This window comes from Bombina bombina, chromosome 6 (assembly GCF_027579735.1).
Source record: "Bombina bombina isolate aBomBom1 chromosome 6, aBomBom1.pri, whole genome shotgun sequence".
Taxonomy (NCBI): domain Eukaryota; kingdom Metazoa; phylum Chordata; class Amphibia; order Anura; family Bombinatoridae; genus Bombina; species Bombina bombina.
The window spans coordinates 910,581,971-910,654,059 of NC_069504.1; the positions used below are offsets into that span (position 1 = coordinate 910,581,971).

The window sequence follows — 72,089 nt, forward strand, 5'->3', positions numbered from 1 at the left end:
TCAAAGGCAGAAAAAGGGTAAGATGCATGTAAAACATAATATTTTACACTTTACTCAAAACCCTCAACTGACTCTTAATCTTTCTTTACAGTGGGATCGGAAAAACGTACGATCTAAAGCATTGATCGATTCTGGGGCAGCCGGAAATTATATAGATATTTCTTTTGTTAAGTTGAATAAAATCCCTATTGTTTGCAAGGCACAACCAGTCTCTGTTAAACTTATTGATGGCACACACATACAACATGGTCCCATTACACATCAAACGATACCACTTTTAGTGACTACTGACAAGGGACATACCGAATATCTCTCCTTTGACTTAATTACCATTCACATGCATACTCTTATTTTTGTTTTTTCTTGGTTACAAAGACATAACCCCAGCATAGACTGGTCATCTTCACAGGTAACGTTAGAATCACAATTCTGTTTAAATACCTGTTTTCCATTCCAGTTAATCTCTGCCGTAGAAAATGAACTACCAGAAATTTATCAGGATCTGGCAGAGGTGTTTGACCTAAAAGAAGCAGAAAATCTCCCACCTCATAGGGAGTTTGACTGTCCAATCGATATAATACCAGGGTCTCAAATACCACACTGTAAAATTTACCCATTATCACAAGAAGAGTTAACTTACTTACGTTCTTATCTCGACGACAACCTCCGAAAAGGTTTTATTTCTCATTCAACATCTCCAGCAGCAGCTGGAATGTTCCTAGTACGTAATAAAGACGGTACCATAAGACCTATTATTGATTATAGAGCATTAAATTAAATAACTATTAAAAACAGATACCCTTTACCACTGATACCAGAACTACTAGAACGATTAAATGAAGCAACTATCTATTCAAAACTCGATCTTAAGGGGGCTTATAACCTCATTCGTATGAAAGAAGGTCACGAATGGAAATCCGCCTTTAGAACCCGTTACGGGCTTTTTCAATACAACGTGATGCCATTTGGTCTGAGCAATGCTCCTGCAACATTTCAGCATTTTATTAATGAAATATTCCACGATCTCATGGACATCTGTGTTATCATATACTTAGATGACATCTTGATATATTCCAAATCTCCCTCTGAAAACGAAAAGCACGTAAGGTGGGTACTCACTCGTCTTAAGGAGCACAAATTATACGCAAAATTAGAAAAATGCGTGTTCCATGTTTCTAAGATAAAATTCTTAGGTTATATAATTACTCCTAACAAAGTACAAATGGATCCTACTCCCACCTCAGTAAAATCACTACAACGCTTCATTGGTTTCGCCAATTTTTACCGGAAGTTTATTAAAAAAATTTCTTCAATAGTTAGACCACTAACCCAACTAACCAGTGTTAATCAAAGATTCAAGTGGTCTGAGAAAGCACAAGAAACATTTGATACTCTAAAAGAGCTATTCACTACTGCTCCAATTCTTTCGCTCCCCAATTTTGAAACTCAATTTCAACTTGAAGTAGATGCCTCTAATACAGGCATAGGAGCAGTACTTTCCCAGCATCAAGGTGATGATGGTGAAATTCACCCTATTGCTTTTTACTCCAGAACATTAACTAGTGCTGAATGTAACTATAGCGTGGGAGATAAGGAACTTCTAGCTATAAAGAATGCTTTAGAACAATGGAGACATCTCCTAGAAGGATCAAAACTCCCTTTCATTATATTTACTGACCATAAGAATCTAGAATACTTGAAGAAGAACAAAACCTTGACAGCCAGACAAGCAAGATGGTCATTATTTCTAGACCGTTTTAACTTTACAATCACCTACAAACCAGGTAGTCAAAATACGAAAGCTGATGCTTTATCTAGAATATCGGAGACTTTAACCCATGATCCACCTAATTATACTATCTCACCTGAAAAGTTCATTGGTGTCTTAACACCTATAGAACAAGAAGTACATAAGGCCTTAAAACAAGATACAATACCCCACCAGTATTGCTCTAAAGACCCTCAATCCGGCCTATACTATCATAACAACCAATTATATGTACCCGAAAGCATCAGATCATCAGTTCTCTCACACACCCATGATGATATCATTTCTGGGCATCCAGGAATTAAAAAAACTATTGACCTTACCAGACGTAATTTCTGGTGGCCTGGCATGAATAAACAAATCTATGAATATGTAACTGGGTGCGAGAATTGTGCTCGAAACAAATTAGTTCACAAAAGACCAATTGGTTTACTCACACCTCTGCCTATCCCAGATAAACCATGGAGTACCATAGCAATGGATTTCATTGTTGAATTACCCCTTTCACAACAATATAACATGATCATGGTAATAGTTGATCATTTAACCAGACCTGCTCATTTCATCCCTCTTAAGGGATTACCTACAGCCATAACAACCGCTAGAGTTTTTCTTGACCAAGTAGTTAGATTACATGGATTACCCTCTAATATAATTACCGATAGGGGAACCCAGTTTACATCCTCTTTCTGGAGATCCCTATGTAAACTGTTAAAGATTGACCATCGTAATACAACTGCTTTCCATCCCCAGACAAATGGACTAACAGAGATACTCAATCAGACCATAGAGCAATTCTTACGATGTTATATATCACATCTTCAAGATGACTGGTCAGTTTATCTCCCCATGGCTGAATTCACATATAACAATTCATTAAGTGCCTCTATAAAAACTTCCCCCTTTTATGCAACATATGGTTTTCACCCTAACACTATATCTCTTTCTAGTAAAGCAGTAAATTCTCCTGTAGCAACAGAATTTACATCCAATCTCCAAGAAAGATTAAATGTCTTGAAGATACATCTGAAAGAAGCCAAACAATATCAAAAAACATATTATGACTTAAAACATAGACAAGGCCCTGACTACAAGAACAGGGACTTAGTACTCTTATCAACTAGAAATCTCAAACTTCATGTTCCAAGCAAAAAACTTGCCAATCAGTTCTTGGGTCCTTTCCCAATCGAACAAGTGATCAGTCCCAATGTGGTAAAGCTTAAATTGCCTACAGATTATAAAATTCATCCATCTTTTCATATCTCTTTGTTGAAACCTTATCCTGTCAAAAATCGCACTCCTGACTTTCCCCCACCTCCTATTATGGTGGATAATCAAGAAGAATTTGAGGTGGAATCCATAATTGACTCTAGGATAAACAGACATAAATTGGAGTTCCTCATTAAATGGAAAGGTTATGGTCCTGAAGATAACTCCTGGCTCATCCATTCTGAAGTTCATTCGCCCCAGTTGGTCAGGGCATTCCATAGAAAATATCCTCTCAAACCACATCTAGAATCCCCAGGGGTGATTCCCTGAGGAGGAGGACATGTGATATACCTTTAAATCTAACATGTCACAAGCACTTCCTTCCTATTTAAGGAAGCACTCTAGCCTCATTCTGGGCCTGAAAATTGAAGTTGATTTTCACAGTACACTTTGTTTCCTGTGAATCTACTTTACTGTTTGACGTATCTAAGTCTCTCAGGTCTCTGTGCTCTATTTTCAACTTTAACCGCTGGGTTACAAACTAATCCTCCTTATCCCTACCGGATCTTGTCCTCCGGATTACTACGCCAACCGGATCTTCATCCTTCAGACGCCGAAGTCGAGCTCACACTGAGCGGTTACCGGAGCTCGAGTTGCCTGCTTGTCAGCTCTCCCCAAAGCTCTCCCGCTCTCACGCTGCTGCATTCATCCAAGTTGCAGGCTAAGTACCGCTCTCCACGCACAATTACTTTTCTTTCTTATCCTTGCAACAATCCACCATACGTTTGTATTATTACCTACTAAACTGACATTTGGAAATGTATTTTCTACAACGTATTGGGGATAAATGAGAGTGTGCCTGGACTGTATATATTTTAGTGAATGTTTGTGTGAGTGCGTGAAAACTTTGCTTAATATAAATCCAACTATTGAATTTTGGATATATTTGAACTTCCATAAGAGTGATTTAACCCATTAATTACTCTCATTATATTCTGTGGATTTTCTTGATATATATTATCTTAGTTCTGAACCACATATTCTTATTTGTTACTGCAAATTATAGTCACATTTATGTTATATCAATTACTAAACTAAAGCCTCACCTTATATAATCAAGTTGAACAAGTCATTTCTTCTTGTTTATTATAAGAAAAGAGCAACAAAACCTTTATTTTGTCAAATATATTTACTAATCATTTTAAAGTGAATGTGAATATCACAGTTCCAGAGTTCCTATTTGACAATGCTTCCCTTAAACAGGCTTTGAGACTCTGGTTTTCTACCTGCAGCTCTCTAAAAGCCTGTGTCAGACTATCCAAACGCTGATTTAGGGTATGGATTTGTGATGTCAGGTCACTGGGCTCCATTATCAAATATAGATTTTAGGGCTGGTTTATTATGTAATGCTCAGCAATTCGATTGCTGTTTCTTTAGTCTGATTATGAGTATTCTCTGGTAAATAGTTTGTGTGTATCATGTGATTAAGTCTGTCTGCTAGTGACTTCCGGTTTTGACTTCATCCGGTTGAGCCGTGCGCCGGAGCTTGCTCGACACGAGGACGCCAAGTTTGTCCCTAAGGGGGAATCCTGCCTGAACACAGCCGCCCATCACAACGTGCAAGTTGCAGGACTCTGCCGGTGGCAACAGGAGGCGGTGGAAGTATCTGCAGCCAGCTGGTAACAGTCTGCCAAGTCGATCAGAGGCTCTGACAGTGCCTGCATCTGCCTGTGTGGCAGTTCCATCAAGAGGAGATGCTCCCCCTGAGTGCTAAGGGACGCTTCAAGTGGTGAGAGCCTGTCTAAATATGGGCGGATAAAGCATCCAGACAGGAACGATACCTCCGAGGTATTTGGTCACAGATTACAGCCGGGGGAGCAGGAATTTTGAACCGACCCAGAGAGTGGCCTATTTCTTCAACCTGCTATCAGAGGCACTCTGAAGGGTTAAAGTTTTGGCGCATGCACCGGATTTACAGCTCGGATTGCTCCATTGTGGGAGGATTGCAACCCAAGTCCCCCATGCCAGGAGCCTACCGGAGACATCCGGAGTATAGCAGAACTTTTTAGGATCCCTTACATTGATCCTTGCTGGAAGTCCAGGCTCAGGAGACAGAAGTGTCTATTTGTCCAGACACATACACAAACACTACAGACTTTATAGTGGGTAAGCTTTGATATAAGAAATTCAGCTGAAACCCTGGAAGCATTTGTAAGTACTTTTTGGCTATTTGCCCACTTTTCTTGCTGTGCCTTGAGTATTGTAAGTGAAGGAAAGAAAAAATTATTTATCAAGTGTTCTGAGAAGCCTACGAATGGTCCTATAGTTTGGTGATAACATTATTTCCTCTATACATACATAAAAGGAACTTTCTGAACTCTTTTCCATTTTTTTTTCTTTGTTTTCAAGTGGATATTGCTATCTGCTGTTTATATAGCAGAGAATCTAATACAAAGGAGACCTTTCTTTTTTTTGTTTTTTTTTGTTGGTTCGGACATATCTAAATTCTCCTGTTTTGGTTTTGTTGCAAAAGTTGTTTACCATTTTGAAAAATGTAATTTGACACTGCAAGTTTAAAAATTTATTTTTCTAGGTTTCTTTTTCTTGGTCTTAAATAATTCTTAAATTGCTCCATTCCTTCTCTAAACCCTATATACAAATTGGATATCTGAATGGATTAAGGCTAGATAGAGGTTTGGTAACAAAGGTGGGCTGAAACAATTTAGTTAATTTTGGGTAGAACCTCTTGTTATAGCCCTCTCTCTTAAAAAAACTAGCTGTCCTGAACTAAGCTTTGAGGGGGTTTATTTAAACTAGAGAATTGGCTGAAAGGGTAAAGGGGGGGAAAAAGGGAAAAAAAAAAAAAACACAAAAAACACATACACATTTTTTTTGTTTTTTGTTTTTTATCACTTTTTTACAAGTTGACTCTGAGCTTTCTTTTTTTTCTTTTTTTTGTTTGTCAACTCACTATTGATTCTGTTTTATCTTTTATATACACATTTAAGTAAGAGGCTGAGGGTCTCTCTTCCAATACTAATTCACTGAATAGACACACGGATAATCACAATTTCACTGATTCTTCAAGAATCATCACCTATTCTCTCTCCATTACACATGGAGAAATTTGTCACTTCAGCCAAGGTAAAATCACCTATAATGCCCCCCAAGAATAAAGAGCGTAAAACTAAGTTGAACATGTCTTCAACTCAGGACAATGCATTAGAAATAGATAATTCAATTAGCAATACAATAAATGTGCAGGATCTAGCATGCAAACTTTCAGAAATGATGACTCCACAATTTGAACAGCTCAGACAGGATTTTTTTACTCTGTCTGCTGAAGTTAAGCAATTTAACAATCGGCTGGAAGAAGTGGAGTCACGTATTTCAGAAGTCGAGGACAGATTATACACACTTGATACAGACAAAAAACAAACAGATCAGAGAGTTAAGAAATTACAGGAAAGGATGGATGATATGGAGGATAGGGCACGCAGGAATAATATTAGAATCATAGGTTTGCCAGAAACCGCAGAATTTAGTGACTTAGTAAGATTTGTAGCAGAGAAACTTCCTGTGTTGCTCGACATGCCCAGTGAGAGGCCTAGAATCTTAGTTGAGAGAGCGCATAGATTGGGCCCAGCTAGAACTAGGCCAGATGCATCCACAATTAAAAGACCGGTTATAGCGAGACTTCTTAACTTCCAGGATAAATTAGAGATTCTGTATCATTATAGAAAGAAAAAAAGGGTTAAGATTGGGGAAGAACAAATATTAATCTTTCAAGATTTCTCACTAGAAACATCAAATCGGAGAAAAGATATGGCCCCTATCTGCTCAAGCCTAATTAAGAAAGGCCTTAACGCTTTCCTAGTATATCCTGCAAAAATTAAGGTGCAGAAAGATGGTGGCTGGCAGTTTCTTAATAATCCAACAGAAGCTAATGAATTTTTAAGTGCAAGTTAAAATACAGGGTTAATCAAGGGGATACCACTATTTCCATTTCTTATGTTCAAGTATGAAAAGTTTGGTAGATGGTGCAAATGCTGTCATCTATACAACTGTTTATGTAGCGTTTTGTGTGGATCTTGTTTATTTTTTTTAATTTTTATTTATTTATTTATTTATTTATTTATTTATTTATTTTTTTCCCTTCTCCCCCTCTCTCTCTTTGCTGTCTTTTTGATGAGGAATGGCACTCTGTAATATAATATCTTGGAATGTAAGGGGCATAACCTCTCCAATAAAAAGGAAGAACATTTTAAATCATCTAAAGAAATTGAAAACAGATATAGCCCTATTACAAGAGACATACCTACAACAGAAAGAATTAGACAAACTTAAATATGGATGGGTAGGGGAGGTAGTGGCTACCCCCTGTATCAAAAGAAAGAAAGGTGTTGCAATCTTGCTTAACAAAAAACTTAGATACAAGATTATTAAAAAAGAACTGGATCATGAGGAGAGGTTTGTTATAATACAGATAGAAATAAATGGGAAAACTTTCATCATATGTAACGTTTATGGCCCAAATAAGGGGGATAGTAGGTTTTGGAATAAACTACAGAGGAAATTATTGGAATATTCAAATCACAACTTGATTATAGCAGGGGATTTCAACTTAATATCTCAGTCTCCCATTGATAGACTTCAGCAAGGGAATAAACAGGCAGCAGCACCTAAACGTGACATATTAATTTTAAAGAATTTTAGAAATACTTTAAACCTGAAGGACATCTGGAGAATTCAAAATCCCGATGTAAAAGGTTTTTACGTGTGAGTCTAAGACTCATAGGACGTTTTCGCGTATTGATTTTTTTTTAGTTAATGAAATATTACTCGGGCAGGGTCTAGAGGCTGAGATTACCCCTATAATTATATCTGATCATGCGCCAGTTAGACTAAGTATACCACTCAATGGCCCCTCACATAAAAGAGCCACATTCTTTTCCCCCAAATATCTCTTCTCTAATATTAACTTTAAAAACTGGTTGAAGGATAAATGGAAAGAATATGAATCCCTTAACAAAGGTACAGTAGGAAGTAATCAGGTTTTTTGGGAGGCATCAAAAGCGGTAATTAGGGGAGAAATCAAAGCTTATCTGTGTAGGCTTAAAAAAAAAAATTCGGCCAGAGAAATTCAGCTATCCAATCAGCTATTCAATGCCTATAATCGATATTTAAAAATTCCCAATAGGGTAAATTGGGATAAATATATTAACGCCAAAAAAGAAAGGGACGTCCTTTTACATCAGAAAACAATGCAAGGGATTCTGAGACAAGAGGCCAAATTATATAGATATGGGGGTAAGACTGGCAAGATGCTAGCAAATACGGTTAAACAGGCGGGAGGACCCAATATAATCGAAGCTATTAAGACCAAAGAGGGAAGATTAACATCTAGCGCACTTATTAAAGACGCATTCCTTAAAGGGACATGAAACCCACATTTTATCTTTCATGATTTAGAAAGAGCATGTCATTTTAAACAACTTTCTAATTTACTTCTATTATCTAATTTGCTGCATTCTCTTGATATTGCTTGCTGAAAAGCATATCTAGATATGCTCAGTAGCTGCTTATTGGTTGTTGCACATAGAGGCCTCGTGTGATTGGCTCACACATGTGCATTGCTATTTCTTCAACAAAGGATATCTAAAGAATTGAGCAAATTAGATAAAATAAGTAAATTGGAAAGTTGTTTAAAATGACATGCCCTATCTGAATCATGAAAGTTTAATTTTGACTAGACTGTCTCTTTAATTATTTTAAAAATGTATATAAATCCAAGGAAATTCATGAAGGTCACAAAGAAAGTTTCTGGAGAAAATGTATTTTACCACAAGTGTCTATTAATGACTTAGCGGTACTTAATGGACCTATATCATTAGATGAAATTCAGAAGTCCATAAAAGCTATAGCATTGAATAAAGCCCCAGGCCCAGACCAGCTGCCTTCGGAATATTATAAGATTTTGATAGATGAGATTACACCACATATGCAAAGAGTTTTTAATGATTTTTATATTAATGGCACAGAAATGCCAAAAAACTTTACTTCTTCTCTTATTACGCTAATTTTAAAAAAGGATAAAGATCCAGAGAATATGAACTCGTATAGACCTATAGCCTTATTGAATGTAGACTATAAGATCCTGGCAGGCATATTAGCAAACAGGTTAAAAACTATCTTACCTGGGTTGATCCACACTGACCAGACAGGTTTTATGAGTGGGAGAACTTCCTTTACAAACATTAGAAAAGTCTTGCTTACGCTAGATTATTATTGGAAGGATGTTAAAAGTTTTAAAAAGGCAGATATAGATAGAGCAATTATAACAGTCGACGCTGAAAAAGCGTTCGACTCAGTACATTGGAATCACCTGTTTGAAGTCCTGGGTAGATTTGGTTTTACTGGTCCCTTTTGCGCATACATTCATGACTTATATAATAACCCAGTAACAGCTCTCATAATTAATAGTGATCTTACTATGAATTTCCCTCTTCATAAGGGAACAAGACAGGGGTGCCCGCTTTCACCTTTATTGTTCAACTTAGTTATAGAGCCACTAGCCACTGTATTACGGAACAATATTCGAGGAATAGATCTGGGTTCTAAAGAACTCCAGATTGCGCTCTATGCAGATGACTTGCTGATTTTTGTTAGTGACCTTAAAAAATATGTTCCCATATTGCTTGATGTATTTCAAATTTTTAGTTCTTTTTCCGGGTACAGGATAAATAAGCAGAAGTCAGAAATTTTATGGATCACTAAGAATAGAGGTCCTATGGTTTCTACTCCTTTCAAAGAAGTTAAAAGCCACATCAGGTATTTAGGGATTAATATTAGCCTATCTCCAGAGAAATGGTACGAAATTAACTACGATTTATTATTTAAAAAAATTAAGGAGGATCTAAGGAATTGGTCTAATCTACCACTTTCCCTGGCAGGGAAAATAAATATTATTAAGATGATAATTTTTCCTAGATTGTTGTACCTTTTACAAAACCTGCCTCTGTTCATAAAAGCTAAGCATATAACTAATTTCCATAAAACATTACGCATGTTTCTCTGGGGTAAAGGTAAAGCAAAAATATCACTTATGAAACTAATGCAGTCAAAAGAGTATGCTGGGCTGAGTTTGCCGAATTTATCAAGGTATAACTGGGTCTGCATGATCAAAGTGGTGGCAGATTGGCTCTTAGAAGTGGGACATTTTCAGCTAAAAGATATTGAGCAAAATCTGCTGAAACCAATAGGACTTAAAGTAATTCCGCATCTAGAAATTAAAAATTTACCACCTGTGATAAAGGGAATGATTACTTTCAAGAATCCAATCGCGGCCTGGCAAAAAATATGTAAATTTTTAGGAATAAACTTTAGATCCTCTAAATATTTACCTATAATAGGTAATCCGGAATTCCCAGAAGCTATCAATTCTAGGGTATTTGCAAAATGGAAAAGTGTAGGCCTAGAATCTGTCTATCAGTTCTGGGACTTCCCTCTTAAATGTATTAAAACATTCAGGATGATACAGCAGGAATTTAATATAGGGAATAAAGATTTTTTTGCATATTTGCAGTTGAGACATTTTGCTAACACGGTTAAAATAACTGCTGGTGATTTTAGTTGGGACTCATTTGATCCGCTTCTTTGCCTATTTAAAGCAGGTATATATTCTATATCTCCTTGGTACCGATTGTTAATGAAAAAGCAAGGAGAGGATTATATAAATAGTTTAGTATTGAAATGGTCTCGGGACTTAAGTGGAGTTAATAATGACATGATTCAAAAAAGTATAGCAAGAGCATGGAAGGCTACTCTCCTCTAATCCTGGCGCGAGTCCCATATTAAATTTATTAACCGTGCTTACATAACACCTAGTAGGATGGCCATGTGGGGCTCGGATACATTTATAAATTGCCCAAGATGTAGTTTCCACTCTGCAGATTTAATACATTGTGTATGGAGATGTCCGAAGGTCATGCAGTTTTGGTACAGGGTTTCCTTCTGGTTATCTAAGACGGTTCAACAAAATATTAAATTACAACTAGGTGAGGTCCTCTTTTTAAAAGAGGGCAATAACAGGTTACATAATAGTAGATTTATTAATTTTGTGATCCTGTGTGCTAGAAATATAATCTTTAGTTCTTGGAAATCCAGTAGTGGCCCGAGTTTTTCTCAGTTTCTAAGCAAATTAGAGGCAAAAATGATAGTTGAGCAATTTGACTACGTAATTAATTCAGAAAATGATGTTATGAATTTCTTTAAAAAATGGGAATGTTTTATTACCTCTTTACCAGCTGGTACGCAAAAACAAATCTATAAGCCCTTTTATAATTCATTATATGTACAGGGTGCCATCCTAAGAGGAGAGATCGGTTGGTCTAATTAAGTTTAACCTTGAGGGGCCCTTTTCCTTTTTTTTTTTTTTTCTTCTTTGTTTCGTTTTACCTCTTTTCCCATAGAAATTGAGTTTGAATTATGATTTTGTATTTTTAAATAAGATCCTGTTTAGATTTAAAATTGATAAGGTATATATGTACATGCAGATATTTTGTTGTATTATCAACAGATAAAATGTAAATTTAATTTTGTTTATAATGATTGTTTTGAGAGCTCATGCTCATATGACATTATTTACACTCTGTTGTAATTTAATTACCTTTGAATAAAAAGATTAATTAAAAAAGTCTGTCTGCTAGTGAGGAGACAGAGTCTTAATCACCTGGATTAATGTAGCCCGGAATATTCACCTCAAAATTATAAGTAGTAAGATCAGGTGAATTATATCTGGGTCCAGAGATAAGTTTGTACTATGTAAACTTTTATTGATAATAAGTAGCAGTGAGGTCCCCTTTAAGGTAATACTGTGCCTTTAAATAATATACCTTGTAGTAAAGATAAGTTCACAGTGTGGAGTATAATGTTTCAGCTTGCTGGCCCTTTAAATAATACACCTTGTGGTAAAGATAAGTTCACAGTGTTAAGTTTACTGTTTCAGCTTGCTGGGTCTTTAAATAATACACCTTGCAGTAAAGATTGGTAAACAGTGTTAAGAATACTGTATCAGCTTGCTGCGCTGTTAAACATTACACCATACGGTAAAGATAAGTTCATAGTCTTAGAAAGGCTGGAGAGTGAGTGGGTATCAACCTTCAATAAACCAGCAAAGGTGTATGGGAAATGGAAAGCTTTTAAAGGAAAAGAGAGCCAGATAATTGATTCTTAAGGTGGTATGTGAGATGTAGTAACATAAGTTAAGGTGGAACTGAGGAGTTCATGACAAGCAGGTCCATCTTCAAGATATCCGACGCGGAGCATCCTCTTCTTTCTTGATCCGACGACTAAATGACAGTGCCTTTAAATGACGTCATCCAAGATGGTGTCCCTTCAATTCCGATTGGCTGATAGAATTCTATCAGCCAATAGGAATTAAGGTAGAAAAAATCCTATTGGCTGATGCAATCAGCCAATAGGATTGAGCTTGCATTCTATTGGCTGTTCCAATCAGCCAATAGAATGCATCATCCAATATGATTTTTTCTACCTTAATTCCGATTGGCTGATAGAATTCTATCAACCAATCGGAATTGAAGGGACGCCATCTTGGATGACGTCACTTAAAAGTACCATCATTTAGTCGTCAGATCAAGAAAGAAGATGCTCCGCGTCGGATGTCTTGAAGATGGACCAGCTCCGCATGGATGAAGATAGAAGATGCCGTCTGGATGAAGACTTCTGCCCATCTGGAGGACCTCTTCTTCCCAGCTTGGATGAAGACTTCTGCCCGTCTGGAGGACCAGTTCGCCCGGCTTCGTTGAGGACTTTGGCCCCGTTGGGGGAATACGTCTCAAGGTAGGGTGATCTTCAAGGGGTTAGTGTTAGGTTTTATTAAGGGGGGATTGGGTGGGTTTTAGAGTAGGGTTGGGTGTGTGGGTGGTGGGTTTTAATGTTGGGGGGGTATTGTACTTTTTACAGGTTAAAGAGCTGATTACTTTGGGGCAATGCCCCGCAAAAAGCCCTTTAAAGGGCTATTTGTAATTTAGTATAGGGTAGGGTTTTTTATTATTTATTTTTTTTTTTTTTAATTTTATTAGGGGGATTAGATTAGGTGTAATTAGTTTAATTTTTTTTTTAATTATTTTATTATTTTCTGTAATTTAGTGGGTTTTTTTTCGTACTTTAGTGTATTTTATTGTAATTAATTGTAGTTAATTTAGGGAATTAATTTAATTATAGTGTAGTGTTAGGTGTAATTGTAACCTAGGTTAGGTTTTATTTTACAGGTAAATTGTTACTTATTTTAGCTAGGTAGCTATTAAATAGTTAATAACTATGTAATAACTATTGTACCTAGTTAAAATAAATACAAAGTTGCCTGTAAAATAAAAATAAACCCTATGCTAGCTACAATATAACTAATAATTACATTGTATCTATCTTAGGGTTTATTTTTATTTTACAGGCAACCTTGTATTTATTTTAACTAGGTACAATAGTTATTAAATAGTTATTAACTATTTAATAGCTACCTAGCAAAAATAAGTACAAATTTACCTGTAAAATAAAACCTAACCTAAGTTACAATTACACCTAACGCTACACTATAATTAAATTAATTCCCTAAATTAACTACAATTACAATAAAATAAAATAAACTAAAGTACGAAAAAAAAAACAACAATAAATTACAGAAAATAATAAAATAATTAAATTTTTTAAAACTAATTACACCTAATCTAATCCCCCTAATAAAATAAAAAAGCCCCCCAAAATAATAAAAAGCCCTACCCTATACTAAATTACAAATAGCCCTTTAAAGGGCTTTTTGCTGGGCATTGCCCCAAAGTAATCAGCTCTTTAACCTGTAAAAAAGTACAATACCCCCCCAACATTAAAACCCAACACCCACACACCCAACCCTACTCTAAAACCCACCCAATACCCCCTTAATAAAACCTAACACTAACCCTTGAAGATCACCCTACCTTGAGACGTCTTCATCCAACCGGGCCAAAGTCCTCAACGAAGCCGGGCGAACTGGTCCTCCAGAGGTGCAGAAGTCTTCATCCAAGCCGGGAAGAAGAGGTCCTCCAGATGGGCAGAAGTCTTCATCCAGACGGCATCTTCTATCTTCATCCATCCGGAGCGGATGGATGAAGATTTTTTCTACCTTAATTCCGATTGGCTGATAGAATTCTATCAGCCAATCGGATTTGAAGGGACGCCATCTTGGATGACGTCACTTAAAAGTACCATCATTTAGTCGTCGGATCAGGAATGAAGAGGATGCTTCGCGTCGGATGTCTTGAAGATGGACCCGCTCCGCTATGGATGGATGAAGATAGAAGATGCCGTCTGGATGAAGACTTCTGCCCATCTGGAGGACCTCTTCTTCCAGGCTTGGATGAAGACTTCTGCCCGTCTGGAGGACCAGTTCGCCCGGCTTCCTTGAGGACTTTGGCCCGGTTGGGTGAAGACGTCTCAAGGTAGGGTGATCTTCAAGGGTTTAGTGTTAGGTTTTATTAAGAGGCCATTGGGTGGGTTTTAGAGTAGGGCTGGGTGTGTGGGTGGTGGGTTTTAATGTTGGGGGGGTATTGTACTTTTTTACAGGTTAAAGAGCTGATTACTTTGGGGCAATGCCCCGCAAAAAGCCCTTTAAAGGGCTATTTGTTATTTAGTATAGGGTAGGGCTTTTTATTATTTTGGGGGGCTTTTTTATTTTATTAGGGGGATTAAATTAGGTGTAATTAGTTTAAATTTTTTTAAATTATTTTATTATTTTCTGTAATTTAGTGGGGTTTTTTTCCGTACTTTAGTTTATTTTATTTAATTGTAATTAATTGTAGTTAATTTAGGGAATTAATTTAATTATAGTGTAGTGTTAGGTGTAATTGTAACTTAGGTTAGGTTTTATTTTATAGGTAAATTTGTACTTATTTTAACTAGGTAGCTACTAAATAGTTAAAAACTATTTAATAACTATTGTACCTAGTTAAAATAAATACAAAGTTGCCTGTTAAATAAAAATAAACCCTAAGATAGATACAATGTAATTATTAGTTATATTGTAGCTAGCTTAGGGTTTATTTTATAGGTAAGTATTTAGTTTTAAATAGGAATAATTTAGTTAATTGTAGTTATTTTATTTCGATTTATTTAAATTATATTTAAGTTAGGGGGTGTTAGGGTTAGACTTAGGTTTAGGGGTTAATACATAATATAGTGGCGGCGACGTTGGGGGCGGCAGATTAGGGGTTAATAAATGTAGGTAGGTGGCGGCGATGTTAGGGCCGGCAGAATAGGGGTTAATATTTTACTAGTGTTTGCGAGGCGGCAGTGCGACGGTTAATATATTTATTAAAGTGGTGGCAATGTCCGGTTCGGCAGATTAGGGGTTAAAATTTTTATTATAGTGTTTGCGATGTGGGGGGGCCTCAGTTTAGGGGTTAATAGGTAGTTTATAGGTGTTAGTGTACTTTTAAGCACTTTAGTTAAGAGTTTTATACTACGGAGTTAGCCCATAAAACTCTTAACTACTGACTTTTAATTGCGGTACCAGGCTTGACAGGAGAGGGGGTAACGCTCACTTTTAGGAAGACTCGTAATACCGGCGTTAGGAAAATCCCATTGAAAATATAGGATACGCAATTGACGTAAATGGATTTGCGGTATTTTTGAGTTGCGAAAAAAAAAGTGAGCGGTACACCTGTACCTGCCAGACTCGTAATACCAACGGGCGTTAAAAAGCAGCGTTGGGACCTCTCAACGCTGCTTTTTAACCCTAATGCAAGACTCATAATCTAGGTGTTTGTTTTTTAAATGTTGTCATTTACCCTTCTTATTCCATACAAAATAAATATAATTCCAGGTAATCTCACTTTCAGAATTTGCTTCTATACTTGGGGAATATACCTGGTAAATATCTATGTGATATACCCCATAGTTTGGTTACTATAACTCTTTTAACTGTGCATCCTATTAAAGTCTATGGACATTCAATTTTGACATTTACCCTTGTCATTCCATAGAAGCAACTATAATCCCATGTAATATCAATTTCAGTCTGCTACTGTACTTGGGGAATGAATCTAATACATATCTATGTGATATGTCTCATAGTTGTGCTATACAGACATCCCAACCTGCAAAAACTAATTTCAGAGAGGTGACATCACCCGCTACTGCGCCACCCCCCCTCCCATCCATTTATATATTGGACACCTTGAAACCCTAAATAAGATAGAGACTTATCATTAAAATAGCTTCCCACTAAAGTCACATTTAAAAAAAAGTAGGTTTATTGCACAACCACATACAACAAACCTATTTTCCAGTGATCGTACGCTTGTTGAATATGAAGTTTAACTATGTGCAGCAAATAAGGTAGTATTTGTTTTTATTTTATTAAAATCAGTGGGCTTTTTGGTTATTGGTGCATGCTTTGAGAGTTCTATAACGTCCCAGCAACTAAAGGCATTCCTTAAAAAAAAAAAACTTTTCCGGATTTGGGCCACATTGGATCATGGTATTTGGAGTTTCAGGGAGATTGCATTCCATTTGCTGGCATCAGGGAGCCATTGACTATTACAATCAGGGAGACTCCCTGAACTTTAGGGAGATTTGGGAGGTCTGGCTAATAGCACTTTTAACTTGAAATCAGTTTAAAGTCTATGGTTATTCACTTTTGTCATTCACCCTTGTCCTTACATAGAAAGCAGTTGTGAATATGATACTGTACCCTGGGGAATATAGCTGGCTGGCAAATATGTCTCCAGTTTGGTTACTATAACTGTACATCCTATTAAAGTATATGGACATTCCATTTTGCCATTCACCCTTGTCATTCCACAGAAAGCAGCTATAATCTCACTTTCAGAATTTGCTACTGTATTTAGGGAACATATCTGGTAAATATCTATTGAATACGTCTCATAGTTTTGTTTCTATAAACATTTTTCATTTACATTCCATAGAAGTCTATGCGCAATCCATTTTGTCATTCACCTTTGTCATTCCTTTTAGTATATCCCGAGACCGTCACGTGGTCCTGCGAACATTTAGCCAAATGTAACGAAGTCTTCCATTTTTCTTATAATCTATAACCATTTTTAAAGAAAGTGCCAGACTTTCTGAGTTGTGTTAATCAGTGCTCGTATGCATCCAGGACTGTGATGGATGATTGTGTACCCAGTTTAGTTTCACAGTGCAGTACATTTCCGTATTTTATAAATGTGTGTGCCTTGTAGGGAGAGTCTGTTAGCCATTATTATTATCAAATAATTATTTAACATTTCATATAAACTAAAAAAGCTTAAATGTTTTAATCAACGTTATCGCTGAACATATTTCAATTTATTTAAATACATATTGTAAAAAAACGAATTCGTGTAAAAACCTCCGCCCTCGTCAGCCATATTAAAACAAAAATATTCAATTGAACTATTGAAGGAGACAGAGCACTTCCCCCAACATGGTTGCTACGCAATGACGTAGTTACAATATACGTATTCTTATAATCCCGCGCTCACTAAGCTTGCGCCTTCTTTTACAGAGCGCTCGTTGTGTGTCACGGTGTAGACCAGACGTGGAATCGGTGGACTGAGGTACTTTTTCTATCTATTTTCTTTACTCGTAAAATGTTAGTTCTACATCAGTCGTAAGCGCCGTTTTAAACATATGTTTTTCTTTTAATATTAGTTAACCCGTTATAAGTGGGATTTATATTTTTACGGTAGTTATAGGAAAATCTGAATTCGTGCATTAATAGGATAAACGATATGTGTTTATTAGGCCGCTGTAGACGTTCGCTGTTCATGGCTTGGTGTCGCAGTTTTTTTTCCTGGGATTATATAATGTCCATCGTTCTCACTGGCTCCGATTTCGTTTTTTTTTCTTTAATAGCTAAGCATGTGTTTTTGTTTTTTTTGTTTTTTTTCTTTCTAGTTATAAGTTGTTTTTATCTCTTTTTTTGTGTGATTTCGATGCTTGATGATTTTTTTTTTATTCTTACCATGTTTCTCCTGTATACAAAATGGCGACCTAGTTTTGTATAACGTGCTTGTGGAACAATGCGTCCCATTTTTGATGACTTGCTACAGTCCTCCCAACGCGTCTAGACTTGCTGTTTTTCTATGCAAGGAAATTTATAATGCTTTTATTTAGCTAACAATATAGTCTTGCTTTTTAATGTAACACGTTAATTTGTCAAAACGTTTTTTTTTTTTTTCAACCTAGCAGTGAATGTTGAGGATTATACATTTTGGTGTAAACGTGATTTACTATAGTTAATCCTTTTCCTCTTGTTTTACTATTGGCTTGGTTTTTAACTTCTAAGCCTTTTGGCTGTTTTAAAAGCACAAATACTACGTGTTTTCATTAGTATGGAAAAAACGTGGTATCGCAAAAAGAAATTATTGGAACAATGTTACACTCGGGATACCATGAGCAGTTTTTGCTACCAGTTCATTTTTTTTTTTATATATATAAAATAACCAACTCTTGGCAGGTTCATCTCAGTAGCACGTTTTACTTGCAAGTCCGAGAGAGGTGGATTCTTTGTGTGAACCTAGTCTTCCAGCTATGGACTTTTTTATATGTATAAACCTTTGTATAAGTTAGCAACATATTTCACTAAGTATTTCTCCCAAATCAGTGGTTGCAGAGCTCTAGATCAATGTTCTCATGTGTGCAATTTCTCTTATATTCTCCTCTTTAGTGTAAATACTTCCTTGTGGGCATCTCCCACTCTTCAGCAAACTTGTTGGCAGTTTTTTTGTGTTCTCTATCATTTTGAATATGAATCAACCCAGCAAAAGTGGGAAATGTACATTTTATTGTCTTAAATATATGAATGCTGATATCTTAAAGGGACAAGAAACATACATTTTCTTAGAGAATACAGTTTAAGCGATGCTCCAATTTACTTTTATTATCTAAATTGCTTCATTCCTTTTGTGTTTGTTGAAGGAACAGCAATGCAATGGAGTGAGTTAATAACACGAGGCATATATGTGCAGCCACCAATCAAAACCTCCTAAACCTACCTAGGTATACTTTCAAACAAGATACCAAGAGAACAAAATAAAATAGGTAATAAAAGTATATTGGTCTCTTTGGATCCCAAAAGAATATACCTTGGGTTTAATGTTGCTTTTAATTTGCCACAATAGTGGTTACTAGGTCATCTCAAATAATTTTAATTAGATTAACTGACACTTTTCAAATGTTACATCTTGGTGTTGCCTGCAGATCCTACTGAAGATATCACTAGAAAAAACAGCCCCAATGAAGTAAACCTTTCTTAAAGGGAATATGACACCCACTTTTTTCACTTTCATGATTCAGAGCATGGAAGTTTAAGTAACTTTCTAAACTACTCCTCAATTTTCTTTGTTCTCTTGGTATCCATTTGAAAAAAAGCTTAGCAATGTAAGCTTAGGAGCCAGTCCAATTTTGGTTGAGAACACTGTAGCACTTTCTAATTTATTTTACTTGCTGGAGTGTATTACATTGTTTACAACTAGTTACTTTACCTTTTCTATTTGTCATTTGAAATTGCTGATTTTGCCTGCTAAACCCACCTCCTATACTGGAAAAAGGCTTTCATTCGTATTCTCTAAAGAAAACCTATGTAAATAAGATTTGGCTGCAGCCCTTAAGGGATGTGAAAGACGGGTACTTAAATGCTAAGTTTAAATCGTTCTCTCTCTAAATATCTGCTTTAAAGGTACAGTATTTCAGAATTTTTTTTTTAAAAACAAACTTTTGCTCATTCCCCAGTTTTGTATAGCAATCACTGTTATATTGATGATTTGATTACCTTGTATCTAATCCTCTTCTGACAGCCCCCTTATATAACTTTTTACTTGCATTTCAGGCATTTAGTACTAACTCTTAAATAACTCCAAACGACATACATGAGCACAAATGTTATCTATATTGCACACAAACTTACGCCCTCAAGCTGTAAAAAAAACACCCCATCAAATGCATTCAGATAAGAGGCGTCTTTCAAGGGCTTAGAAGTTAACATGAGCTAACCTAGGTTAAAGGGACAGTCTACACCTTGGTCATCTTAAAGTCTTACCTTAGATTAAGCTGCAAATAGTCTCCTGCACGTTTTCTAAATCATGCAGCAGGAATGGTAAAAAAGTTATTTTTAAATGAATATTGATTCTGGCCACTTTGAAATGGCTGCCAAGCTCAGCCCACTGACATCATGATCTGGGCTGCATATGGCGTCCAATCACAAAAGGCTCACTAGTTGGATTCAACAGACTGTCAATGCTAAGTATTTAGCAGAGTGCCTAGATGCAGCCTATATAGTGTCATCAGTGGGCTGAGCTTGGCAGCCATTTCAAACTGTCCAGAAACACTATTCATTTTAAAATAACTTTTTTACTGTTCCTGCTGCATGATATAGAAAGGGTACAGGAGGCTATTTGCAGCATAATCTAAGGTAAGACTTTAAGATGACCAAGGTGTAGACTGTCCCTTTAAGCTTTCAACTAAGAATGCCAAGAGCAAAACAAATTTGATAGTAAATTGGAAAGTTGTTTAAAACTGCATTTCCTAGCTGAATCAGGAAAGTTTAATTTTGACTACATGGTCCTTTTAACGTATAGAGAAATGGATAAGATAATGAGTTCTTTCTGCAAGGTGATGTCAATGGTTTTTTTTGTGTGAGCAAAAACTATTTCATATGCAAAATCTAAATTATCAATTTCCCGTACATTTTATATCCTGCAGCTGGTATAAAAAGCTGCTGGAAACAATGGGGCATGAAGCCCAAACATTTTCTTTAAAGATAGAGCATACAATTTGTAATGCCTTTCCATTTCACCTGTATTGTCTAATTTGCTTTATTTTCTTATCCTTTTTTCAAAGTGTATCGTGGTAGATTTAGGAACAGCAATGCACTACTGGGAACTGATTGGTGGCTGCACATATATCGTGTAATTAAAGGGATATTATACACTTTGCATAAATGTTTTGTAGATCTATTTATATAGCCCATAGTTTTTTTTTTTTTTTTTTAATTCTAGTTTTGGTTATATGCTCTGATTTTCAGACTCCTAACCAAGCCCCAAAGGGTTAGAATACCTATGTATACCTACTCTAGCTTGCTCCTGTTTGCGTAAAGGGTCTTATCCTTAATGAGGAGAGTCCATGGCTTCATTCCTTGTGGGAATTCAGAACCTGGCCACCAGGAGGAGGCAAAGACACCCCAGTCAGTCTTAAATACCTCCCCCACTTCCCTCATATCTCCGTCATTCTTTGCTTTTCATCTCAGGAGGTTCGCAGAGAAGTGTCAGAAGACAATTGTTCCTTATGTAGGGTATCTACCCTTCGGAATGGGACTGGGGTTTTAATTAGTCTTGTCAGCTTCTGAGTGTTGACTAATGTTAGTCTGGAGATGCAGGGAGAGTCTTTCTGCGAATCCATCCAGACTCTTAACAGCTCCTAAGCAATCAGTGTTGACAAGTTTCACTGCCTGCTTCAATCACTCAAGTCCATGTCAGGAGCGATGCTACAAGACTGTCAAACTTGAGAATCTGTGTTTCTGTTCGACGACATAGATTCCGGTAAGATCGTTTAATTTTTTTTTATACGCATATAACGCAAGAAGATGGGGTCACAGTGTGGCTTTTATCTGTATGGAATCAAGGGTTAAAATCTCCGTAAAGTGATTATTCAACGGGGGGGATTAATAACATAATTTATTTTACTATGGTTATGCTGTGACATGTGAGTTGAGGCTCAGGCAGATGTTGGAACGTACAGGTTTTACTTCAGTTTTGGGTAGCTGCACAGCCTGAAAGGCTTGGTGCACTTTATTCCTACAGCAGGGACGATCCTGCATGGCACACCACATTACCGGGTGTGGTCACACTGATTTCCTTCCTCACTGTGCGGTTTACCAGAGACAAAGTGGTTTCTCTGGCCTGGGTCATAGGAGATGGTGAGTGCCCCAGCCATTGGGGGTATAAAGGTGCCACTTTATCTTTTCTATAGTCCACTTTAGAAGCGCAAGCTACAGAGGACTGATACGTTAGAGGGTACTCCCTCTTTACCTAAGTCTAATACCTGTTTATATTGTGAGGCCACGGTATACCCGCCTGCTCAATTATGTTCCACATTCCTTGATAAGGTAATCATGTCAAGGAAGGTCTATGTTTAGTACCACTGAGGAGTCTGTACCGTGAGGTGTGCACCACACAGTCATCTCCTAATACACATGCAGCTTCCCATAGCACTCCTAATCCTCCGTCGGGAGGGGCACTTTTACTTTACTGAACTGTTACAAACGGTAGTGTTTGCAGCCTTCGGTGCTTTAGCTCGCCCTACAAAGTGCAAGCGAAAGGTCAAATATTGCTATCCTTACCAATTGTCATCCACTAGCTTATTGGATTTATTTTATACAAGATTATCCGTTGATGAAGATGCCTCTGATACTTTAGAGCAAAGCTTTCCAAACTTTTCATGTCTGACACACTTTTTAAACCTACATAATTTCGTGACAGTAACTCAGTTGTACTTGCAAACAGGTGGTTAAACTAACTTGTTTTAAAAAATACGGACACCTACATCAATTATATAATAACGAAATGCAGTACTGGGAGCTAGCTGCAAAAAACAGACTTCAGCTCAGTGTTTAAGCTGCCGCCTCAGAGCTCTGCGAGTTGCACTGACTGAGTTGCTGCAAACACACTGCTATCCCACTCACTGACTACACATGCAGTCACAAGCCGATTGAGGAGACTACATGTGCAGTCAGGAGCCAATGTGCCGCCAATAGGAATAGTTTCAGTTCCCACTGAGCTGCACCAATAGGTTAAGATGATCTGTGACCCACTAGGTATCAATCACAAGTCAACCATGTGATATGCGTAGCAAGCAGGCTGAAAGTCAGAAACCCCCCCAAAAAAATAAAAAAATTAAATGTAAAAAAAAAAATTGTGCTGAAGCAGGGACACACCTACAAACTGCTGCCGACACACTAATGTGTCACGACACACAGTTTGGAAAGCACTGCTTTAGAGGATGCTCTTTCTGGGCTGGAATCTGCTGCCTCTAAGGAGGAACCAGACTACGTTTAGGATTGAACATTTACGCTTTCTGCTTAATGAAGTTTTGGCTACTTTAGAGGTTCCAGAGCCTAAATTGCCTGGGGAACCTTCTTGCATTCCTAAACTAGATAAGGTCTACAAGGACAGGTTGGTACCACAAGCTTTCCTGGTTCCCGTAAAGATGGCCAACATTAAGAATGAATGGGAAAGACTTGGTTTGTCATTATTCCCGTTTCTAGACTCTCAATTGGAGTTCTGGGGTTCCATCCCTAACATGGATGGCGCTATCTCCACGCTTGCTAAGCACACTACTATCCTGCTTAATAAGATAGAAACTCTGTTAAGAAGGATATTTTAAACATGGGATAATTGTTTTAACTGGCTGTTGCTGGAGCGGTTACCTACTGGTGCGACTCCTTATCTGAGTTTGAGGTGGATGGTCCCCTTGACGTGATCCAAGAAAGAATTAAAGCCTTAAAGGGACAGTATACTGTAAAATAGTTTTTCCCTTAATGTGTTTACAATTGCTTTTTATACCAACTGCAGAGTAAAACATGTATGAAAATTAGCTTTTTAAGGTATATTTCTGTATATTAAAGCTCTGATTTTGTGTTTTGAAGCCACAGCCTAATAAAATAGGTTGAGCTTGTAGGTATAATCAGATCTCATTACTGTATCACATTGTGCACATATACCTGCTTCTTTATCTTATATCTGTCCTTAAAACAATCACCAATTCTTTGAGAGAACAATGGAAAATCAACATTTTATTACCTTATCTCTGCTTTATCACACTGGGAGTGTAATTTCTTCTGCTGGCTGTGTTTACAAAGCTTATCTATAGCTGGTACGCGCGGCCACAAACTTTCAGAATAGGTGGGGATACCACATGCTAAATTAACAATTTCAAATGCCAATATAAGGGTAAAGGAGCTACCTGTAAACAATTTAATACACTCCAGCAGGTAAAGTGGATCATTGGGAACAAATTAAAGGGGAGAAAAATTTTGAGTAAACTGTCCCTTTAAGGGTCGCCAATTCGTTTATTTGTGATGCAGATTTGCCTGAATGCCAAAGCTTCAGGCGTTTCTGTTAAAGCCTGTAGGGCACTCTGGCTGTAGTCTTGGTCTGCGGACATGACTTCGAAGTCTAGACTTCATTCCCTCCCATTTAAAGGAAAGATTCTTTTTGGTCCAGGCCTTCACTCGATTATCTCCACTGTTACTGAAGGCAAATGTGCCTTTTTTTACTACAGGATAAGAACAACAAACCTAAGGGACAAGGTCCTAATTTTCGTTCCTTTTGTTCGGATAAATCCCAACGTCAGCAGCCCTCCGCAAAGCCTGAGCAATCCAAGGGGACTTGAAAGACGGCTCAGTCCTGTATTACAAGCAGAACAAGAAGCCTGCCGAGTCAGTTGGCATGAAGGGACGGCCCCTACTCCGGATCTGGTAGGGGGCAGACTCACTCTTTTCGGAAGCTTGGTTTTGGGACATGCAAGACCCGTGGGTCCTGGAGGTCATCGTGCAGGGATACAGGATATGTTTCAAGTCTCATCCACCCAGGGACAGATAGTCTGGGATACTACTCAAACTTTTTTGTATTCCTAAAGGAGGAAACTTTTCGCCTGATTCTGGACCTAAAGTGCTTAAACAAATTCCTATATGTCCCCTCATTCAAGATGGAGGCAAGGTCCATCCTTTCATTCAGGAAGGACAGTTCATGACCATGATAGAATGAAATATGCTTACCTTCACTTTCCAATACACAAGGAACACTTCAAGTTCCTAAGGTTTGTGTTCTTCCGTTTGGTCTAGCTACTGCTCCAAGAGTTTTTTTTTTTTTTTTTTTTTTTTTGAAGGTTCTAGGGGCTCTGCTTGCAGTGGCCAGAACCAGAGGTATAACAGTAGCACCATACTTGGACTTTATTCTGGTACATGCACCATCCTGTCTGGCAGAAGAGCATTCAAGGATCTTTTTCTTCTATCTCATGGTTGGAAGAAACTTAGAGCTCTTATGCATTAGCAGTGCCTTGGAGGTTCAATCTGATTTCCAATTTTCCGCCGTTGCCACTTCTCTCTTGTGTAGTGGCCTGCATCAAGCAGGAGCAAGCATCAGTGATTCTAATTACTCCATCGTGGCCGTAAAGCATGTGATTCGCAGACCTGGTGGGGGTGTCCTCATCTCCTCCATGGAGGTTACCATGTCACAGGGGTCTGCTGGCACAGGGTCCTTTTTGTTAATCAAAATCTAGATTCTTTGAGGCAGACTGCGTCAAGGTTGAATACTTAGTCCTTGCCATGAGGGGTTTCTCTGAGTGTTGATACTCATTCAAGCTCGTAAGGCGGTTACTCTTCACATCTATCATAAGGTGTGGAGGACCTACATTTTCTGGTGTGAAAATGTTGATTCCCCTGGAAAAAGGTCAGGGTTTCCAGGATTCTTTCTTTTCCCAAGGATGGCCTGGAGAAGGGCCTTCCTGCTAGTTCCCTTAAGGGACAGATTTCGGCCCTATCTGTTTTACTGCATGTGGCTCGCTGAGCTACCAGCTGTTCAGTCTTTGGTTCGGGCTCTGACTAGAATCAGGCCGGTGTTAAGATCTATTGCTCTTGGTGTTTAAATCTTAAGGTTTTGCAGAGGGCTCCGTTTGAGCCTATGCATGTAATTAACATTAAGTTACTGTCTTGGAAGGTTCTTTTTCTGGCTATTGCTTCGGCGCGGAGAGTATTTGAGATTGCTGCCATGCAATGTGAGCCCCCTTTCCTAGTATTCCATGCTGATAGGGCTGATCTTTGTACTGGGTCTGGCTTTCTTCCTAAGGTCATTTCAGATCGCAACATCAGGAGATTGTGGTGCCTTCCTTGTGTGGTTCGAGCCTTGAAGTTCTATCTTCAGGCTTAGAAGTATTTTAGACCTCTTTGTTCTGGGAAGTGTTAGACAGACGTGTGTGTGTATAACAAACTATATGGCTGCCTTACGGAACGATCTGGACAGCGCACATAAACGCAGCAGTCTATTTTGCGTAAAAAAAATGAGTGCTGCGCAGAAGGAAGTGCATCAGTGGTCGAAGCGGGAACTATATGTGTATGTATATGTGTGTATATATATATATATATATATATATATATATATATATATATATATATATATATATATATATATATATATATATATATATATATATATATATATATATATATATATATATATATATATATATATACATATATATATATATATACATATATATATATATATATATATATATATATATATATATATATATATATATATATATATATATATATATATATATATATATATATATATATATATATATACATATACATATACTTTACGAAGCTCCAGCTCCTACTGGATACTTGCAAAAGTGCACAGTATACATTTTTTGATTGGCCTGCCACATAATCCAACTGGAGGCAAACTTTGAATGTACCAGAAGATATTCTGCTCATAGTGCTATTGCATTGTCTATTGTGAATTTGTCATTCAATTCTACTGTATCCATTAGTTGGAAGGTATGTCATTCTTTTAGTGATGGTAATTGCAAAAGTAAAAAAAAATCTGTATCTGTTTTTAAATTGTTAGCCATTTCATAATAAACCAGTTTGCTTCTTAACTGTATTTGATGCTCCCTCCACTAGGGAGTGTAGAAAAGGTTCAAAGGACCAGTAAATACATTCTGCAAGAGAGGGGGGGCTGTCTATCACTGCCAAATCCTTTTTTGCTTAGTTTGTCCAAGAAAGGTAAACTCCAATTTTCAGGATACATGAACTCACTTGACCATTTTTCTAAATGTTTCTCATGAGCAGACACACAATGGCCCCTTGTTTTATAGATACATGTATTATACTTCATTATCTAGTCTGTCCTTGACATAGCAAATAACCCCAAAAATGTCAATTTCAGCCACCCATACTTATACTACTAACCATACCATCATGAGGACAACAAAGGAATGTGAGGCACTTTGATAGTGTAATGTAAAATAAGTTTAAAATGCTTATTTTGCCCCCCCCCCCTTTTTTCTGTAACTTAAATGCCCAGTAAATATGCATTTGTGGATTATGTAAATGCTTTAACAAGACCATGCAAAAGCACTTGGTCTGAACTTCAAATTAGTAAAAAAAAAATTCTGACAAATTTCAATTGTCTATTTCCACTGCATTATGTAACAGCCATCAGCCAATCACAAATGCATATACATATATTCTAGGAACGCATTCACATGCTCATTAGGCGCTGGGGACTCAGTGTAAATATGAAGACTGCACATTTTTATGGAAGTAAATTGGAAAGTTGTTTAAAATTGCATGCTTTATCTAACTTGTGAAAGTTAAATTTTGACTTGAGTGTCCCTTTAATTTGGGGTTTGAAGGGCTCGCTAAAACATTCACAAGACTAACGCTGCAACATAAAAGATGATCAGATAGGATGCTGCAAAATGATAGTGCCTTGCCATGTCAATTCTAGTGACAAGTTTAAATTGACTCCTCTAATGCAAGTGGTTGGAGGGAGTTTGGTGTTTAGAAAGTTAAATTTATTAACACCTTGTTTTATGCAAATGTTCACTCTATTTGCAAGACTGCATAACAATCTTGTAATTGCATGGTTTTATTCCCTTTTTAATGGGGATTCTTTGTTCGAAACTGATTTAACAATTTGGTAAAAATCTATACAAAGTACAACTTATATTACAAATTTGCCTGTCTCTTCAATAACAGGCAAACCATATTAGAATTCTTCAGAAGAGACGTCCGTTTATTGACATATGTTAGACAGAATGACCCATTGCAGCATAGCTTGGGAAAATATGAAGCCTAGCAAATTATGTTGATAACCTCACTCTATTTGTATTGTGACATGAATGGATTAAATATCCTGCATCAGTGGTTTGTCTGAATAATTCTAGGGGATGCAAAGACCTGATATCTGTCTACTAAACTGACTCTTCTAGAGTAAGGAGGAACTCTTTTTTTTTTTTGTACCAGATCGAGCGTGAATATTTGTCAACTGAGCAGTTTTCAGTTGCATAGGATTTAGATGTATTTTTATCTCCAGCTAGCAATGCAGTACATACAAACTTAAATCTGTTGTAGGGCTGCACGATTAAACGCATATGCGATTTTAAACTGCGATTAACCGCCGTGATTTAAAAACGTGAGTGCGATTTTTAGCCCCGCCCAGAAGTGACATCACTCGCCCCATGTGAACACGCTTAGTAGCAACTGAAGAGAAGATCCTGAGCACACATAAGATGGGTCTCTCTCTTTGAGCAGTCAGCATTCCTGGGATGGTCCCGGGGAGGAGGGGTGGGACATAGACTGGGAAGGAGGTGAGTGGCCCATCTGAATTTAGCACCGACACAACACCTGCTTTTTCATTACAGGCTGTGCTGTGGGGTCATATTTCCCGTTCTGTCACTACAGTTCCTGTGAGCCCCACGTCTTCACATCTGAGGGAAAATATTAACTTGTTCTAATGTTTAAGATGCACCCAGGTCCCTGGGAGGCAGCGGAGAGGCTAAAACGCTAATAAAGTATACGTATGGAAAATGCACCTCGTGTTGAAGTGTTGGCAAGTGTCATACATAATTGTTTATATATCAGTTAGCAGCTTTATTATGCACTGTTTTAATTTGAAATAGTATTTTCTAAGCTTCCTCCCAGGGACCTTAGTGCATTTGTGTGATGTGAAGACGCGTGGTTCACAGGAACTGTAGTGACAGAACAGGAAGTATCATTATCCCAACAGCACCGTCTGTAATGAAAAAGCTGGTGTTGTCGTTGCTAAATTCTGATGGGCCACTGATGTTACAAACCTCCTTCCCAGTCTATGCCCCACCCCTCCTCCCCGGGGCCATCCCAGGAATGCTAACTGTTAAGAGGGAGAGACCAGTCACGTGCAAAATTAAGGTGTTCTAGTCATTTATAAGAAAATTGCAATATTTCTCTCTCCCCCCCCCCATATCGCCCAGCCCTAATCTGTTGCACCCCAAATATTAGTTGCATTATCATGGTGTTTTTAACTTGCTGGGTTGCTAGTTAGTTTCTTCTATCAACCTGTTCAGTTTGCAACGTGTTCTTCTTACATCTTTACCAATCGCCAAAAACATCTAGTGACCATTCCACAAATTGCAGTTTAATATATAAATTTATATATAAAGCTGCTAGTTATTCCTTATGTTTGCTCCATGTCATTGATAAAATGTCGTATTGTAGGCCAGGTTTTAGATGTACAAAAAACACTAAAAAAATTTTTATTCTTGATGAACAGTCCTAAACTGTAAGATTGTCTTGAAGCTCATGTTGAAATTACTGTTTTGATACTTTTGACAGTCCTTTTAGCCTACAACTCTGCCAAAACTAATCAACCAGATCCTCAAAATGTGGGTGCTAATTATCGTGAAGAATTTTGTATTTTTGTTGTTTTTACTCGTGCTTGCAAAATATGGTTAGAACAAATTTTAACATGTTTCTGAATGTTTTCTTTCAGACCTCAAATGTTTTATGTCTCCATTGTGTATATGTTAGAACAATGTCTGGCATTCAAAATGTAAAGATTGAGGATGTATTACTAAAGCTGCTTGTTTCTCTACAGAGTTGTGGCATCTTTCTACTTCAAGAAGATTCTTCAAAGGTTCTCAATTCTTGGCTCTCCCACATTCTGAACTTTTAAATATTTGTAGTTGGACTTGTTCTTTTTCCTAACTTAGAATTTTTAAACAACTAAAATAGTGCCTCAATGTCAAAGTCCTTTCAGCATTCATCCTTAAGTAGAGAAATGCAAGGCCATAACAGACGTGATTCTACGGGAATGGGCATTCTTCCTTCTAATCAGTCCTTAAGTATGCAATCTTCTCTTGGAAGGATGTCCCAGGGTGCTGGCCGTCTTGGTAATTTGATGAATGTTGGATCAATGTCTCTGAATCAGCAAGGATCTCAAGGCACATTATCTAGTGGCTCTTCTCACAACTTACCTTCTATTTTTAATGTGGGAAATAGAGCTCCACCCCCTTTATCATCACAAAGAGAATCTGATCAGGCTTCTAAAATTTTAGCCAGCTTTGGTCTTTCCTCTAGGGATTTGGATGAATTAAGCCGCTATCCTGAGGAGAAAATAACTCCTGAGAATTTACCACAGATCCTTCTACAACTTAAAAGGAGGAGAGCAGAAGAAGGTCCTGGGTTAAGTTATAGAGAAGGCATGTCTTCTCGGGAACAGTTAAGGGTTCCTAGAGATGATTGGGAAGACTCGAGACCATTTAGGAGAGACAGTTTTGATCGTGGATCTGGTCTCAACCCAGTGGTTGATTATGACCACGGAAATCGCTCCAGAGAGCCTGGTTATGACAGAAGGGACTTTGAAGATGACAGATTAAGAGATCGGGAAAGGGGTAGGGAAGATTTCTTTCCAGATTCCTCCTATCGTAAATTTGACAGGGACATTGACCGCTTGAGTTATGGCCGATCAGAAGAAAGATCTCTCTTTCAGAAAAATAGAGGAGTACCTTCAACTAGCAATATTGAGGATTTTCATGGATTATTACCAAAAGGTTACCCTCATCTCTGTTCTCTATGTGATATCCCAATTCATTCTAAGCAGGTGAGTTCACAGTAGCTATTCAAATTTTATTTCTCACTATTTATTTTACTTCAATTTAAAGTTCTTCCTACTCATTCTTCACGTATCACTGTTTACTGAAGATGACTTAAACTTTTTTTTGTGTTCCTTTTCTTTAGAGCAGAAAATATATTCATTTTACTAGTTCTCTTGCCACCCTGGCATAACAGATTCATTAAATTTCAGATGTGTTTCTATTCAGCTCAAATCTGTTTCAGTACTTGGTTAGTAGAATTTAGTTTTCCTTCAAATATCCATATCTGCTTGATATTTGTATGTATATATATTTTTATTTTTTTCAGAAAGAGAATCTAAACTTTCGGAGATAGACCATTAAAATCTACTTGCCGCACTTTTTTATATGCGGCGTTGCCAGATTAATTTCTAAATTCATACCACTCATGGAAGAAGTGTTTTTTTTTTTTTTTTGTTTTTTTTTTAAAGCAGGCTGAAGTGTTCTGTGCATGTATCCATTTTTGTCTAAAATCTGTAAGCATCTTTACATAACCTCTTATTTTGTGTTTGGAATATTTGATTTAGACAATCGCTGGATGCATTGCTTTATCCAACATATTGATCTTAATTTTAGATCTCAATTTATAGTTAATTTTAAAAGCATGCTGATAACCAGTGAAGTAGAGAAGCATACCGTTTTACTGTAACAAGTATAATATATTAAGCATCTCTGAATGTTTTAAACTTCAAATTTCCATTTTGGTCTCTAGCAAAGCTTAGATGCACTACAAATGTATTGGATTCTCAAGTCTATATGTTCTGTTTTACAGCATTAGCAGGCACTAATGAAGACTGACTCTTTAATAGAACTTGGGCCAAAGTTAAACATTCATGCTAGCACGTCCAATCCAGTTTACTTCTTTTTTTCATATTTTCTTTGTTCTCTTGGTATATTATCCAAATATTCTATGGAGGTGTGCATGTTTCTTAATGGGCCCTTTAAAAGTATAATCGACAAGTGCAAAATAAAGACAATGTGATAACTGAAATTACACCATTCATCTGAAATTCAAAGTTTCCTTTAATTCCTCTGCTGCTAAATCATATAATAGCCTTCAGCCAATAATATAAAATGCTATCAAATTGAGCAGTTTTTAAATGCAGTTATCTATTTCTGAATCTCACAAGTGTCTCTGAGAACTTTATGGCAGCAGTGTTGGCAATATTACATGTCTGTCACTGCTACCATATAGTGCTTAAGACACATGCACTCTCCTGAGCCTATGCAGTTTAATTTAATTTTGACATGTAAGAGCCTGTGGAACTCAAAGCCTGAAAACACTTCAAGGTGGGTGTATCTTTTTTTTTTTTTTTTCTCTTTTCTCCCCCATTAGTCAAGATGGGTGGAAACTTTTTAGCCGAAGCTTCTCACTACTTTTTCTTTGGTGTCCTGGGGGGGGGGGCACTATTTTAGTGTTGGCTAGATAAGTTTTATGGTTTAGATGAACACTGGTATCTGATACATAGATACTACTGTGATAGTGAATTGGGTCACACAGGTTCCCCCACTCTTTGTAAATGAAGTTAATGGTCACTAAATAGTAGTGGTCTGGGTATAATCTGGCCAGTAAAATAAAGACACTACAGCAGAAATAGGCAAGGATTATCATTGGTAGGAAGTACACAATTAATATTGCTATTGGTTTAAATGTATACCTTTTTGAGATAAGCACATGACATGTATGACAAACCTTTTTAATTTAATGTTCCTTTAAGCAATGAGGCACTGCTATGGGACAACTTTGTAATTGTTTGCATTACTGGCCCTAGCTAGCTATAACACCTGAAAGGAATTTTTCAAACTGCAAGCTGTCTTGGTTCGTGCGTGGGATTTTCCTTTTCTTATAATTCAAGAATCTTACGAAGATCAGGTTTCTTTTGACTGTCACCATGCACATAGCTATGGGCTATATCCTAGTGTTTAAAATTCTTGGTAAAACCATTGTGAACCTTTTTTTTTTTTTTTTTTTTTTTTTTTTTTTACATTTCTTAGCTTATTTTTGTGTTTTTTTGTTAATGTATTAAATTGACCTATACCCACCTAAAAAGTTAGAGATTCAGGCTTTGTGTTTTTACTCATCTAAAGTTGTTAAAGGGGTATATATGTCAATTTGGTATTGGTAAGTATTACAAGTTTAATGTGACGTCAGGTAAAGTTATCCATGTTGGAGAAAACAAAATATTTATTCATTAAAACCCTTAGAGTACATTTTCAGATTTGACTAGTTTAATTGCATGACCTGATAGCATATGGCAGGTAGTTAATGGAGTAATTAGAAAATCTGGCAATTAAAACTTACTGCCAACTTCACACTTTTCCTGTGAAAAGATCATAGGTTTTGGAATAGTTTTCATCATACAAATGTCTGATGCATTGTGTAAAGCAGATCACAAGCTAACCTTTACATAAGGGGTAGGCTGTATTCTAATAAGCACTTCAAAATCATATGTGGTTTGCTCATGTATAGTACATAAGCTAACCTTTACTTATATAGATATGAAACACACACTTTTCTTTCTTTCATGATTCAGATAGAGCAGGCAATTTTAAGCAACTTTCTAGTTTAATCATTTTTCTTCATTCTGTTTATTTGAAAAAGCAGGAATGTAAGCTTAGAAGCTGGGCCATTTTTGGTTCAGCACCTTGGTAACGCTTGTTGGTTGATGGCTAAAAATGTAATCATAAAATCTAAATCATAACAAAAAAAAATTGGGATTACTTCTAATTGCAGTAAGAGTCCTCGAACATTCATAACCTCTGGGAAATACTTCACCTGGCCACCAGAAGTGTCATAAACCTGCATGCTCTTATTTTTTTTTTTACTTGAGTGTCCCTTTAAATATTAATACTATAGGTTTAGTGTTACCTTCCTTACCACCCTCTACTTAACAGAAGACACTCTTATGAGTACTGTCCCATGTGTAAAGGCCTAGTAGCCTGGAATGGAGTGAAGACTGAGGGTAATCGTATTCTGTGACTGAGTGCTTATGATTCAGTCCTCTGCATGGTAGATGGCAGTCAATAGAATGCTGTTAAGACCGCTGACGGTGGGGTTACAATTTACCCACTGCAGGTCTGGTTTTGGTGTCTTATAAGCCTTGGGCACAATCCTACCACAGCCTGATTAGCCACTGTTTCTTTCCTCTTCATAGTTTTCTTTATTATGCGACTCCCCACAGACAGCGTGGACTTTGTAGAAAATGATTCAATTCCGGAGGAACATCATGGTGGCCTTTTTTCTCAGGGACCATGTAGGTGGTAAACGGAACCTTCTCTAGCCAGGAACTGCGTAGTTACCTAGGGGGAATGTTGGGTATTGTCCGCAGATGAGAGAAATATATTGCATTATATGTGCTTTAGGGGGTTGTGTGAGTAGCTGCAGTACAGCACTTGTGCTCAGCTTAAAGGGACACTAAACACAAATTTTCTCTCTTGGGATTCAGAGCATGCAATTTTAAGCAACTTTCTAATTTACTCCTTTTTTTGTTCTCTTGCTATCTTTATTTGAAAGACATCTATGGGTTTTTGGTTCTGTACTCTGGACAGCACTTTTTTATTGGTTGATTAATTTATCCACCAATCGGCAAGGACAACCCAGGTTAACAAAAATGGGTTGGCATCTAAACTTTCTTGCATTTCAAATAAAGATACCAAGAGAATGAAGAAATTTTGATAATAGGAGTGAATTAGAAAGTTGCTTAAAATGTCATTCTCTATCTAAATCACAAAAGAAAAAATTTGGGTTGAGCATCCCTCCTTGGGGCAGCGGGATTCACTGCTAGGATTATATGGAAGTTAGCAAACCTACTTATATGGATCAGTATTTAAAACCTGTTAACATCTGCTTTACTGCTCTTGTCTTTATTCTGGAGTTGAGGGCCATCTTTAATTCTCTCCTGTCTCAGCCTCGTTCAGCCCGATCCAATCGAACAACTTCACAACCATGGTTTGCGTCAACATCTAGATGGAAAGTGAAGCACTCTGGCTATGTAGGAGGTAACCTGCATTCTTCAATGGGCAGAGACATACCATTGTCAGATGAGCCATCCAAATTTCAGGTGTGGAGAATCTTCCAATGGTCTCTAAGCCAGGGTGGTATTTTGTGGTCTACTGGGTAGCCTTGCAAGCAAGAGGTGGAGAGTTCGACTTCAGCTAATACCATGGGTTTCTACCATATGTTCCATGTCTTTCAATAATAGACTTGTAGCGTAGCATGTAAAAAAAGTTGTTTAAGGGTGTCTATCTCCCACATGCGGGGTGTTCAGACATAGGCCTAATGGCTTCCTGTCTCAATGTCAAATTACCAAGATTAGGATCCAGACCGAGAGACCTTCAGGTGGAGCTGGTGGGCGCACTTGAGGCCCCCTGGCAATTTTATCCAGTGTATCTGTTTTCCTCTGTTGCTGCCATGAGTGGTAGCTCAGGTCAAGTAGGAGAGAATTTCAGCGATTTTTCTTGCTCCCTCGTGGTTGCACATGACATGGTATTCAGATCTAGTTCAAAGGAGTGATATAGCCGCACCACCAACTGTATTTAAAACATTATTGCTTGATTGTGCCAATTAAGACATGAATAAGGACATGGGTCCGAAGCGTTGTCTGTTTTAATTGGCACAACAAAGCAATGTTTTAAATAAAGTTGGTGGTGCGGCTATATCACTCCTTTGAACTGTATACTTTGGACCATGGTGCAGGTCTAATAGCTAGTACACCTGCAAACAGTTTGTCGCATACCCACAGGTGGGGATTACCTTGGTGCTTGTGCATTCTTTTGATTCATGGTATTCAGATCTAGTGAGAATGTCATCTACTCCATGGTGGAGACCTTCTCACTAGACCACCTAGAACAAGACCATTCTATCTAGGGATGCACCGATACCGATACTAGTATCGGTACCGATACCAAGCATTTGCATGAGTACTTGTACTCGTGCAAATGCACCGATACTTAAACCGATACCTCCACTTCCTACCCATATGCTATCTTGTGGCATTTTTTTTCAAACTGCATGTTCCCATTTCATTTTAAACTGGAGTGGAGACTAAACTAAAAATAGTTTACTACTGTTCTGCCAATACAAATTGCTGTTACTTGTATTATTGTAGGAGAGATCACTGTACCTCGGTCAGACAAACCCCTGGGCAGTTAATAAACAGATTTCCAGCTCTGGCTAAAATGGCCCAAAAATCTTTCTGCACCATGCAGTAGTGTGGAAAGTGAAAGACTGTTCAGCTTAGAGTCGAACCTCCATACAAATGTCAGATTGATGTTATATAACAGCCCTACAACCCAATTGCATCACCCCTTTAAATTTAATATTTTATTGTAATATTTTTTATTTATAAACATGTTCAGTGAACTTTTTTATTTCATAATGTCTTTTGAATTACAGTCCTTTATAATTATAAAGAAGGAATCTTAAATAGTCTGTATTGTGCTTGGTAAACTGTCACATGACATTAAAAAAAAAAGTATCGGTAATTGGTATCGGCGAGTATTTGAAAACAAGTATCGGTACTTGTACTCGGTCATAAAAAAAAGGTATTGGTGCAACCCTAATTCTATCACAACCTAAATACTATTGAGGCTGACTACTTGGAGATTGATCGGCTAGTCTTGTCTCAGTGGGTTCTCTGAAGTATTCAATACACTCATTCAGGCACGCAGGCCTGTTACTATTTATCATAAGATCTAGAGGGCTTACGTCTATTGGTGTTCCAAATGTGGAATTTCCTCGCTTAGCGTGAAGATTAGTGTTTTTTTTTTTTTTTGGTATGGGCTGAAGAATGGTCTGTTGGCCAGCCTTCCTTAAAGGACAGATTTCTGCCTGTTTCACAACAAATACTCATTGGCCAGATGTTCTTGCTAGCATTAGACAGGTTTTCAAGCCTATTGCTCCTCCATGGAGCCCTAAACTTGTTCTTAAACAGGCTCCGTTTGAGCCTATGCAGTCTAATTGCTCACTTATTTTTAGTGGCTATTTTCTCTGCTCGCAGTGTTTGAAGTATGTTCTATTTGACCTGCCTTATTTGGTGTTCCATTCTAAACAGGGTGGTTCTGAAACAATGATTTTTACCCATTGTAGTTTCTGCCCACGTCATCAACCAGGAATTGTGGTTCAGTCTTTTTGGTCCAATCAGTCTTTCACGCTTCCAAGGAATTGTCAGTCATCTTGTTTGTCCTGAATTTCTGGTAAATGCAAGGGGCAGAAGGCCTCAGCTGTTTTTCTTTCCTTCTGACTACAAAGCTTGATTTGCATGGCTTACACAAATGGGCCAGCAGCCTCTGTTCCCAATTAGAACATATTTTAACTGTGCAGTGTTTTCTTCTTGGGCACACCAGGTTTCCGCTGAACAGATTTGCAAGGCTGTTACATGGTCTTCCTTACTCTCTTCACAAAATTCTACAGATTTGATGTTTTTGTTTCAGCAGAAGCATTTGGGAGAAGGGTTCTACAAGTGGTGTGATGCCTTGTATTATGACTGCTTTCCCTCCCTAACATCCATATACTCCAGGGCTCGACAAACCCAGAGCCTGGGAGCCACTGGCTCCTAAAATTTGGTGTTCATATATTTATATACAAATGCCACTGTCTGGCTCCTACATATTTTTGGCTCATACATTTTAAACGGATTTGTCGACCCCTGATGTACGCCACAGCTTGGGTATTGATTGCCCATATGTTTTATGAATGTTTTCGTGGACTCACTGCCATTAGAAAAAGAAAATTAAAATGTATGCTATTTTTCAGGTAAGCATACATTTTTATTTTCTTATCCCAATTAAGTGTCACTGTAAAGTTTTTTTTTTTTTTTTTTTTTTTTTTTTTTTTTTTGTTTTTTTTTTTACACCGTTGGCAATCACGTTTCAAGTAATGTTTGCATCTTGGACCTTTAGTATTTGCACTAAACATAACAGGATTACTAGTTTCGTATGCTGGTGCTAGTCAGCATATGCATACTATAAAGTTCCATGTCTGTTCTAGCTCTCAAAGCGAGCAAAATAAAATCCCTTTAATGTCTTGCTTTGTGCTTTTTTGTAAGACTTGGATTGTGGTATTGTAAAGTTGTTGGCTGATAGGTTGGCAGGTTGTGAAAAGAAAATACATCAACATTTTTTTTTTTTTAAAGGAAAAAGTATATTCATTTATATAAATCTTTTACAGGACTATAATCAACACATCAATGGACCAACCCATGGAAGACGCTGCCAACTACTTCTGGAAATGTAAGCAGTCTCTTCATCCTATGATGTAAAATATATATTTTGGAGATAAATTTTGTGTATGCTAACTTTTTTTTTTTTTTTTTTTTTTTTTTAACCAAGATATCCTGAGTGGAATCCTGATGCTGGCCGTGGAAGGTAATAACTCCTAACATTCAAAAATGTGTACTCCAACTTCTGTTATATAATGTAACAGTAGTTGCTATGACTGTGGGCCTTTATTAAAGTGAATGTAAATTTTGATGCTAAAGTGCCCGGTTTTTAAAAATTGAATTAAAGTGCCCCTGTTTTTAATCAATCAATTTACATTTCACTCCTGTTGTGAAAAAACAGCCTTGATAGCAGCTCCAGCTTCCAATCGTCGCAAGCCATTTCTGGTGTCAAATGATGGATAGGTCATCCTCCAACCACGGCTTCCCCCTGGGGGAATTGGTGTCTTATTCAATGCTGTGATTGAAGGAAGCATGACTCATTTTAGACCCAGGAAGAGGCTTTGCAACGGGTGGAGGAAGCTGGAGCTGCTGTCAAGTTTATAAGGTTTTTTTTTTTTTTTCAACACGAGTGAAATGTACATTTTGATGAATTAAAGTGCCCCTGTTAATTAAATTTTTAAAAACCGGGCACTTTTGCATCAAAATTTACATTCACTTTAAGGAATATGTACATTTAGACTCAAACCCAGTGTTCTTGTGACTAAAATATTCATATAATTCCTGATTTATTAGGGGTGATCCTTTTATGGTGCATCAATCCACTAACCCAGCACCAGGAATTTTGGGACCTCCTCCCCCTCCATTCCATATGGGAGATGACGGTGGACGTGGGGGTTTTAGAAGACACCCAGGTAAAGATTGTTTCAGGTTACGGTTATATTGTGTATACATTTTTAGAGCTTTATTGTTCCGTAAGTGTTACTTAGGAGTATTGGAAAAACTTTTGCATTGTGAGATTAGACCTAATAAAGATTTGGTTTAACAGGCCAAACTATTTTACACCACAAATCTTCTCTGCTCTAAAGCAAATAAAATTTTTGCATAGGTGGTGAGTTTTTATTTTTATATTTTTTTAATTAGGTGAAGACATGCCAGGACCACGACACATGCAAAAGCGAAGAGAGGTTTGTGAAATTGTCATATGTTTAGAACTGTTAATGGTCCATTATAGTATAAAAATCTCTAGTCTATTAGTGCATGTAATTTTAAGACAATGAGCCCTAAACTGCTGTGTAACCCTTGCATAGGGGTAAATGTCTCTGGTCAATCGGCAGTCCGTTCCCACTTACCTCATTTATTTTATTTCTTTTTCTCTTACAGGGGGCTGGTAGAGTTGTTCATATAATGGATTTTCAGAGAGGAAAGAATTTAACATATGAGATTCTACGCCTTTGTGAGCCATTTGGTGTTATAAGAAATCATCTTATTCTAAATAAAATTAATGAGGTGTGTTTTTTTGTTTTTTTTTTTCCTCCCCCATATGCAGCTTATGCACAAAGTTGGACTTTGGTTACATACAGCTTAATATCTTTATTGAATCATTGCATAATAACTGTGCATATGTGTTAACAAATTTTTGTTTATCAAAAGCTGTTTCTTTTTACAGGCATTCATTGAAATGGCTACTTGGGAGGAGGCTGTGACTGTTGTGGATTTCTACATGTCGCATCCTGCACTAGTATTTGGAAAACCAGTTAGAGTTCATTTGTCTCAAAAATATAAAAGAATTAAGGTAGGGACATCGTGTTTGTATATTGCTATATAAATATGTGCACATATAATACACAATATATGATTGCAGTGCTGGAAATTTTCGCTAGCCCCAGACAAGTTAAATTTCTGGTCTTAAAAAATTGAGTTGACTTGTAACAAGTTATTAGTGATGTGTTCAATCATGTTTGATATAAATGAGCTTTTTTGATCTAAGGAATTACTATACAGTAGTTAGCAGTGTCAGACAAGCTGCAGCATTCTCTTTGGCTTGTTTGAAAAATAATTGCTTTGCAGATGTAAATTTGTAAGAAAAGCAGGAAATTAAGAATTACCTAGCTTTGATACAACCATATTTTATTCATCTTATTGCAGAAACCAACCGTGAAGCCTGATCCAAAATTTGATCCAAAATTTGAACCAAAACAAGATGCTGGGAAAGTGATACATTTGAGCAACCTACCCCATTCTGGTTATTCTGATGGATCAGTTATCAAACTTGCTGAGGCATACGGAAAAGTTAAAACATATATTTTGATGAGAATGAAGAACATGGTTAGTTTTTTTTTGTTTGTTTTTTATATCCTACTTTTGATTTGAAGTAGACACTTGCTTTAATATTGGCTACAGGAATTATTTTAGAACTTACTGTTTATAAATTTTTATAGCCTTTTCATAAAGACAAGCCTTACCCTCTGAAGAAATGTACAAGACCGAAGCACCCCTCCCCCATATTAAAGACATTTTTGTTTTGCCTTCCACCTAAATCCCACCCTTTGCCTTCTACTACAAAATTACAAGTGGTGTTGGCTCTTAAAAAACAGTTTGGTTTCCATAGGATAGTGCAGTGTCACTGCTCCCACAACTCCCCTTATATGCTCTAGCGCCCCCTGGGGAGGCCCTCCTCGCACTTTGAAAGCCCCTGATGGACATAATTTAAATGCTATGATATGCTTTCTAAATTTCAAAAGCGTGTTTTGGATAGAAAATGGGTTTAAAGAGACGGTATACATCAATTTTCATATAACTGCATGTAATAGACACTACTATAAAGAAGCACAGATACATATATAAAAATCCAGTAAAAAACCTTTTTGAAAATGTACTTAAAAGCTCCCTATTTAGCACTGTTGAGTTTGGTCTGGGGGAGCAGGGGCACACCCTCCCCCTCGCATATGAAAAGACCCATTATACAAACAATAGCATGCAGGAGTCTACATCATTATACATAAATGTTTGGGCTTGGTAAAGTCTAAATCGGCACCATGTTTAAAATTGTAATAGTTTAACCTATTAAACTTTGACAAATTGTTTTCTAGGCCTTTATCGAAATGGAAAAAGCAGATGATGCCAGGGCAATGGTTGACCTTTGTTCGAAGAAAACTCTCTATTTCCAGGGGAAGGCACTGAAGGTCGACCTTTCTGAAAAATACAAAAGGCTTGCTCTGAGAGTAAGTATTTCAGTTTTACTCAAACTTTATGTTAGATAATCCTGTGTTTTATCCTTCAATTACATTTGCATGTTTTGGTTTTTGTTAAAGTAATACCTCTTGCTGGACCAGCAAAATAATAGAACCTGACACTTCCTCTTTGTAGATCATACCCACCTTTGTATCTCAAAATAAGATTAAGCACCAGCCTGCATGTTACCATTTTTATAGCTTGAAAGCTTCTTATACTATTTTTTTTTTTCTTTTAGTTTCCAAATAAGGTAGCTGAACAACTTCAGAAAGAAAAGAACAGGTAAGCATAAGGGTACAGGAAAAACAATTAAAGGGATTTGAAACACTTTTGTGACTCAGAGCATACAATTTTTTAAATTTCCAACTTTTATCAAATTTGCCTTATTCCCATGGTATTTGTTAATGAGATTCCTAAGTGTCTGGGGCATACTTCTGGCCATTCAGTGCTCGCTCCTAAGCTTGGGTTCCTGCATTCAACAAAGGATACCAAGAGAATGATAAAAACATGTGCTGATAGAAATAAATTAGAAAGAGGTTTCTGAATTGTGAGAAATAATTTGAGTTTCATGACTCTCTAAATTTAAGTCTTATCAGTTTACCACATTTTTTTTTTTTCATTTTTTTAAATTAGAAAAAGAGCACATTCTCCAGATCGCAAAGATGGTGCAAGTGATAAGAAATCTGCTAAAGTAGAAGGTAGCAATGGTGAAAGCAAAGGTTCTTCCAAAGACAAGACTTCAACAAATGAGGAGTCCTCTCAGAAAAAGTCAGGGGAGCAAGATGATCAGAAAGACTCTGTTGTTGCCATTTTGTTGGAGAATGAGAGCGAGCTTATAGGGGAGGAGGAAGAAGAGGAGGAGGAAGCGGCCGCTCTCATGGAGACTAGTAGTTCTGTTGGTGATGAAACTGATCAGCAGGACTTAAGTGACCTGACTTCAATGGAAACGGATGCAGATAAAACTACAAAGGAAGTCAGTACATCAGTAAAAGGAAAACAAGACAAGCTGAAAAAGGTAAACTACAAAAAGTGTATTTTGCTAAATAAGTATGTTGTCAAGTTAAAATTAAATGGATGATACCCAATTTCTCTTTGTTTAAAGATTCCTTTTTTTAAAGGGGCAGTAAAGTTACAAACATTATCTTACCGGCAGCTTTATACATTAAATTATTGCAAAGAAATAATGTAAAAGCTCCTTTTACCAGAACGCCGCGATTTGCTCTACTGAGCGGGTCTAGTTTTTCAACAGCGCATCTGGCAACACGGTCTAGTCAGTGTGCCCGGTCGCACCATTAAAATGAATGTAGCTCGCTCCTGCTACTAGACCAGAGTGGGTGCGAGCTACATTCATTTTAATGGCACGACCGGGCACACTGACTACAGTCTTGCTGGATGCACTGTGGGGAAAAACCAGACCTGCTCAAAGCAAAGAGCGGTGTTCTGGTAAAATAAAAAGCTTTTACATATACAGTAATTTCTTTGCATTTTAATTTATAAAGCTGCCAGTAAGCTAAGGTTATATAATTCTGCACTATGTGCAGAATTATATAACATTAGTTTGTAACTGCTGCCCCTTTAATACAAACCTTTTTTTTCTGATGAATTGTAAGTCAGCCAGTTTGTCGAATACCTAGATATTGCATTCCCTGTTTATTGGCTTAAACTATCCAGTTGCCAGAAGTGATTAATGGCATGCCACACAATGCCTTAGCTTTGGGTTCACTCACTTTTTTTTTAAAAAAGGCTTTAAAAAAAAAAATGTATTTACTACCTATTAAAAAACCTCCTGGAGTTGAGAGAAATTTATTTAAGTTTGATAAAACAGCTCTGTTCTTTTTAGGGTTCACATGAGTTTCCTGGTAATATAGAAGACTTTGTTACCTTGGATGAAGTTGGAGATGAAGAAGACCCTGATGGTCAAAAGGTTAAATCTGGCTTGGTGAACAAGGGCATTAAAGTTGTCAGTTCTGTTGAAATGATGATGGCAAGCACAAGTGTTGATGAGCCTGAACATGAAAATGAAGCTACAGTGGTGAAGGAACAAGATGAAAAGCAAAAAGTTAATCCTGAATGTGTAGAGTCTGAGACCGGTGAAAATGCCACCAAGACATCAGGGCCTAAAGATTATGTAATTGGGCCGTATCAGCCTAATAATCCTGTTGGTAAGATCTGTTGTGTGCATTTTTTTTTTTTTTGTGTTGACCACATGTTATTTTTCCTGACCACGCATGACAAATTGACTAATTCATTATAGATTAGGACATAATTAAACTGCATCGAAACTTGGTAGTGACTGGTATTCATGCATGCATTTCATATATTTTTAGGTGTTGAATATGTGATTCCAAAGAATGGCTATTACTGCAGACTGTGCTCACTTTTCTACACAAATGAAGAGGTTGCTAAGGTTACGCACTGTAGCACTTTATCTCACTATCAGAAACTCAAGGTATGTTTGAAAAACTAGTTTAGAAAACTAGCCTACAGGAGGGGGGGGGGTTAACCTGCTACTTTGTGCAATTGCTGATTTTGTGTGTCTAGAGCGCACGTACCTTTTTAAAAACTTTTTTTTTTTCTCTTTAGAAAATCCTTGGAAAGATGGCAAAAAATCAAAAAAAGGACTGACTGAAGATGTAGAAGATGTAAAGATTTGTGAAGGGGTTTTTTATGTTGAAAGAAACCTGTTATTTTTCTGCAAAATGTCGTTTTTTTTTTCTTTTAATTCTGCTAATGCAAATATGCAGTTTGATGTAGAAGTTTGTTATTAAAACTTTCAAATTTTTTATAGCTTGTTCAATGATAGTCTGGGTGACAATAAAATGTTAAATCCATTCTCATGGCACAATCTTTGTTTTTCCTATCAGTGAATTATAGCCTTTTTCTGTTAAAAAAAAAAAAGTGAAATGAGAAATGGTGGTGTCTATATAAATACTACCTTTTTGAATGGAAAGTAAATTAAAAAAACAAAACTACATGCAGCAGTTACTTGTTTTTGTGAAACTAATATAAAGTAATAGCATTGCAGGCTTAATTAAAACAACCTAGGTAATGTATTTTATAGCACAACAGTTGCAAATAACACTTTTGGTGTGCTTCAGAATTTCTATCACTTTTTAAATGCAGCACATCACGTATTCATTTTGTAGTTTACCAAAGCATTAATTACTAACAAATTACTTTCTGTAGTTATATGCCTATTGGTAACCTGTCAATCGTGTGTGGTGATTGTGGGCTAGTTTGGCATTTGGTCCTCAAACATATTGACAAGGATTTTGTTTCTATTGTGCCATGTGAGCTTTTATATAAACTGTTCTCATAGCAGTTGTGTATCAAATTTCAGAAGTATTTTTCCCCAAGAACTATTTAAAATACAGTTTGCATTTTTCAAATGCACATAACTAAATGTTTGGGAGCTATTTTTCATTTGGTCATTTTCACGAAGGAAAACTTAATCACTTGAGATTTTAAAAAGTAAAATTTTGCTGGGACATGCTTGCTTTTGATGTAGATTCTGTCCAGTTAAACACATATGCAAACTATTGTACTGCAGTTATCTATTCCTTATGTAAATTGATTAGTATGTTGTATTCTGAGTTCTTTGAATTGTTGACATGTCTTACTGCAAAGCTGCATTATTCACAGCAAGTTAATGGGTTATGATTAAGTCAAGGTGATCCTTAAAAGTGAGTGTTTAAAAATAAACTGAATAAAGACTGAAACTTTTTTATTTCCGTGGATCATTTTGTTAATGTGGCATTGAAAATTTTGAATAAGGCATTCATAGAATTTCCATCAAACAAGGCAAACCCAAAATTACAGATCACATGACTTGCATTCGTATGACAATTTGAATGGTCATAGAAGTGTAACTTAATTTGTTTACGGTTACAAATAACTAGTTCAAATTTTTGTTTAACAGTCCTACCTTTGTTACAAATGGGAAATGAAAAATTTTGCTTTACTACACTTTTGTGCATCTTGAGTGGTGCTATTGCATTTTTGAAGTATATCTTAAGACAGTTCATTTTACACTTTGCATACTGTATAGTTAATGCAATAACTGATTTTAAAGGAACATGCGTGATTGATTTAATGCATTCCAATGTGTGTAATTAAAAATAAACAGAACTCGAGCTTTCTGATTTTCATTTAAAATATGGAAAATCAAAAAGGATTAGAAGTGATGCATTAAACCTAATCACTTGTCCTCTTTAAATATTTGTATTCCATTTGTGTTCTAGAACATGAATTCATGCACTTCCTGTGTTGCATTTTTTGTGTACAATGCAGCCTGCTTTGGTCAGTATTAGTTTTAAAGCTACAACCTAGTATTCACAAGCAAAAGTGTTCAAGTTAACTACTGCTCTGTATGCTACTGTATCGAAAGAGCTCTTGCATTTAAAACGTTTTAAATAAACTGTTTAAATCTTACTCCTTTGTATCTGTAGTTGAATACCTTTTTTGGGGGGAAATTAATTGCAAGGTATACTGGTGTAACTAAAACAGCCAATTACAACAAATTAACCAAAGAAATTAAGCTACAATGCATGATTCAACTCGTGGTTATCTCCTGCATAATTAAATTCAGCCAGGACATAAAATCTGTCTTATAGTGAATCTTATAAAATCTAGCTTTCTGAAGGCAGGGAGAGAGTATGAAATCTTTAATTGTTGGGAAAGTACACCACCTGCCCACAAGGAGACAGACACCCCAGCAAAAGCTTTAAGTATCCCTATTACTTCCCCCTAGTCCCCCAGTAATTATTTGCCTTTGTCTAGTAAAGGAGGTAGGCAGAGAACGTGCTGAAGAAAGTGAATCTAGTCCTTTTAATGGGTAGTTTCTCTTCAAGGCGGCACTGGGGTTCTCAGAGTAACCATATAATCCTTAGTAAACGTTGTGGTGAAAGTTGGCTTCTGGATGTCACAGGGAAGCTTCCCCAGCCGCCTCCGGTGTAGCTTAAGCTGCTTTCCTTTTTGTCCCAGCTTGCTGTCAGACCTAGAGGTGCTGTTTGCTCCACAGACACCATGGAGGATAAGTCCTTTTCTAAGACATGGAGTCGACAACGTCATTCCAATTACTAGTGGTATATTCAACTCCTGGCCAGCAGGAGGAGGCAAAGAGCACCCCAGCCAAGCTGTTAAGTTTAACTACATTACCCATATCCCCCAGTCATTCTCCTTGCCTCTGTTAATGGAGGATGTGTGAAGCTGGTGTCTGAAGTTATTATTCCTTTTATGGGTACTCTTCCCTGCAAGCAAGTATTGGGGTCTGTCAATGTCAATCTCTTTAAGAGTAGTGTTGGCTTTTAAACAGTTAAAAGGCAGCAAGGTAGTCTTTGCTTTTACTTTTAACATTTTGCTTCCCCTTTGCTGAAAGCCAGAAAGTTACTGTTCCTTTGTACAATAGGTCCATGACAGGGAGTGCAGTGCCTGTTGCCTAGCAACATCTGTCCTGTAGCTTGATCTCAGGTTAGTCCCAACAGGCTTAAGTGATCTATCAGGGCTATAAAAGAAACCTGCAACAAATATTGTTGCAGTGGGCCAATATAACTAATATAAGGTGATCTATTTAACAAATCAATGGGGCAAATATAAAAGCAGAACAATTATACAATATAAACAATCTGGCAGAGCATAAACGGATATATACTGACCTATGCTAGGTGTGTGCCACCTAAGGTGCAAATAAAGTGTCTAAGTTAGTTAAAAATAAATTATGGACAGTGACGAGTAACAACGTACAACAATCAAGTGGGTACCCAAGTTGATAGAAGCCCCTCCTGGGGCAAAAAATGAGAATAGTGTACAAAGTGTCTCAAGTCTCTAAAGATCACAGTGGCAGTCTGTTCTTAGAACATAAAAGTGGAAGGATTCTGAGTGGAATCCTTGTAATAATCCTTAAAAAAAAAAATATCCTAAAAGGATGTCCTTGAAGGTGCTGCAAAAGCCTTGGTGGTGTGGGACAGTGGTCAACTGGACCTGGATATGCTCAGCCTAAAAAAAAATATATAAAAACAAATGCAAAAAACATCCAACAAAATGAGTATAATAGAACTAACTCACCAGGGAAGAATAAAAGACTTATGTGATTGTTGATGTGTTTCTGCCCAAAAAGGGCCTTTCTCAAGACATGTCTTGAGAGGCCCTCTTTCTTCTTAAAGGGCCAGTAACCCCACCAAATGTTATATAATAATGCACACAGCGCAGAATTATATAACATTAGCCTAGCGCCACGTTTCTAAAGCAGAGTATAGCAAAGATATTTACCTACGATAATTATTTTTCTGAACGCTGCTCCTGGCTCTACTGAGCGGGTCTGTTTACTCTTGTAAGGTGTATCCAGTCCACGGATCATCCATTACTTGTGGGATATTCTCATTCCCAACAGAAAGTTGCAAGAGGACACCCACAGCAGAGCTGTCTATATAGCTCCTCCCCCAACTGCCATACCCAGTCATTCTCTTGCAACTCTCAACAAACATGGAGGTAGTAAGAGATAAGTGGTGACATGTAGCTGTTTTTTTACTTCAATCAAAAGTTTATTTTTAAATGGTACCGGAGTTGTACTATTTTGTTCCAGGCAGAAAAATAGAAGAATCTGCCTGATTTCTATGATCTTAGCAGGTTGTAACTAAGATCCATTGCTGTTCTCACACATGACTGAAGAGAGAGATAACTTCAGCAGGGGAATGGCGTGCAGGTTATCCTGCTATGAGGTATGTGCAATTAAGATTTTTCTAGAAGATGTGAATGCTAGAAAATGCTGCTGATGCCAAATTTATGTAAGGTAAGCCTGAATAGTGATTTAATAGCGACTGGTATCATGCTTACTTTCTGAGGTAATACTCTTTTATATTTGCAATATAAAACGTTTGCTGGCATGTTCACGTTTTTATATATACTTTGGTGATAAAACTTTATTGGGGCCTAGTTTTTTCCACATGGCTGGCTTAAATTTGCCTCGAAACAGTTTCCTGAGGCTTTCCACTGTGTTACTATGAGTGGGAGGGGCCTAATTTAGCGCTTTTTTGCGCAGTAACTTTTACAGACTGAGACATCCAGCTTCCTCCAATGGTCTCCTGAATGCTATAGGACATCTCTAAAGGGCTCTTGGGCTTTCCAAAATCGTTTTGTTGGGGAAGGTAGGCCCACAGCAAGGCTGTGGCAGTTTGGTGTGACTATCCGGTTTTTGAACTAAGGGGTTAATCATCCATTTGCAAGTGGGTGCAATGCTCTGTTAGCCTATTATACACACTGTAAAAATTTCGTTTGATTTACTGCCTTTTTTCACTGTTTTTCAAATTCTGACAATTTGTTTCTCTTAAAGGCACAGTACCGTTTATTATATTTGCTTGTTAACTTGATTTAAAGTGTTTTCCAAGCTTGCTAGTCTCATTGCTAGTCTGTGTAAACATGTCTGACATAGAGGAAACTATTGTGGTGCCCCCTCTTAGAATGTGTACCAAATGTACTGATTTCACTTTAAGCAATAAAGATCATATTCTGTCTTTAAAAAATGTATCACCAGAGGAATCTGACGAGGGGGATGTTATGCCGACTAACTCTCCCCACGTGTCAGATCCTTTGACTCCCGCTCAAGGGACTCACGCTCAAATGGCGCCAAGTACATCTAGGGCGCCCATTGCGTTTACTTTACAAGACATGGCGGCAGTCATGGATAATACACTGTCAGCGGTATTAGCCAGACTACCTGAATTTAGAGGAAAGCGAGATAGCTCTGGAGTTAGACGAAATACAGAGCATACTGACGCTTTAAGAGCTATGTCTGATAATGCCTCACAATATGCATAAGCTGAAGGAGAGCTTTCTGTGGGTGATGTTTCTGACTCAGGGAAGATGAGGCAACCAGATTCTGATATTTCTACATTTAAATTTAAGCTTGAACACCGCGTGTTACTCAGGGAGGTTTTAGCTGCTCTGAATGACTGATACAATTGCAGTGCCAGAGAAATTGTGTAGACTGGATAAATACTATGCAGTGCCGGTGTGTACTGATGGTTTTTCCAATACCTAAAAAGTTTACAGAAATTATTACTAAGGAATGGGATAGACCAGGTGTGCCGTTCTCTCCCCCTCCTATTTTTAGAAAAATGTTTCCAATAGACACCACCACACGGGACTTATGGCAGACAGTTCCTAAGGTGGAGGGAGCAGTTTCTACTTTAGCAAAGCGTACTACTATCCCTGTCGGACAGTTGTGCTTTCTTAGATCCAATGTATAAAAAGTTAGAGGGTTACCTTAAAATGTTTATTCAACAAGGTTTTATCCTACAGCCCCTTGCATGCATTGCTCCTGTCACTGCAGGCAGCGTTCTGGTTTGAGTCTCTGGAAGAGGCTTTACAGGTAGTGACTCCATTGGATGACATACTTGACAAGCTTAGAGCACTTAAGCTAGCCAATTCTTTTGTTTCTGATGCCATTATTCATTTGACTAAACTAATGGCTAAGAATTCTGGTTTTGCTATCCAGGCGCGCAGAGCGCTATGGCTTAAATCATGGTCAGCTGACGTTACTTCAAAGTCTAAGCTGCTTAACATTCCCTTCAAGGGGCAGACCCTATTTGGGCCTGGTTTGAAGGAGATTATTGCTGATATCACTGGAGGAAAAGGTCATGCCCTTCCTCAGGATAGGTCCAAATCAAGGGCCAAACAGTCTAATTTTCGTGCCTTTCGAAACTTCAAGGAAAGTGCGGCATCAACTTCCTCTAATGCAAAACAAGAGGGAACTTTTGCTCAGTCCAAGACGGTCTGGAGACCTAACCAGACCTGGAACAAGGGTAAGCAGGCCAAAAAGCCTGCTGCTGCCTCTAAGACAGCATGAAGGAACGTCCCCCTATCCGATAACTGATCTAGTAGGGGGCAGACTTTCGCTCTTCGCCCAGGCGTGGGCAAGAGATGTTCAGGATCCCTGGGCGTTGGAAATTATATCCCAGGGATATCTTCTGGACTTCAAGGCTTCCCCCCCCAAAAGGGAGATTTCACCTTTCACAATTATCTGCAAACCAGATAAAGAGAGAGGCATTATTACACTATGTACAAGACCTCCTAGTTATGGGAGTGATCCATCCAGTTCCAAAGGAGGAACAGGGACAGGGATTTTACTCAAATCTGTAGTTCCCAAAAAAGAGGGAACCTTCAGACCAATTTTGGATCTAAAGATCTTCAACAAATTCCTCAGAGTTCCATCATTCAAGATGGAGACTATTCGTACCATCCTACCTATGATCCAGGAGGGTCAATACATGACTACAGTGGATTTAAAGGATGCTTATCTTCACATTCCGATACACAAAGATCATCGGTTTCTCAGGTTTGCCTTCCTAGACAGGCATTACCAGTTTGTAGCTCTTCCCTTTGGGCTAGCTACAGCCCCAAGAATTTTTACGAAGGTTCTGGCGGTCCTAAGGCCGCGGGGCATAGCAGTGGCCCCTTATTTAGACATCCTGATTCAGGCGTCAAACTTCCAAATTGCCAAGTCTCATACGGACATAGTGTTGGCATTTCTGAGGTCGCATGGGTGGAAGGTGAACGAGGAAAAGAGTTCTCTATCCCCCCCTTACAAGAGTTTCCTTCCTAGGGACTCTGATAGATTCTGTAGAAATTAAAATTTACCTGACTGAGTCCAGGTTAACAAAACTTCTAAATTCCTGCCGTGTTCTTTATTCCATTCCTCGCCCTTCAGTGGCTCAGTGCATGGAAGTAATCGGCTTAATGGTAGCGGCAATGGACATAGTGCCGTTTGCACGCCTACATCTCAGACCGCTGCAACTCTGCATGCTCAGTCAGTGGAATGGGGATTACACAGATTTGTCCCCTCTACTAAATCTGGATCAAGAGACAAGGGATTCTCTTCTCTGGTGGCTATCTCGGGTCCATCTGTCCAAAGGTATGACCTTTCGCAGGCCAGATTGGACAATTGTAACAGATGCCAGCCTTCTGGGTTGGGGTGCAGTCTGCAACTCCCTGAAGGCTCAGGGATCGTGGACTCAGGAGGAGTCACTCCTTCCAATAAACATTCTGGAACTAAGAGCGATATTCAATGCACTTCAGGCTTGGCCTCATTTAGCGACAATGAGGTTCATCAGATTTCAGTCGGACAAGATCACGACTGTGGCTTACATCAACCAAGTGGGAACAAGGAGTTCCCTAGCGAAGATAATTCGCTGGGCAGAGATTCACTCTTGCCACCTATCGGCTATCCATATCCCAGGTGTAGAGAACTGTGAGGCGGATTTTCTAAGTCGTCAGACTTTTCATCCGGGGGAGTGGGAACTCCATCCGGAGGTGTTTGCTCAATTGGTTCATCGTTGGGGCAAACCAGAACTGGATCTCATGGCGTCTCGCCAGAACGCCAAGCTTCCTTGTTACGGATCCAGGTCCAGGGACCCCAAGGCAACGCTGATAGATGCTCTAGCAGCGCCTTGGTCCTTAAACCTGGCTTATGCGTTTCCACCGTTTCCTCTGCTCCCTCGTCTGATTGCCAAAATCAAGCAGGAGAGAGCATCAGTGATCTTGATGGCGCCTGCGTGGCCATGCAGGACTTGGTATGCAGATCTGGTGGACATGTCATCCTTTCCACCATGGACTCTGCCGCTGAGACAGGACCTTCTACTTCAAGGTCCTTTCAACCATCCAAATCTAATTTCTCTGAGGCTGACTGCCTGGAGATTGAATGCTTGATTTTATCAAAGCGTGGTTTCTCAGAGTCAGTCATTGATACCTTAATTCAGACACGAAAGCCTGTCACCAGGAAAATCTATCATAAGATATGGCGGAAATATCTTTATTGGTGTGAATCCAAGGGCTACTCATGGAGTAAAGTCAGGATTCCCAGAATATTATCTTTTCTCCAAGAAGGATTGGAGAAAGGATTGTCAGCAAGTTCCTTAAAGGGACAGATTTCTGCGCTATCCTTTTGCAAAAGCGTCTGGCGGATGTCCCAGACGTTCAGGCATTTTGTCAGGCTTTAGTTAGAATCAAGCCTGTGTTTAAACCTGTTGCTCCACCTTGGAGTTTAAATTTGGTTCTTAAAGTTCTTCAGGGGGTTCCGTTTGAATCTCTTCATTCCATAGATATCAAACTTTTATCTTGGAAAGTTCTTTTTTTGGTAGCTATTTCCTCGGCTCGTAGAGTTTCAGAGTTATCTGCCTTACAATGTGATTCTCCTTATCTGATATTCCATGCAGATAAGGTAGTTCTGCGTACCAAACCTGGGTTTTTACCTAAGGTGGTATCTAATAAGAATATCAATCAAGAGATTGTCCCGTCTTTGTGTCCTAATCCTTCTTCAAAGAAGGAACGTCTATTACACAATCTGGACGTGGTTCGTGCTTGTAAGTTTTTTACTTACAAGCTACTAAAGATTTTCGTCAAACATCTGCTTTGTTTGTTGTCTACTCTGGACAGAGGAGAGGTCGAAAAGGCTTCAGCAACCTTTCTTTTTGGCTAAAAAGCATAATCCGCTTATGAGACTGATCGGGCGTGCTGTGACTAGACAGCGTGCCTGATGCGCTTAGGTAAAAAACATAATTTATGCTTACCTGATAAATTTATTTCTCTTGTGGTGTATCCAGTCCACGGCCCGCCCTGTCATTTTAAGGCAGGTATTTTTTAATTTTAAACTACAGTCACCACTGCACCCTATGGTTTCTCCTTTCTGTTTGTTTTCGGGCGAATGACTGGATATGGCAGTTGGGGGAGGAGCTATATAGACAGCTCTGCTGTGGGTGGCCTCTTGCAACTTCCTGTTGGGAATGAGAATATCCCACAAGTAATGGATGATCCGTGGACTGGATACACCACAAGAGAAATACATTTATCAGGTAAGCATAAATTATGTTTTTTACCCAAGCGCATCAGGCACGCTGTCTAGTCACAGCACGCCCGATCGCGCTATTAAACTGAATGTAGCTCGCTCTCGCTACCATACCTGAGCGGGAGCGAGCTACATTCAGTTTAATGGTGCGATCGGGCGTGCTGTGACTAGACAGCGTGCCTGATGCGCTTAGGTAAAAAAGACCGGCTCAGTAGAGCCAGGAGCGGCGTACTGAAAAATAGATTATTGTAGGTAAATATCTTTCCTATACTCTGCTTTAGAAACGTGGCGCTAGGCTAATGTTATATAATTCTGCACTGTGCATTATTATTTAACCTTATTTGGTGGGGTTACTGGCCCTTTAAATGGAGTCCACAGCTGCATTCATTACTTTTGGGTATTAAGAACCTGGCCAACAGGAGGAGGCAAAGACACCCTAGTTAAAAGCTTAAATACTCCTCCCACTCCCCTCATCTCCCCCTGTCATTCTTTGCCTTTTGTCCCAGGAGGTTGGCAGAGACGTGTCAGAATTTAGTTTTTTTTCTCTCTGAGGGTAGTACTCCAACATGGCACAGGAGTTTTAAGTAGTCCTGTCAGTCTCTCAGTGAGGGCTTGGACAAAAGTTAGTCCGAAGATGCAGGGAGTGTCTCTGCGAAACCATCCCGACTCATATTAACAGCTCCTTGAGCAATCAGTGTTAACTTCGCTGCCTGCTTTTTTCTTCTCAAGTCCATGGCGGAGGCAATGCTACCATTTGTCACACTTGAAAAGCCATGTTCCGGTTTCACATTACAGTACATTGACAAATAAAAATGAAACTATCTTACCGAAATCTAGGCTGTGGATGTTTCCCGACAGGTTACACACCTTGCGGGTCTAACTATATGACATAATGGTCTCAGTGAGTCTCTGTTAGTATCTTGGAATTGAGGGTTAATTTCTCCTGCGGGGGGGGGGGGTTATTGAACAGGGGGGTTTATAATCATGTTAATGTGATTCAACCCGCTTATGTGTGATGTTTATGGGCTCGTGGTTGGAACTTTGAGGTCTTTGGAAATGACGCAACCTTTTGGTTGGGTGTGCTTTTTTGGACTATTCGGTTCACCTTGTGTTCGGGTGTGGTTATGTTCGTTCCATTTCCGCATTCCTGACTGTGGCGAAGGAGATATTCTAGTACGCAGGTGGGTTTGGTCATAGGAGGTGGTGAGTGCCCCAGTCATTGTGGGTGTCAGGTGCCGTTTTGTTTTCATACTTTAGTCCATATTGATATTTCCTCTATCCAGTTATGGAAGATTCTGATACTGAGACTGTGCTTGTTTCAGATTTAGTTACGGGGGATTCTCATACCGATTCTGTGTCCGGTGACGAATCCGGATTGGCCTCCTCGGCACATGTCAACCAGTTTTGTGCCGTATGCCATTTCAGAGCGCCTGGTTCCTCGTGATCAAGGGACTGCTGAGCCATCCGCCACTGGGGGCCCTGTCCCTACCAATTCATACTTCTACACATGCGGGTAGCCCAGTTTCTGATTCCTCCATGCAGGGTGGCTTGTTTCTCTTCCCCCCCCCCCCCCCCCAGAGGTTGCAGCACGTTTTCGCTTCCACATAATGTTGGCGATTGTCGGCAGAGTCCAGACGTTTCTTTAAGAATATGCTTGTGCCCTTCCGCCTTGGGGAGGGCCTCTACAGTTCCCCACGGGTGTAACTGTCCCTGAGTGTTGTGAATTTTTTTTTTTTTTTAACAGGATTGCGCGCCTTCGTGTTTTGCTCAGACATATTTTTCAGTTATTGAAGGATCCTATCGTTACCAGATACGGGGATTTTCAGTCTAATTTGAATGGTGCACCTCATTAGACACGTGGGGATGAAGTAATCTCCTGATTGTCATTTGTTTGAGATCTTTCCCAGTTTTTGATTGATAGGGCTCAGTTTGGCTGGTCCTGCGGGTAGGCCTGTGTCTTTTTGGGCATAAACCCTCTGGGTTGCCTTATATTTTATTTATTTCCGATGGCATGTCTTTGTTTTTGTTTCCTTCGGGAACCTTCTTGGATTGATACTCTATTTCTTCTTCAGAAGTTGTTTTGGATATGTTAGTCCTATGTTAAAAAATGTCTGTTTTACCTTTTTCCCCTATGAGGGAGAATCTATGCAGCTTGCTGTTTAGGACCCTGGGTGCAGGCTTGTCCTGTCAGGTTCGTTCGGTCTTGCGGCTGTTCAGAGACACGTGGCACTATTCTGCCCTGCGGTAGAAGCGCCGAGTGCTCATTGTTTATCATGTTCAACTAAGCATTCGAGGACCCGTGGGTCCGTTAGGCGGTAAGGATTGTTTCAGTCCTTAAAGCCTTCAGTCATAGATGGCCGGGCAGGGGAGTTTTTCTGCTGCATCTGACATCTGATTTCATCAGAACTTGGTTTCCTCGCCCCATGTGGAGGAGGGTTGGAGGGCTTAATGCCCCTTACCGCAGTTGGGTTGAGAGGTTTAGCCTTCATTTTTAGGCCTCTGGATTTGTCCTTTTGGGCTTGGTCCAACAGCTTGTACAGGATAGCTGTCTAGCATGCGGAAGGTTTGCAGTTTGTAACCTGTTGCAGCTCTTGACACCTTGCAGGTGTTTTATCTAGATACAGCTCTTACCCATTGATGTGTACTGTCTGTCTGTTATAAGAGCCCTTTGGGTCTTCCATTGTCTTCGGGTAAATTGGATCTCCTTTTAGGGATCTGTGTTTCCGGGTGATGGTTGTTCCCTGCAGGGACTTTGCCTTTCTCTTCCTTGTGTCCTCTGCTTGTGCGGAGGTGATGGGGAGACTAGTCCTGCTAGTAGCATTTTTTTGATCTTGAGGTATCACTTGGTTGTCCTGAGGCTCTGAGAAGTATCTTCATTCAACTTCTAGCCTTGCTCCTTGGAGTGTTGGACTTTAGCTTGGGGTGATTCCTTCCTTTGGTCGGGGCTTTCGAGTTCTTATCGCTATTCGGATTCTCTGGATATGCATCCATATCCCTTGTCTGGCTTTTTGGTCAGCTGGGGTGTTTAGTTCTAGGGTAAGGTTTGCCTGAACTATTAGGTGCCCAGACCTGTTTTTCTCCCTGAGACTTCCGGTTGCTGAAGCTTTGCTTGGCTTTTTTACTGACCCAGTCTTGGGTGGTTTTGGAATCTTGGATCTCAGGGCTGGTCAGGGTGTTCCACAGTAGTGGGAACTTGGGCTATGTCCTTGGTCCATCTACCTAAACTGATCATGGTTGGCCAGGTTTTTGGAATATTTTTTACTCTTCGCTACAGAGTAGCATATGTCAAGGGGATACTTGGCTTAGTGTTTAGCTCCACAGCTCCTCCCGAAGCAGAAGGTTGTGGGTTTTAACCTAGGCGAAGCTCCTGCTTTCTAATCTGACGATTGCTTCTGGTGTCAGCTAGCCTTCCAATGCAGAAGTTTAAATGGTGTTTAGCTGTGTGGCTTGCGTCTCAAGAGTTGTTCATATCCAGCTGCTGGCGCTGGTTGCCCAATTTCTGGTGCACCTTAGGGTTGCATTCCCCTGGTCAGCTTGCCAGTGTTCCCATGTATTCCCTGCTCTGCAGGCAAATGGGTTGGCTGTGTCTCTGCTTGGCAAGCTACTTGTAGGGGGGTCCTTTTCTAGGACATCTGTGTTGGGCATTTCTCTTCCCATTAGCCAGTGATTTGGGTCTTGAGGACAGTCGTTGCCCTTCTGGCATCATTCCTTCATGGGATATTCTCCTATGGAGAGAGTCCTTGCTTTTGGGGCTTCTCCTGGATGGGAGGCGGAAAGGTGGGATTGGTTCCCCCTGGGGTCTTGCTGGCTCCACGTCAGACTTGTTGGGCCTTTATTTTGATAGATTCTTAGGTATATGGCCTTGTCTGTTTTCAGAGTTGGGTTGTATTTGTACTCTGTGCTATCCTTACATTCGTTCCTGTTTCTGGATTCTTTTGTTCCCCGGTCTTGGATCCCTGAGGCTGGGTTGGTCCAGCTGGGTGTGGGTCTGCAGGTCAGGATGGCCGAGCGCTCTAAGGCGCTGCGTTCAGGTTGCAGTCTCCTCTGGATGTGTGAGCCTTGTTAAGTCTATCCTGTTAGCTCAGTCTGCTAGGGTATAAATTCTCCTTTCAACTTGCTCCATTGATTACTCTTCCTGCTGGTTCTGAGGGTATACTCCCCTTCTCAGGGGGGCCTCGATTGAGATGTTACCCCTTTTTAGGGACCTGTGTGTAGGTTCGGCGACTTGGGTTGCTTGGAACGTGCCCTCTGTCTGGCGGTTGCTTTTGCGGTCTGTTTCTTGCTTGACTGCTTCTTCCTCCTTGCAAGTACCCTCTGTGTCGTCCTGTTATGGAGTCTGTGTTCTCAACCTTGGGGTTTTTCACCTTGGGTGTATTACACACTTTTTCATGGCGAATGCTTTGGTATTCTATGGTCAGACACTGGGAGGACTTTGCCTCTTCAGTTGCATTCTGTGCTTGCAGGATGTTGGAGAGATGTCTTTTGTCTCTGTGCCCAGTCTTTTCCGGGTTTTGCATGGTATAGGCGTGGCCTTCCTGTGTTTGAGCCCCTTTGGGTCTCTGTGAGCTGGGCTCACTCTTGGAGGTGTTCTTTTTTTTTTTTTTTTGCATTAGGGGACCTTTCGGTTTCCTTGGTTCTCCTTTGCCTTGTCCCCTTGGGGGTTTCGGCTGGTTTCTCCATCTGTGGGGGACCGTCTGTTGGGCAGTGGTGTCTCCTGGAGGACTGTTGGCTCAGTCAAGTGTTTGTGGTCTCTAGTTTGGCTTCTGGACTGACTGCGAGTCAGTGTCTTTGGGGTTTTTCCTCTTAAAATTTTCTCATCTTCGGATGAAGCATTTTTTTTTTTTTTTAAATTGGGTAGAGGTTCAGGCCTGGTGCCCTCGTATGGGCCGTCTAATGTACCCTACCGTTTTGGCATTCAGTGTCCTCTATAGCTTAGGTATTTTCCCAAAAGTAATGAATGCAGCTGTGGACTCTTTCCATTTAAGAAGAAAAATATAAATTATGCTTACCTGATGATTTCCTTTTCTTCTGATGGAAAGAGTCCACAGCTCCCCACCTGTAATTTTATGGCGGGGCATCATTATTCTTCTGGCACCTTTCCCCCTGATAATTCTTCTACTGTTCCTTTGCAGAATGACTGGGGGATCAGGAGTGGGAGGAGTATTTAAGCCTTTGGCTGAGGTGTCTTTGCCTCCTCCTGGTGGCCAGGTTCTTTTTCCCCCCAAAAGTAATGAATGCAGCTGTGGACATTTCTTCTGATGGAAAGAGGAGTTAGTTGACGTTTCACCCCAAAAACAAATTAACAATCACATAAGGAGGCTTGTATTCCCTGGTGAGTTAATTCCCTATTGTATTCACATTGTTGGATGTTTTTTGCATTTTGTTTTTATATATATATATATATATATATATATATATATATATATATATATATATATATATATATATATATATTTTTTACAGGCTGAGCATATCCAGGTCCAGTTGACCACTGGTTGTTAGACCAAGCTGTCCTGCACCACCAAGGCTTTTGCAGCACCTTCAAGGATATCCTGTTAGGATCTTTTTTAAGGATTATTCCAAGGATTCCACTTGGGATCCTTCCACTTAAATGTTCCCAGGACAGACTGCAACTGATCTTTAGAGACACTTATTTGAGAGTCCATGGGTTTCATCCTTGTGGGATATCGCCTCCTGGTCAGCAGGAGGAGGCAAAGAGCACCACAGCAGAGCTGTATATATATATTTATATATATATATATATATATATATATATATATATATATATATATATATAGCCCCTCCCACCCCAGTCATTCTCTTTGCCTGTGTTTGTGATAGGAAGAGGTAAAGTGAGGTGTTTAATCAAGAGTTTATTATTTTTAAAATGGTACCAAAGTGTGCTATTTTTCTATAGGGTGTAGCCGTATTTCTTGTAAGCTTCTAGAGTAGAGCTACAGGTGGCTTAAAAGCAATGGGAACTGGTGGGGTTTTACCCGCACTGTGCCTCCCATACTAGTGCTGCCCTTTGTATACTGATGGTCTTAGCAATATTAACTTAAGGCCCTTCTGTGTTCACAGAGCTGAAGGAGGGAACAAAGGACCTCTTTACACTGAGACTCGTCATGCTGGTACTCAGCATTAAAGTAAGTGCATTCTTCATTTCTGGGGCTTTTGAGGCATATCTCAGAACTGGCTGTGCTCCTTTCATATTTGGGGAACCAGGGCTCTTAGTAAAGGTCTTCGCTATTTTCAGAGTGTGTGGGTTTCATGGGGGATGTTAACCAACATGCCTATATGTGTCTGAGTTTTTGTGTTAATAAAAGTACACTTGGGACACTGTTAGCATTTAGCCTTACTCTTTATTAAAGGGACAGTCAAGTCCAAAAAAACTTTCATGATTCAAATAGGGCATGTCATTTTAAACAACTTTCCAATTTCCTTTTATCAATTTTGCTTTGTTCTTTTGGTATTCTTAGTTGAAAGCTAAACCTAGCAGGTTCATATGCTAATTTCTTAGATCTTGAAGGCTGCCTCTAATCTAAATGCATTTTGATAGTTTTTCACCACTAGAGGGCATTAGTTCACATTTTTCATATAGATAACATTGAGCTCATGCACATGAATTTACCATGGAGACAGCTCTGATTGTCTAAAATGCAAGTCTGTCAAAAGAACTGAAATAAGGGGACAGTCTGCTGAGGCTTAGATACAAGGTAATTACAGAGGTAAAACGTGTATAATTATAACTGTTGGTTATGCAAAACTGGGGAATTGGTAATTAAGGGATTATCTATGTTTTAAAACAAAATTTCTGGTGTTGACTGTCCCTTTAAGCAACAGGAGCGGCTGTTAAATGCTTTTCTTTTTTGGGCTGACGCTGGGATATGTTGCCGGAGTCTGATTATTGGACTCCGGTTTTGCGGCTGGTGATTCACTTAGTTTTTTTGGCGTTTACATGTATTTTCCCAGGGTTTAATGGTGGCATTTGATGATGCCCACGATGGGCGGATTTTTAAATTGGCGTGCAGTTTCTCTTACTCCGGAAGTCTCCGGATGATAGAGATGCATCGCAAGTAACGCCTCGACCGCATGGTTTGTGACTAAAGCAAGCGGTTATAGGCTCTGCTTCGGATTGTTCTTAGGAGTGGTCAGAGGACAGTGGGGGCAGGTAGGCGCCTCAGCAGGGCTGTTGAGGCGAGGTGCTTTGGTGACAATACGATTTTTTTCTGCAGTTTTTATTATATTGTTTTGTTTGCAAGAAAAATTGTCAGTTTATTTCTTAGAGACCGTGTACTTGTAATAAAGTTCTCTAACTACTGACAATTTTCTAACTACATTATTATTGTTGTACATTGCTTCTGTTAGTATGGATTCAGATGACATCCAAGTTGTAACTTGTCTTATGTGTTTGAATGCCCCAGTGGAACCTCCAGTTCCTTTTTGCCCTTCATGTTGTGAGAGAGCCTTACACTATAGGGACAACATTTTTTGTGATAAACCTTTGCCTAAGACAAATGCTTCTCAGGAGTCTATAGATGAGATGCAAGGTATGCTGCAACTTTCTCCCCAAGCGTCACAGCCCTTAACGCCCGTGCAAGCAGGGTCATGTATTTCCCCAGTGTCTGCAGCATTTACCTTAAAAGACATTGCTGCAGTGATGTCCTCTACACTTTCTGATGCGTTATCCAACCTTCCTATTTCACACGGCAAGCGTACAAGAAGAGGGACACCTATGTGGGCACGGATTTTCACAAAGGTTCTGGGGTCCCCGCTGGCGATTCTAAGACCGTGAGGCATTGCAGTGGCGCCTTATCTGGACGATATTCTGATCCAGGCGTCTTATCAGCTAGCAAAGTCTCATACCGACATTGTTCTATCCTTCCTGAGGACTCATGGGTGGAAGGTAAATCTGAAAGAGTTCTCTAGTCCCACAGACAAGGGTTCCTTTCTTGGGAACTCTAATCGACTCTCTATTCATGAGAATCTTTTTGACGGAGGTCAGAAAATTAAAAATTCTGGATACATGCCGAGCCCTTCGGACCAATCCTCGGCCGTCAGTTGCTCAGTGCATGGAGGTAATTGGCTTGATGGTAGCAGCAATGGACATCGTTCCCTTTGCTCGTTTTCATCTCAGACCTCTTTAATTGAGCATGCTCAGTCAGTGGAATGGAGATTATACAAATGTGTCTCCACAAATAACTCTAGATCAGGAGACAAGGGACTCTCTTCTATGGTGGTTGTCGCTGGATCATCTATCCCAGGGGACATGCTTCCACAGGCCCTCATGGGTGATAGTGACAACGGATGCCAGCCTGATAGGATGGGAAGCAGTCTGGAACTCCCTAAGGGCTCAGGGGGTGTATGGACTCCTTCCCATAAATATTCTAGAATTGAGAGCAATATTCAATGCGCTTCAGGCTTGGCCTCAGTTGGCTTCATCACTTCATCAGATTCCAGTCGGACAACGTAACGACAGTAGCTTTCATCAATCATCAAGGAGGAACAAGAAGTTCCTTAGCGATGACGAGGTACAGGTCCAGGGATCCCCAGGCCCAACTGATAGATGCCTTGGTCTTTCGGCCTAGCTTATGTGTTCCCTCCATTTGCTCTCCTGCCCCGGGTGATTGCTCGAGTCAAACAGGAGAGGGCATCAGTGTTCCTCATCGCTCCTGCGTGGCCTCACAGGACTTGGTATGCCGATCTGGTGGACATGTCATCTCAGCCACCGTGGATGCTTCCACTGAGGAAAGACCTCATTCAGGGACCCTTCCACCATCCAAATCTAGTTTCTCTGCAGCTAACTGTGTGGAGATTGAACGCTTAATTTTATCTAAGCGAGGGTTTTCTAATTCGGTCATAGATACCTTGATTCAGGCACGTAAGCCTGTTACTAGGAAAATTTACCATATGATATGGCGTAAATATCTTTATTGGTGCGAATCCAAGGGCTACTCATGGAGTAGGGTCAGGATTCCCAGGATTTTGTCTTTTCTCCAGGATGGATTGGAGAAAGGGTTATCAGCAAGTTCCTTAAAGGGACAGATTTCTGCTTTATCTATTTTGTTGCACAAACGTCTGGCAGATGTTCCAGATGTTCAGTCTTTTTGTCAGGCTCTGACTAGAATCAGGCCTGTGTTTAGACCAATTACTCCTCCTCGGAGTTTGAATTTAGTTCTTAAAGTTCTTTAAGGGGTTCCGTTTGAACCTATGCATTCCATAGATATTAAGTTATTGTCTTGGAAAGTTTTATTTTTGGTTGCTATTTCGTCTGCTCGCAGAGTTTCTGAGCTTTCGGCATTGCAATGTGATTCTCCTTATCTTTTTCATTCTGATAAGGTGGTGTTACGTACCAAACCTGGTTTTCTTCCTAAGGTTGTTTCAAATAAAAATATTAATCCGGAAATTGTTCCTTCTTTGTGTCCTAATCCTTCTAAGAAGGAGCGTCTGTTACATAATTTGATACAACACTGCAAGGTGAGACCGGCACCGGGTAATGCCTTCCTAGGCTCTGATGCATAGTAGTCAAGCTGGCGACTTTCAGCCTCGCACTATAGAATAATCAAAATTTCCACAGCACCAGATTAGAATATGTGTCTTCTTTATTTAGTAGTTAAAAGCATACAAAGAACAGGTATGCAACGTTTCGAGACCGTGGTCTCTTAATCCATGCATACACAGCAATGCACCTGTCTCTTAATTTAAAAGAGGCATCAACCAATCACATCATGGGTCTACAATAACACACCTTATACAGAGGGTAACCCTTTCACTGCTTACTTAAATATATGAATAGAATAGTGATCCATGTGTGAGGACACTGCCATCTACAGTTGACCATAGGTAATTAAAAACAATATAAATACGTAAAGACTAGGTAAATCACAAATAAAGTGCATATGTACATGTACATGTACAGAAGTTTACATTTTTCTCTTAATTTCACACTTTTATGTTACACTTTTATGTTATAAGGCATAGACATTTATTTACATGTGTGATAATAGTATACATTGTTTGTTATAGTATATGCCTTTAACCTTTTATCATAATCATTTAAAATGTGTGAGTTCTAGCAAACTTATATCAACAGCAAAATTACTAACCACTATGAACCATAGGAACATGGTCATGAATAAATATTCATGAATATATATTTAGAGGGGTATATCTATTCTGCACAAATATTTTAAGTGGGTTTGCTTAGAGGAAGACCAACAGATCCCATTCTCTGTTTAACCCCTTAGGGTGCATGGAGTCCAACTTGTGGATCCAAAATGCCTCTCTTTGTTTTAAGAGCATTTCTCTGTTACCTCCTCCTCTGAGCACTCCCACTTGGTCTATAATTTTCCACCTTAGCTGGCTAATTTGATGGCCATATTCCACAAAATGGCATGCTACTGGTGCTTTATCATCTTTCTTCCTGATGTTTGATTTGTGTTGATTGAGCCTATTCCTCATGCTTTGGGTCGTTTCACCTATATAAATACAGGCACACGGGCATTTAATAATATATATCACATGCGTAGATTCACATGTATAATAAGATTTTAACTTAAATTTATGACCATTTATAGGGTGAACAAACTCTTTGCCCTTAATTACAGAATTGCAGTTACCGCACCCCAGGCATGGGTAACAACCAACATTTTTCTCGGTGATAGATCTTTCTCTATTTGTCTGTTTAGATCCTAAATCAGATTTAACTAAAATATCACCAAGATTTTTAACACGCTTATGGGCCATAATAGGCTTATTCTGGAATATTTTTATTTCTTTGTTGCAATCCTGGATAATGTGCCAGTGCCTTCTAATGATGTTAGATATCTTACTGCTGTACTCATTGTGTTGGGATATAAAAATTAATTTATCATCTTTTGCTTGTTTAGCTTTATTTGTATCCCTTTCTTTGTACAGATTCTGTATCTCTTGATTAATTAGCCCTGCTGGGTACCCTCTATCCAGGAACTTTTTACCCATTTCCTTCAACCTTGACTTTTTAATCTCTTGCTCATTAACAATTCTATTCACTCTAATTAGTTGACTCCTAGGTAATGAATCCTTCAATCTATTGTTATGAAAGCTATCATATCTCAAAAGGGTATTACGGTCTGTCTCTTTACAATGTACGTCAACTTTCAATTCTTTACCCCTTTTATAAACCTCAGTGTCAAGAAACACCATCCTTTCTTCACTCAAATTTAAAGTGAATTCTAGGCCAGCAACCTCATGATTAATCTCCTCTACAAAGTGGACCAGTGAGTCCCTGCTGCCCCACCATATGCCAAAGATATCGTCTATAAATCTCCACCAGGTGGCGCCATACTTAAGAAAAACATAATTTATGCTTACCTGATAAATTTATTTCTCTTGTGGTGTATCCAGTCCACGGATCATCCATTACTTGTGGGATATTCTCCTTCCCAACAGGAAGTTGCAAGAGGATCACCCACAGCAGAGCTGCTATATAGCTCCTCCCCTAACTGCCATATCCAGTCATTCGACCGAAACAAGCCGAGAAAGGAGAAACCATAGGGTGCAGTGGTGACTGTAGTTTAAATTAAAATTTAGACCTGCCTTAAAAAGACAGGGCGGGCCGTGGACTGGATACACCACAAGAGAAATAAATTTATCAGGTAAGCATAAATTATGTTTTCTCTTGTAAGGTGTATCCAGTCCACGGATCATCCATTACTTGTGGGATACCAATACCAAAGCTAAAGTACACGGATGAAGGGAGGGACAAGGCAGGCTTAAATGGAAGGAACCACTGCCTATAGAACCTTTCTCCCAAAAATAGCCTCCGAAGAAGCAAAAGTATCAAATTTGTAAAATTTTGAAAAGGTATGAAGCGAAGACCAAGTCGCCGCCTTGCAAATCTGTTCAACAGAAGCCTCATTCTTAAAGGCCCAGGTGGAAGCCACAGCTCTAGTAGAATGAGCTGTAATTCTTTCAGGGGACTGCTGTCCAGCAGTCTCATAGGCTAAGCGTATTACGCTCCGAAGCCAAAAAGAAAGAGAGGTTGCCGAAGCTTTTTGACCTCTCCTCTGTCCAGAGTAAACAACAAACAGTGTAGATGTTTGGCGAAAATCTTTAGTAGCTTGTAAGTAAAACTTCAAAGCACGGACCACGTCCAGATTATGTAAAAGACGTTCCTTCTTTGAAGAAGGATTAGGACACAATGATGGAACAACAATCTCTTGATTGATATTCTTGTTAGAAACTACCTTAGGTAAAAACCCAGGTTTTGTACGCAGAACTACTTTATCTGAATGGAAAATCAGATAAGGAGAATCACATTGTAAGGCAGATAACTCAGAGACTCTCCGAGCCGAGGAAATAGCCATCAAAAAGAGAACTTTCCAAGATAAAAAGTTTAATATCAATGGAATGAAGGAGTTCAAACGGAACCCCTTGAAGAACTTTAAGAACCAAGTTTAAGCTCCATGGGGGAGCAAAAGGTTTAAACACAGGCTTAATTCTAACCAAAGCCTGACAAAAAGCTTGAACGTCTGGAACTTCTGCCAGACGCTTGTGCAAAAGAATAGACAGAGCAGAAATCTGTCCCTTTAAAGAACTAGCTGATAATCCTTTTTCCAAACCCTCTTGGAGAAAGGACAATATCCTAGGAATCCTAACCTTACTCCATGAGTAATTCTTGGATTCACACCAATAAAGATATTTACGCCATATCTTATGATAGATTTTCCTGGTGACAGGCTTTCGTGCCTGTATAAGGGTATCAATGACTGACTCGGAGAAGCCACGCTTTGATAAAATCAAGCGTTCAATCTCCATGCAGTCAGTCTCAGAGAAATTAGATTCGGATGGTTGAAAGGACCTTGTAGTAGAAGGTCTTGTCTCAGAGGCAGGGTCCATGGTGGAAAGGATGACATGTCCACTAGGTCTGCATACCAGGTCCTGCGTAGCCACACAGGCGCTATCAATATCACCGATGCTCTCTCCTGTTTGATTTTGGCAGTCAGTCGAAGGAAGCAGAGGAAACGGTGGAAACACATAAGCCAGGTTGAAGAACCAAGGCGCTGCTAGAGAATCTATCAGTGCCGCTTCTGGGTCCCTGGACCTGCATCCGTAACAAGGAAGCTTGGCGTTCTGGCGAGACGCCATGAGATCCAGTTCTGGTTTGCCCCAACAATGAACTAATTGAGCAAACACCTCCAGATGGAGTTCCCACTCCCCCGGATGAAAAGTCTGACGACTTAGAAAATCTGCCTCCCAGTTCTCTACACCTGGGATATGGATTGCTGATAGGTTGCAAGAGTGAGTCTCTGCCCAGCGAATTATCTTGGAGACTTCTAACATCGCTAGGGAACTCCTGGTTCCCCCTTGATGGTTGATGTAAGCCACAGTCGTGATGTTGTCCGACTGAAATCTGATGAACCTCAGGGTTGCTAACTGAGGCCAAGCTAGAAGAGCATTGAATATTGCTCTTAACTCCAGAATATTTATTGGGAGGAGTTTCTCCTCCTGAGTCCACGATCCCTGAGCCTTCAGGGAATTCCAGACTGCACCCCAACCTAGAAGGCTGGCATCTGTTGTTACAATTGTCCAATCTGGCCTGCGAAAGGTCATACCTTTGGACAGATGGACCCGAGAAAGCCACCAGAGAAGAGAATCTCTGGTCTCTTGATCCAGATTTAGCAGAGGGGACAAATCTGTGTAATCCCCATTCCACTGACTGAGCATGCATAGCTGCAGCGGTCTGAGGTGTAGGCGCGCAAATGGCACTATGTCCATCGCCGCTACCATCAAGCCGATTACTTCCATACACTGAGCCACCGAAGGGCGTGGAATAGAATGAAGAACACGGCAAGATTTTAGAAGCTTTGATAACCTGGATTCTGTCAGGTAAATCTTCATTTCTACAGAATCTATCAGAGTCCCTAGGAAGGAAACTCTTGTGAGTGGGGATAGAGAACTCTTTTCCTCGTTCACCTTCCACCCATGTGACTTGAGAAATGCCAGAACTATGTCCGTATGTGACTTGGCAATCTGAAAGCTTTACGCCTGTATCAGGATGTCGTCCACATAAGGGGCCACTGATATACCTCGCGGTCTTAGGACCGCCAGAAGCGATCCCAGAACCTTTGTAAAGATTCTTGGAGCTGTAGCTAACCCGAAGGGAAGAGCCACAAATTGGTAATGCCTGTCCAGAAAGGCAAACCTTAGGAACCGATGATGATCTTTGTGAATCGGTATTTGAAGGTAAGCATCCTTCAAATCCACTGTGGTCATGTACTGACCCTCCTGGATCATAGGTAGGATGGTCCGAATAGTTTCCATTTTGAACGATGGAACTCTGAGGAATTTGTTTAAGATCTTTAGATCCAAAATGGGTCTGAAGGTTCCCTCTTTTTTGGGAACCACAAACAGATTTGAATAAAAGCCCTGTCCCTGTTCCGTCTGTGGAACTGAACAGATCACTCCCATAACTAGGAGGTCTTGCACACAGCGTAAGAATGCCTTTTTCTTTATCTGGTTTACAGATAATCTCGAAAGGTGAAATCTCACTTGAGGAGGGGAAGCTTTGAAGTCCAGAAGATATCCCTGAGATATGATCTCCAATGAACATCTCTTGCCCACGCCTGGGGCAAGAGAGAAAGTCTGCCCCCTACTAGATCCGTTACCGGATAGGGGGTTAGAGGCAGCAGCAGGCTTTCTGGCCTGCTTGCCTTTGTTCCAGGACTGGTTAGGTTTCCAGCCCGGCTTGGATTGAGCAAAAGTTCCCTCTTGTTTTGTAGCAGAGGAAGTTGATGCTGCACCTGCCTTGAAATTTCGAAAGGCACGGAAATTAGACTGTTTGGCCCTTGATCTGGCCCTGTCCTGAGGAAGGGTATGACCCTTACCTCCAGTAATGTCAGCAATAATTTCCTTCAAACCAGGCCTGAATAGGGTCTGCCCCTTGAAGGGAATGTTAAGTAATTTAGACTTTGAAGTCACGTCAACTGACCAAGATTTAAGCCATAGCGCCTTACGCGCCTGGATGGCGAATCCAGAATTCTTAGCCGTTAGTTTAGTCAAATGAACAATGGCATCAGAAACAAAAGAATTAGCTAGCTTAAGTGTTCTAAGCTTGTCAAGTATTTCAGTCAATGGAGTAGCTGTCTGAAAGGCCTCTTCCAGAGACTCAAACCAGAACGCCGCAGCAGCAGTGACAGGCGCAATGCATGCAAGGGGCTGCAGGATAAAACCTTGTTGAATAAACATTTTCTTAAGGTAACCTAATTTTTTATCCATTGGATCTGAAAAAGCACAACTGTCCTCGACAGGGATAGTGGTACGCTTTGCTAAAGTAGAAACTGCTCCCTCCACCTTAGGAACCGTCTGCCATAAGTCCCGTGTGGTGGCGTCTATTGGAAACATTTTTCTAAAAATAGGAGGGGGGGAAAACGGCACACCGGGTCTATCCCACTCCTTATTAATAATTTCTGTAAACCTTTTAGGAATTGGAAAAAACATCAGTACACACCGGCACTGCATAGTATTTATCCAGTCTACACAATTTCTCTGGCACTGCAATTGTGTCACAGTCATTCAGAGCAGCTAATACCTCCCCAAGGAATACACGGAGGTTCTCAAGCTTAAATTTAAAAGTAGAAATATCTGAATCAGGTTTCCCCAAATCAGAAATGTCACCCACAGACTGAAGCTCTCCTTCCTCAGCTTCTGCATATTGTGACGCAGTATTAGACATGCGCCTTAAAGCATCTGCGCGCTCTGTATTACGTCTAACCCCAGAGCTATCGCGCTTTCCTCTGAATTCAGGCAGTCTGGCTAATACCGCTGACAGGGTATTATCCATGATTGCCGCCATGTCCTGCAAAGTAATCGCTATGGGCGTCTTTGATGTACTTGGTGCCATTTTAGCGTGAGTCCCTTGAGCGGGAGTCAAAGGGTCCGACACGTGGGTAGAGTTAGTCGGCATAACTTCCCCCTCGTCAGAATCCTCTGGTGATAATTCTTTTAAAGATAACAGCTGATCTTTATTGTTTAAAGTGAAATCAATACATTTAGTACACATTCACCTATGGGGTTCCACCATGGCTTTTAAACATAATGAACAAGGAGTTTCCTCTATGTCAGACATGTTTATACAGACTAGCAATGAGACTAGCAAGCTTGGAAAACACTTTAAATCAAGTTAACAAGCAATATAAAAAATGTTACTGTGCCTTTAAGAGAAACACATTTTGCCAAAATTTGAAATAACAGTGAAAAAAAGGTAGTTAAACTAACAAAATTTTTACAGTGTATGTAACAAGTTAGCAGAGCATTGCACCCACTTGCAAATGGATGATTAACCCCTTAATACAAAAAACAGATTAACAAAACGAAAAATATGTTTTTTAAACAGTCATAACAACTGCCACAGCTCCTACTTTTGAAGCCTTTTGAGCCCTTCAGAGATGTCCTATAGCATGCAGGGGACTGCTGAGGGAAGCTGAATGTCACAGTTTGTAATTTTAACTGCACCAACTGTAACTTTTATACTATAACAGTGGAAAGCCTCAGGAAACTGTTTCTAGGCAAAAATAAAGCCAGCCATGTGGAAAAAACTAGGCCCCAATAAGTTTTATCACCAAAGCATATATAAAAACGATTAAACATGCCAGCAAACGTTTTATATTGCACATTAATCAGAGTATATACCTCTGATAGCAAGCCTGATACTAGTCGCTATTAAATCACTGTATTTAGGCTTAACTTACATTAATTCGGTATCAGCAGCATTTTCTAGCAATTCCATCCCTAGAAAAACTTAAATTGCATATACCTTATTGCAGGATACCCTGCATGCTATTCTCCCTCTGAAGTTACCTCACTCCTCAGACATATGTGAGAACAGCAGTGGATCTTAGTTACTTCTGCTAAGATCATAGAAAACGCAGGCAGATTCTTCTTCTAAATGCTGCCTGAGATAAAATAGTACGACTCCGGTACCATTTAAAAACAATAAACTCTTGATTGAAGAAAAAACTAACTATATTACACCACTTTCCTCTTACTACGTCCAGCTATGTTGAGAGTTGCAAGAGAATGACTGGGTATGGCAGTTAGGGGGGGAGCTATATAGCAGCTCTGCTGTGGGTGATCCTCTTGCAACTTCCTGTTGGGAAGGAGAATATCCCACAAGTAATGGATGATCCGTGGACTGGATACACCTTACAAGAGAAAAGTTGATTATTATATACAAACTTCTCTTCAAAAAAATTAATGTAAAGGTTGGCATATGATGGGGCAGCATTGGACCCCATGGCTGTTCCCTTCTTTTGTATGTACCAAGAGTCCCTAAATACAAAGTAATTATAAAACAATACCACTCTCAATAGTTCCTCAAAGAAATCAATTTGTTGCAAATTGTATTCTCCTGATGTTATTAACAATTGTCTTATGATGCCTATGCCACTCTGATGCTTTATAGAAGTGTATAAACTCTTTACGTCAAGTGTATATATTATGCATTTAGAGCTATCTAATTCTGATGTAGATAATTTGTTAATGAAGTCCCCTGTGTCCTTAATATATGAGGATATTCTTTCTACATAAGGTTGCAACAGTTTATCCAAAAAAACAGCTATGTTTGAGAATACAGATTCAACATTAGAAACAATGGGACGCCCCGGGGGATTTTGTATATCTTTATGTACCTTCGGTACTGTGTAAAAAATGGGTGTTCTTGGATGCTCTTTATACAAATATTCACCCATTTTTTTTATCAATAATCCCTGCTGTAGTGGCATTGGTTATAATACGTTTGATTTCTTTTTGTATTTTAAAGATAGGGTTAGCTGCTAACTTTTGATAGGTATCATGTAGTTGTGTCAGGATTTCATTTATGTAATACTCTTTATCTAGGACTATGGTTGCCCCGCCCTTATCCGCTCTTTTAATGATGTCTTCTTCTTTTTGTTTAATAGTTTTAATGGCCTTTCGCTCACTTTTAGATACATTTAAGTTTTTCCTTTTGGTGTTCTTAGTCACTTTCATTTCTAACTCTTTAATATCAGACGTAACCAATTTAATAAATGTGTCTAGACTGCTATTCTGTACATGAGGTGTAAATGTACTTTTTTAAAGTAAATTATACCTTTTTGGAGTGATAGCACTGCAATTGTCTGGTCTATTTGTCACATCATCTTTTATACCCATATATTTATTGTCAAAAAACAGTTTCAATTTTATACTTCTAAAGAACCTAAATAAGTCCTTATTTAACTCAAAAAAGTCCAATTCTTTGTATGGGCAAAAGGATAACCCCTTTTCTAAAAGTTTGTACTCGCTGTTCTCCAATTTGGCTTTAGAAATGTTTATTACTGTTTGCGGGGCTTCCGATTGCCTTTTCCCCTCGTCTTCATCCGTTTGGGCTGATCTCCGCCAATGTTTTCTTCCGCCTCTGTGGCTCCTTCGCCGCTGGATAAAAAAGGGGATGATGATCCGGAAGACATTTCCGATGTAGCTCCGCCCCCTTTCTTACGTCTCTGCTGCTGATTGGTATGACGCCCTTGACGTCGCTGTGACGTAGTGGGGAATCCTCTCTGCGTTTCAAAGTAACCTGACCTCCACTTGTAGACCCTGCTTCTCATGTAGTCGTCTTCATCACGGACGCTTGCGTTCCTGGATCTGCTTTTTGAGGTTAGATATTTTTTCATCTGTTTTCTTTAGGAACTCGTCCAAAGCTTCAGTTGTTAACAACTTTATTAATTCATTCCTGCAGGTTTCTATGTCTTTTTCTTGTTGTTCCACATCTTTAAGTAGGTATTCTACGGTCAGGGTTATCAGATCATAATTGCATTTATTTAAGATCGCCTCAAATTTATTGCAGTATTCTTCATTCTCTCGTAGCAATGTGGGGCGGGTATTCATCCGTAGGCCTCTCGGGATCCTTTTAACCCTATGGTACTCGGACAGGGTTGTGATATGCAAATCCCAGGCAACATTCTTGCTCTTTAAATTTTCACATTTTTTCTCATAGTCATGGATAGGATCACTATTCTATTCATATATTTAAGTAAGCAGTGAAAGGGTTACCCTCTGTATAAGGTGTGTTATTGTAGACCCATGATGTGATTGGTTGATGCCTCTTTTAAATTAAGAGACAGGTGCATTGCTGTGTATGCATGATTAATAG

At 39.1% G+C, this 72,089-nt stretch overlaps 1 protein-coding gene across 1 annotated transcript; it reads left to right on the plus strand.

Annotated features, from left to right (window-relative positions):
* The first annotated feature begins 17,511 nt into the window (after nucleotides 1–17,511).
* Nucleotides 17,512–45,534, plus strand: MATR3 (matrin 3). Its single transcript, XM_053718543.1, has 15 exons — nucleotides 17,512–17,589; nucleotides 29,677–30,681; nucleotides 37,881–37,942; nucleotides 38,042–38,077; nucleotides 38,665–38,783; nucleotides 39,013–39,056; nucleotides 39,253–39,378; nucleotides 39,539–39,664; nucleotides 40,018–40,197; nucleotides 40,962–41,093; nucleotides 41,342–41,385; nucleotides 41,737–42,118; nucleotides 42,944–43,265; nucleotides 43,431–43,552; nucleotides 43,687–45,534. The coding sequence occupies exons 2-15, from the start codon at nucleotides 29,821–29,823 to the stop codon at nucleotides 43,726–43,728; spliced, it is 2,598 nt and encodes an 865-aa protein (XP_053574518.1). The 5' UTR covers nucleotides 17,512–17,589; nucleotides 29,677–29,820; the 3' UTR covers nucleotides 43,729–45,534.
* Nucleotides 45,535–72,089: the final 26,555 nt, after the last annotated feature.

What these genes read in the sequence shown, in the direction of transcription:
- MATR3 (XM_053718543.1), top strand. Translation starts at nt 29,821, where the DNA reads ATGTCAAAGTCCTTTCAGCATTCATCCTTAAGTAGAGAAATGCAAGGC. An exon ending in AAAAATATAAAAGAATTAAG is followed by an intron (nt 39,665 to 40,017) that starts GTAGGGACATCG and finishes ATCTTATTGCAG; the next exon opens with AAACCAACCGTGAAGCCTGA. An exon ending in CTCACTATCAGAAACTCAAG is followed by an intron (nt 43,553 to 43,686) that starts GTATGTTTGAAA and finishes TTTTCTCTTTAG; the next exon opens with AAAATCCTTGGAAAGATGGC.